The sequence below is a fragment of the Mixophyes fleayi genome, chromosome 6, assembly GCF_038048845.1.
Source record: "Mixophyes fleayi isolate aMixFle1 chromosome 6, aMixFle1.hap1, whole genome shotgun sequence".
Taxonomy (NCBI): domain Eukaryota; kingdom Metazoa; phylum Chordata; class Amphibia; order Anura; family Limnodynastidae; genus Mixophyes; species Mixophyes fleayi.
The window spans coordinates 57,166,213-57,238,301 of record NC_134407.1 but is presented as its reverse complement, the minus strand read 5'-3'; the positions used below and the strand labels follow the sequence as shown (position 1 = coordinate 57,238,301).

Genomic DNA, 72,089 nt, shown 5'->3' with positions numbered 1-72,089 from the left:
TTTGTCTGTTTTACCCAGTTTGTTTATTAGTTTACTATGTTTGTCCCCAATTGTAAAGCGCTACGGAATATGTTGGCGCTATATAAATAAATGATGATGATGATGATGATGATGTTTCTGTAAGTCTCCTAGTTTTTACAAAGTAAGCTCTCTGTAACAATCACTAACCATTTCCTTTCATTTCTCTACTGAGCCACCTCCTATTCATTTGTCTATACCGATGTGACCAGTAATTAATTGGGTATGAGCTGTAGTATTTAAGAGTAAGTAAAACTGATCTTTGTCATTTAGAAAAGGAGAGTGTAAATGGAAAAGACAAATGCTCATTTCTTCTGCCTTATAAAGCTTTACATTAATGAAAAGACCTCAAAAGCCAATAGACGGATTGCTAAAATAATTGAGTAAATTAACCGAATTATCATCAAATGATCTAGATAATCTCTGTAATCTTTTGAACACAACATATCTTAAACATATATGATTTCTAAAATCCATATATTTCATTATAATGTGATTTAAAGTAATATTGTGTGACTATAAAACATTTAAGGCACCAAAACAGTGTAGTTTTATTTTTTTCACACAGAAAAAACAAAGCTGGAGAAACTCTAAACATTAAACACTATATTAAAAAATGTGTTCATTCCATGTTGGAAAATGTAAATGTGTTAACAGATATTTGTATAAAAAAAATCACTTTGCTCTTCTCCTATATTGCATCTATAGTTAGCAATTTTCCAAATGCAACATCTAGGCCCAAATAACGGGCAGATAATATGTTGACATCACTGCTGGGGTGAAAATATACTATAGGGACTATATACATTGCCCCATAATGAGTAAGAGATTTGCAGCAGCTGGTGCAGGCAAATACCATTACCACTGTTAAGTACCAGTATACTGTCAGCATCTAGCATAAGCAAATAAAACAAGCCTCATTGTACAGTGTCAGCATACAGTTGGAGCGCGCTGCCAGTGAGCAGAGCCAATATGCACTGTTGAGAGAAAACTGCCATGATTTAGTGCAATATGCACTGTCAGCGTGTCTGGCCAGCATGAAGCCTTTTACTTAGTCTTATTGACTTCCTATCCTCACAATCATAACCAATGACAAAAGCTACCTCACGTGGACTGCTTGCTGCTGTCATGATAAACACAAACAGAGGGAACACAAGCTGATGCTCTCACTATCTGTCACCTAGCAGAGTGTGACATAACTAATGTACTTATTGAATCTTCTGGATCAATGGCCCAGCACATTTTGGCAAAAATCTGTTAACAACACAATGTGTCTGAGAATCACCTCCGCTTTTTTAGTGCCAACCTCGTTGGGTGTACTGCGATAGAGACTCAGTGCATATATGAAATGTAACACAACACTTTGTCGACAGCATTGTGTCTATCTTAAATAAAACAGATATTCTGTATTGTAAGTAGCCCAAAACTGTATTATTGGAAAACACTTCTAGGGCTCGTTTTGGAAAATACACCATATTAAACAGGACTTCAAGGAACAAATAATACTATAATTAATGTTGAATCTAATGAAACCATGAGGTTGACCTCCTAGGACATCCCAAGCATTGAAGGAAAACTTGAGTTAAAATACAGTTGTAACAATTGAAGAGGGAAGCTGGGTTCTGTATATAGCGTCAGAGTTAATAATATTCCCACCCACCAACAAGAGCATACCTGACATTTCTATCTCTGTTGATAACATGACCATAAATCCCACCCCACAAGCTCGCTGCCTAGGTGTAATCCTTGACTCGCACCTATCCTTTGTTCCCCACATTGACTCTAAATCTAAATCATGCTACATAAATCTAAAGAACATTTCCAGAATTCGCACATATCTCACGCAAGACACTGCAAAAACCTTAATTCATGCACTTATCATCTCCCGCATTGACTATTGCAATTCCCTCTTTACTGGTCTTCCCAAAAACAGACTCAAGCCCCTACAATCTATTTTGCATGCTGCGGCAAGACTGATTTTCCTTGCAAATCGTTATTCCTCCGTTGAATCACTCTGTATGTCTCTACACTGGCTGCCTGTTTTCTACCGAATCCAATATAAAATACTTTTACTAACCTACAAGGCCATCAACAAAGCTGCACCAACATACATCTCCTCTCTTGTCTCAAAATATCTCCCAACTCGGCATCTTTGTTCCACACAAGATCTGCGTCTCTCATCCACCCTCATTACATCCTCCCATTCCCGGTTACAGGACTTTTTTCGAGCTGCACCCACTCTATGGAATGCTCTCCCTCGCACAATAAGACTCTCCTCTGGTCTACAAACTTTCAAGCATTCTCTGAAAACCTACCTCTTCAGACAAGCTTATAATATTCCTCAACCACCCTCTTAACCTCACTACCTTAGCCTATTACCGCCTGTTACACAATTTCACACAAGACAACTACCCCCTGACCAACATTGTTGTGTGACAGGATCATTTAGCCTATAAGTCATTTTTACTTTTGCAGCCTGGCTGGGCCAAAATGCAAAATGTAGACTTAACCTCATGTGTCAACTCCCATTGTCCAATCGATTGTAAGCTTGTGAGCAGGGCCTTCTCACCTCTTTGTCTGTTTTACCTAGTGTGTTTATTAGTTTATTATGTCTGTCCCCAATTGTAAAGCGCTACGGAATATGTTGGCGCTATATAAATAAATGATAATGATGATGATAGCGTCAGATGCTTTAACATGTCCTCTGGAGAGCTATCTTCACCGGGGCTTATTAGGGCACCCAGTCACCTGGAGGAACCCAGAGGAAATGCAAGGACTGTTGTCTAAAGACCTTGTGGGACTTTCTCGGCTACCAGTTGGCCATGTTGAGCTGGAGGTGCCGATCAATTGGTGAACCACTTTCACCTAAAAAGAAACTCAGGGTTTAACTGAGGGATGGACCAGAGACATAATGGAATTAATTTTTATTGCCTGACAAATGGGTGCCCTTTGTTCTCCAGTTAATCAAGTCAGTCTTTCCAGAGTCCCTCCCTTAGCTTGGACCAGCCTCACCACCTTGGGAACTGAACCAGTAGCATGGCCATCTAATGCTAGTTCCATACCCTAATTTGGACAGACTGACTAGTTGTTATACAGGCCATAGAAGGGATAGCTTTGTACCAATTTGTGACAATAAATAAAAAACTTGATCCTTATAGGCTGCTGTGTCGCTTCTTATTCCTTGGTTATTCAGATTCATTGAGCACATCTCTCATATCTTAAGTGCACGCTACAATGACTTCAAATTTGGACAAATGTAATATTTGCGCCCAGATCTAAATGACCCCAACTAGGTATTTTTTTCTTGTATAAAACTGCCATCCAGGAAATCAGATGTACAACAGTGTTACTTTTACAGTGATTCTGCTGTAAAGACTAGTTTAGTTATACAGAAATGTATGAAAGTAAACCACGGAAATTAAAGAGCCTATTGGTAACTGAATCTAAATCTCTGTTTTTATCTCCCTCTTGGATAATGTATGTTAAACATATATTTAATCAATAGACATGTGAACTACTATTGCTAATTAGGAAAGTTAGCTATGTTTATACCAGGGGCATTCCTAAAGGGATGATGTACTGGTAGTCTTGCTCTGGCACAGGTGGCACTATCAAAATTACTGAGCCAATGAATCTAACACCTGCTTTTCCTTTAAACTGGTAGTATTTTAGCATTTTAGGGATGCGGTATGACACCAATTATTCACTCATGAAAAATATAGGAAGATTTAGATGGAAGATTATCCTTTTATTACTTTTTTTCTTTTTCTTTAAATGAGCCATATATCATCTACTTTACAACTTTGGTATTGTCAATTTGCTTCTAACAGTTTCCACATCTGCTGGGCAGCAATTCTGTATATTATGCATATCAAATACATGTTTTAGTTGATGTAATCAGCCACTGGCTGAAGCATTTGTTAAGTAAGCTTGTTTCACCCTATTAACAGTTTGAGCTTGTGACTCTCTGGGCCTGACTTATTAGGTACATAAATGGAAATACGTGCCGTATTTTGCGTAAAATCTCGCCTTTGCATACCCAGAAACAAGCCAAATGCCAGAGAACGCAGCAACTTCCAATTCATCTAAGATCGTAAAGGATCCTTACTACAGCTTACGGTTTCATTGGCGGAATGGGGAGGGGAATGGACGTGTAGACAATGTATAGTAGGGGTATGCCAAGCTCGTGTGCACTCAGCAGTGTTCCATTAAATCTTTGGACATCGCAAAAGTATGTGCTTTTCAGTCATATCACTGGCACAGCGACAGGTCTGATGTAAGTGCTGCTTACTAGTGATAACGGTCATGTATGTATGCTAGAACGTGTGTTTGCAATCAGGAGTAACTGTAAAAATGCATTTTATGTACAGTAGACATTCATAACATCCTAATAAATGCGTTTTATGGGGAAAAAATGGAAATGTACTGAACATATCCTGTAGTGTATTGTCTGGCCTAGACCTGTATTCATTACCAGACGTATCTTTTTAGAGATGAGAGTCTGTGATTCTGAGAAATCTGACAGATTCTAGATTTGGGATTCCGAGTGAAACCAAGCCATGACTCGGTTTCTTGCGCCAATATCGGATCTCAAAACAAGGCAAAACGTAATTTCCGGGAAAATATGAATACAAAACTCATTTTCTCATGTGCATTTTAGAACAGGCAGTGTGTAGGGAGGATGTTAGCTGCAGTGCTCTGCTCTGAAAATAGCATTCAGGGTGAAAGAGGGACATAGAAAGCAATAGAATATGTTGTGAAGCAGTTCTGTAGGAATCAGTCAGCTGGAGTAGTTTGCTGATCAATTTAATTTCAAATTGTCAGTGAGTTTAGACAGAGAAGTGACTACTGGTTGTTATTAATGCATATATATAGTACTAGTACTAGTTAGATATCATTCTGATCTAAATAGCATATTTAGTGGAGAAAAATAGTGCTTTTGCTGTAAGACTATTAGCAGCAGAACCCAATAATAATTAGATTTATTTATTTTTAAGTTTTAAGTTTTTCTAGTGAAAGTAATATTGTGTGGGACAGTGACATCTGAGTTAAGTGGGGGGGAAAAAGGGTGTTTGCGTGTGAGTGTTTTTCTGTGCATTTTCAAATTTCAGCAACCACATGTAGAAAATTGCAGTGGCTGCAAAAAAAAATGTCATCTGCCGAGCCACCAACTGGAGCAAGCCGATTAGATAAATTAAACATCAACAAAAAATAATGTTAGGTGAAAGTGATAGAAATGTTGAAGAGGCAGTAAATTTAGAACGTTAAACGACATGCATCCTGAAGATTGTAGAGGCAGTAACAATCCGAAGCCAATTAGATGGACAAAGGCATCAGTAGATATTTAGACAAGTAGATACCCAATTGTAAAGCGCTATGTAATTTAATGTCGCTATATAAATAACTGTTGATGATGATTGACAAAGGTGGCCTGCACTCAAACTTAAAATTTCAAATACTAGTACTATTCACTTTTTCATGGGCAGAGCATTCATTGTTAGCCAAGAGCGGAGCTTTCAAATACCTTGTTTTACTTAAGTGTTTGTTTATGCTATGACTACGGTAGATGTGGGCCAGGAGCAGGTTATAATGATATCATAACATCATTGCACAGCAGTTACTGCTTCTATATAGTACTAAGGACACCATTATCAGTCATATCCTTCAACACTTCATAGATGAAAAAAGGAATGGTGTAGGGGGCGATCAGGCTGTGGAGGGGGCATGCCTAATCCTATAAAATCATAAACTACGGTTATGAGCGTCTAGTTGCTGTCCAATAACAATTATCCACTTCCCGTATATGTGGTTCCAAAGCACAATTCAATTTATTAGCAAAAATCCGCACAGTAACAAGTGAGAATAAAATAAGTACAGACGTTACTTATCGCAGGCGCTCTGGATCCAGTGTACAGTCATTCAGGTCTGAAGGCTGTGGACATGTAGACTGGCTTCTAGGTCCAGAGCTCCTGCTTAAAGTAAAACAATGCAGATGATGTGGCTTGCTTCTATAGGTCCAGGCTTCAGGAGGGTCCAATGTAATGCAGGTCATTGGCCAGTTCAAACGAAAATATCCAAGGGTGGGGGTCAGCTCTCCAAGAGATGCATTCCAACTTTTTCTGCCGAGAATCCAGTTTAAACTAGTCTATTTACATTACACAGACAATATCATTCTAACCATTTATTCCCTATCATCGATAACTAGAGTTCGCAATGTGCGATCCCTTCGGCGAATGAACCGGACAACTGAGGATAAATAGGGGATTAGAATGATACTAAACATGACATGTTTCCTGTAACCTGAACCTGTGATTTCACTACCATGTATATAACTTAATATTAACCATAAACATTGCTACATTTCAACATAATTAACTATGTGTTGTAACTACATTTAATATGAGCTATGTCACTCACCGGACTGTGAGTGCTACTTCTCGTGTGTTTAGGAACCGTGGCCGTCCACCATCCTGAGGGTCTGCGCATGTGCAGCCCTTTCAAACCTTTAGTTCATGTTCCTTTTAGTTAATTGGCTGATCAGGCAACACTCCCTATTTAAAGCACCTGAGGTCAATACCTCGTTGCCTGATCTTGGAGTCTCATTCCCCATTAGCCTTTGAAGGTGTTCCTGTGTTTCCTCGTGTATTCAGCTCCTGCTGATTCCTGTTGTTCGTTTGTGGTTTCCAAACCACTTCAACTCTCCTGTGTTTCATCGTGACTGTGCCAGCTGATTCCTATCTGCTGCCTCTGTGCTACTACAGTTTCCAGTCCACTTCAACTCTCCCGTGTTTCATCGTGACTGCACCAGCTGATTCCTATCCGCTGCCTCTGTGTATCTGCAGTATCCTGCTCACCTCAACTCTCCCGTGTTTCATCGTGACTGCACCAGATGATTCCTATCCGCTGCCTCCGTGTATCTACAGTATCCTGCTCACCTCTACTCTCCCGTGTTTCAGCGTGACTGCACCAGCTGATTCCTATCCGCTGCCTCCGTGTATCTACAGTATCCTGCTCACCTCAACTCTCCCGTGTTTCATCGTGACTGCTCCAGCTGATTCTTATCCGCTGCCTCCGTGTTTCTGCAGTACCCTGCTCATCGCAACCCTCCAGTACTCCTCGTGTCTGCAGCCAGCTGATTCGCCCTCCGGGCTTCTACAGTGTCTCCGCTTGTGTCAACTCGCCTGTCTGCATTGGATCAACGCTCCGCTGTTTTCATCTCGTCTAGACCATCTCTACTCTTCAGTGTTCTCCAGGTGTCCAGTTCTATATACTACTGCTTCCTGAGTATTGTTTCCATCCCTGCTGGTCTACCTACCTGTGCGCTGCACCTACTTGATTACCGCTTCTACCCTCCTGGGACTTCGTATCCTGCCGGCCTCCAGCCGTTCAGGTATCCCTGCACTTCTGTCTGACAGCCTGCGCTCCTGAACCACGGTATGCATACTTCTCATTGACTGTGCTGGTGTATTACATATCTTGCTGGACTGAGTTGTTCTCCTCTGGAGTTTCCTATCCGCTAGACTATTGCCATCATTTGACTGTGTTACCTTTTGCCTGGATAGTTCTTGTGACTTTGTATTATTGTGCAGTGCTGTTCAGTTATTACTATTTGTGCATATCATCGTGGGATCAAGTTCAGTGTGCCCGTGTATACTCTGCATTGCATTTATCTCCCCGTGCTCTTCCTCACATATATATATTCAGTGGTACAACTTGCTAGAGGCAGACCACTGTTCCCTGTTTCCTGAGTCACCTGTTTCCAGTATCCTTTCACATAGCAGTGGTACAACTTGCTAACGCAGACCACTGACTTCCCGGATACCTTCACCTGGATTCCATTCCCTCACCTAGACAGCGGTACCACTTGCTATACGCAGACCGCTGACTCTCATCACCTCCTCGTTATTTCTGGACATTCCTCCTCACTATAGCAGTGGTACAACTTGCTATCCGCAGACCACTGACTACCCTCACGTTTCCTTGTCCGTCCAGTTCCTCGTGTACAATTATCTATATATTACCAGTGCTGCTAGTCATAGACTTTCCACGAGCATTCTCTTACCATCTGCTGTCTCCTGTTCCGTGATCACCCCGCTACCAGAGTACCATATTACCACCTATACTGCTCTGGTAAGGCCATCATCTGGTGATACCTGGGTAAGACTCCTAGTGCCCATGACAAGCTACTTACAAATGTGTATGTTCGTGTGACTGTGTGTAAATGTGTAAAACCTGTTACTGCCACATGTTGCAGCTGAATACACTCCGCCACGCCGTAGCTTGCTATACGCATAATTTTCAGACAAAGACAGTCAAGTTGTTAGATATTAATTGAAATGACTCTATCCAATTAGCTGAATTTGACACTACCCATTATCCCTTGAAACAACTGTTGCATGTGGATCTCTCATTGCACATTTCTGTGCTGCACTGCAGGGCAGAGAGATACTTATCTCCCAACTCCCTGCAATCCTGACTGATCCCTGGCTGCTTCAGACAATGGGACAATACCCCAACTGTTGCATCAGATTGGGTCAGCTGGAGGTATGCAACCCACCCTGTGTTATACATTATGCCCACCCAACCCTCTATGTGTCACTCATTATGTCCCCTAACCCTCCCCGTATTATGCATTATGCCCCCCCAATCTTCCCTGTGTCACACATTATGTTCCCTCACCTGGGGCAGGGGGGCATCTACTCCCCGGGCCGTCCCATAGTGGGTTACCATAGGCTGGGACACTGGTCTACCTGCATTATGTTTGCTTTAAAATGTTTCTAATAGGCTGCTGAGCCCAATCTCATCCATCCGGCTAAAATTTGCCAGCCAGCCCCTGCCTCTCACCTCCTCACACATCATGCATTCTCAATTCTGTCTATATTTACATATTTTGCTCCCAAATTTGAACTTGCCAAACATTATGTATCCTACCCTCACCTGTCACACATAATTTGCTCCTCCGCCCTATTCACATATTATGAACTCTCTCCTCACCTTCAACAATTCTCACTTTGCTTTGTTGTGTGGTGGAAGAGAATGTCAGAGGCCTGTTCCTTACAGCAGCTTACACTGCATCCATGTCAGCGCTGATGACTTCTGCTGATGATGTCGCTAGCACTCGGCACAGATTCTTACCACCCACACAGAGCTGTGCTTTGTGAGCAACTGTCAGGAGCAGCCCTCTGATCCCCATCCCCAAAGGACACCAAAGCAAGGTAAAAGCTGGTGAAGGAAGAGGTTAGGGGCAATTATGACCAGCCCAGGCAGCCCAGCCTAGCGGACAAATGCATCCCTGCCCGGGCCATGCCCTCTCTGGTTATAAAGCAAAACTATCACATGGCAGTACAATTTTTAGGATCACACACAGAGGGGGGGGGGGATTCAATTGACCACGTTACTCGGGAGGTGTAAAGCGACCCACGCATTATTACCGTTAGTAGAGTTATTTCAGTGCTGATTTTTGCTCGCAGCTCCGGGAGATGCGAGCAAAGAGTTGCAGTTATTTGGTGGCACTGTGCACCTCTGTTTGCACAGGTGATTTACACTAAAGCTCATGGCTTTGTAGCACAAGATGACAACATCTGCAGAGGAGTAGAGGTGTGCAGTGGGCAATGAGCAGAGGTGTGCAGTGAGCAATGAGCAGAGGTGTGCAGTGGGCAATGAGCAGAGGTGTGCAGTGGGCAATGAGCAGAGGTGTGCAGTGGGCAATGAGCAGAGGTGTGCAGTGGGCAATGAGCAGAGGTGTGCAGTGGGCAATGAGCAGAGTTGGGCAGAGTGAGTGCATTCCTTGCACAGGCTAAGTGCGGAGGAGGGGAAATACTGTGCCTAGTCTTGCAGAGAATTGCAAAAAAAGATTTCATTGTGCAGAATGGAATTATGAAAATTAGATACAGTGGTGGAGAGGGTTAATTTTTAAGGATGTTCCATGCTGGAAATGTTTTATTTAATGACAAGAGTGACTCTAAAGTGGTGGGAGGTTGGACTTTGATGTAACGTTTACACTTGTACCTCTGTTCAGATTTTCCCACGCCCTGCAAACTTAGGCACACTCCCAGCTTGCAGAGACTTTTACCATGAGTGGTAGGCATATACCTTGAAATGCATTGGGCAGACCATTTCTGTCCACCAATACAAAAGCCAATGGTTCCACTCATGAAAGTTTTCAATAACGCAACTCTGAGGTGGTGTTAAAATCTGTGCCTTTTAGTTGACTAACTGCTCCATACTGCCCTGCTAAAGCTGAAATGCCTTAAAATATGCTGTATTTCATTGCCTTGTAACTCAACACCCAAGCACTACGTAGATAAATTCCACTAAATTATCATGTAGTTTATCTCATTGATTTCATACTGTATAATAGTGATAATAAATAGTTGGCAGGGTTAAATGGGGGCAAATAATAATTTAGGGCTCACTTTTTTGTCCAGTAAATGTTGTGGATTAACCCAATAAGCAGCTTCATAACAAGCAACAATCCCAAAGAGAGACATACTATACTAAGCATGACGAATACCACTAAGAGGTCCATATTACACATAAATTATACCCATATAATTGTAAATAAAACATCATATGTTGGTGTAACACCTAAATTATGTAGCCTATAGGTTACATGGCAGTCACTCCAAGTCATTACAACCCTAAAGTAATGTTATCACCAGCATCAGTTGGCATTTCCATCTGTAAAACATGTAAAAGGGCTAACTTCCCTACCTAGCCCGCTAGTCCAGATACAGCATCATTATGAGCAGCCAATAATCCAGCACTAGATCTGCAAGTTTATGATGCTAAATTTATATATACAGTATGTTTGTGGTAACTATGGAGGCATATATTTTTTATGATTTATATATTATTATATAAACATTGTAAAAGATTAGTCTGAACTTCCCAAGGATCCTATGTTCTGTCCCTGGGAACCCTTGATACAGAGACACTTATTAATCTTTTAAGTGAGAGAGATAACAGTTTCAAAATTCTTTGAGAAGAAACCAGGAACAGACAGTTTAGTGTGGGAGTATTGGGAGTTTTTGTTTTGCAACATACAAGTTAGAAATAAAATATTACTCTAAAAGGTTTAATAATTAACTGTGGGTAGAAAGGTTGTTTTCAGAAGAAGTGATAGCTCTTTACCTCCACTGTGTGGGCAAATAACTAAAAATAAAAATAAAAATAAAATTGAACAATGACTATGAAAAGGAAGCTGTACCCATGTATATATTATATTTCAGAACTTAGAGGCCTATTTATAAATCTACGGCAATAAGGATGATTATTTTTTTTTACAATGATATTCAGCTGCCCCTGCTATTCTAGCCTGGAGTGATAAGGGTTAACATACCGCTACCGTGTCTGCAGATATGCGCATGTGTGAGTCAGCTGGCGGGCTTGCACATAAGCAGGGAAACTGAGGGGGGGGGAGCAAAAAAAGCAAAAAAAATTATAAAAAAGATTAAACAAAATTAAAAATACATTTAAAAACATTTAAAAATGCTTTATCCAGATATGAAATATGGGAAAGGGCATAGACATAATGGTGGGGGGTGTGGAGACAGCAGGGGCTGGAGACTCCTTGGCCACTGAAGTTGAAGAGGAAGTACTGTGCAATGGGACAGTATTTATGTTTATGTATGTGTATGTGTTAACAAAAATTGACCGTGTGTGTGTGTGTATATGTTAGGACGTTAATACTGTAAGCTCCAATGGGGCAGAGGCTGATGTGAATGAGTTCTCTGTACAATGCTGCAGATACTGGTGCTATATAGATAAAGAATACTAAATAAACAATACATGCAAGACAGATTATAAAATATATAGGGCTATATATTTGCCAAATAACACGTGTTTAACAATTTTATGTACAGTTTGGAAAAAGTGAGATGTACTAAAGGCAAAACTGCACATAAAATCATGTTTTTAAACTGCACTGTTTGAAACACCATCCTGATTTGTTTGAAAATGGCAGATATTCAAATGGTTTTTAGACATAGCAGAGACAGGCAGAATAGATCAAACTGCATTCTGGTATGTACGTATCTGCTATGTCAGTACACTCAAATAGTAATAAAGTACCCCTGGTATTTATTCTACTAAGGGAGCAAATTTATTTATGACACTATTGGGGCACTATTAATTATTTGGTAGACTAAGTGTTCCTATGCTGTTCGTATGCATACTGATGTACAGTGCCAGCATGCAATAGCAGTCATTGTCTGAGGGTACATGCTTCCACTCATAATGCCACAAGTGCTTGCAATCTTTGTACACTAATGCCCTGGTAGCCACCGGCCAGAAGTGCCAGGTGGGGCCCAGAGCTACATAGCATTGGACTGGGCATCTTTAGGTGTGGGCCCAGATCGCTTGTTCGAGCCCCATCCCTAGATGGCTCGATGGTGAGTAGCACTGGGCTGGAAGCTAATATAAGATAAAACCGTCTTTTTTCCATGCAGTTTTACCATGCGGTTCTGCCTAACTGATTTTTTTCTCCATCCGCTTTTACCATGCAGTTTTGGGGTTTTCCAACCATCATACATGGCGATGCCGTTTTAGGTTTCACTCCTTAAACCGCAAAATAGCAAATCTTAAGGTTTGGGACTGATAACCACCACAAAAACCGTCAATATTACATTTACTCCATAATGTATCTTACATTAAATCCTGCATAAAGTACACATAGCAACTATAAAAACATAGTTATTTTAATAAATGTCCTAATAAACAATTGTAAAGAGCTACGCAGAATGCTAGTGCTTTATATGTTCATAATAATAATAAATTATTATAGGCAGTCTAGGGAAAAGGCATGTATGTAATTCAGTTGTATAGTTCCTAAAATATACTTTTAAAATAGATTCAATAGTAAGATAAAATTCACTTATGGTTTAAATAATACTTATTCATATAAAACCATCACATCCCATAATAAGCTTATTTTTATATGTATTACTCTGGCTGAATGAGGTTAAGATGGGACCTTAACCTCCTACAAAAGAAGAATGTATCTTAAATGAATGTATCAGAAAAAGCTACACATATGATTATAGAAATAGTAACACATTTGCAGCTTGTTCAAACTAAAAAAATATTAGAAACAATGATATCAACTACATTTAAGTTAAAAAGATTGTTATATTAGAAAACCAAATGGCCAATCTGAAAATTTGTTGAACAATCAGAGTAACGGCCCAATTTATATTTAGATTGATTTAATATAAGTAAAAAGATCCAACGTCGATTCAGTTATTTCCTATATCCCAATTAATGCCAACACCAAGTATGGATAAAAGCACAGACGTAATGCTATCTCTACTTATTGGAACCGTCTTTATAATGCTAAATGCTTAAACCTGTAAAAAAAACAATAAAAAAAGAATTGGCTGTTCTTGGAAAAAAACAGTCACAAGAAGCTGAGACTGGTATTCAAATCAAAGTCTCCAGCTGGACTTTTTACATTATTGTTACACAATTAAAATCTTAACCGCCCTTTACTGTAAGCAAGTAATTTTCCTTTTGGATAGTGTGATGATTTCTGTAATACCTTAAAGGGGTTAAACACTTACCTTCCAATCGCAGCTATGGACAGACATTGGACATGAGAAGTTCGAAAGAAGGGAGAGGTACAGAAGACAACATGACTGGTTGTGAGATACAACCAATCATATGCCTCCCTCTATTGGACTGAATGCCTGTCACTAAACCAACTTCTCCATGTTGATCACTGTCTAATCATTTAAAGTGCGAGAAGGGGGTTATACAACCCTTTTATTTGCTTAAGAACATTTTTCACCACTATTTGAGGCAACCCCAAAACTAAGCATTTCAATGTTTGCTTCCTCCACTTCCATCACATGTCTTTATTATATCGGTAGATACTTGTTGTTCTCATGGCTGGAATTCACCAATACATCATTAAGCTGAATGAATCAGACCTGTCTGAATTGCATGGGGCTATATCCATATACGTAGTAGATGCATGACAGTGTTTGATTAACCAACTAAACAACTAGCAGGAAATGACTGTAGTCATACCTGTGTTTACTAAAGGTGCAGTGACTGCTTTAAATAGCACTGCAGTGTTCAACCCTCCCTTGCCTTGTTTCACATCGCTCCTAAAGACACATTAAAATTTACTACAGATTTCACTTAATCTCCTTCCCCCTGTTAACATGTCTGGAAAACAAAAATATTGTCCCTGAGTAATTCCATCCTTGGGCTATGTTAATGACAGTGCTGCCTGTCTGGAAACAAGAGGCCAATGGCTTCACACTGGAGTCAGAATGAGCTGTTAAAAGATCACTGTGAATAGCAGGTGAGAACACAAAAGAAACATACTGTAGATAAGAAATTCAGTAATACTAGTATTCAAGTTTCCCTTATTCATTTTAAACAACGTGTATACCGCTCTTCATGGTGCTAGCCATTCAACAGAACTACTCTACTAATGATTTACATTTTTCCAAAGGAAAAAAAAATGGGGAGGTTATTATTGAAACACACAAGTCACAGTACAAAATAGTGCTTAATAAAAATGCAGCACATTTATAACTACTGATGTAGAGAGAGTTTTTAGAAATGTTTTTCAGACTCCTTGGGATATATTTGCTAAACTGCGGGTTTGAAAAAGTGGAGATGTTGCCTAAAGCAACCAATTAGAATCTAGTTAATATTTATTTAGTACATTCTACAAAATCACAGCTAGAATCTGATTGGTTGCTATAGGTAACATCTTCACTTTTTCAAACCCGCAGATTAGTAAATATACCCCCTTTTGTGTTGTTCTCTCCTACAGGTCTTCATCAATTAAAAATATAAAAGATGATGCTCTGGCCTAAATATTGTGATACCATGGTCCTATCCCTTTTTTTGTTCATAGCCATGGGATGCGCACACTATCAATCAGTTATGAAGACAGCACATTTTGCTTTACGCAAATGTGTCTTTCTGTACTTAGTTGGTTGCTGCCATATTCCACTTTTGGAAGTTTACGTTTCAAGGTGCTTTGAGTGATATTTTGCAGGCTAGTAGCATCTGATAAGTATATATATGTACGGAACTCCTATCGCTGTCGAACCTACCCTGTATTAAGATTGCCTAGATGGAGCAAACGTTTTATTGAAAGTAATGGTTGATGCCCAATTAGCTCCCCTTCAGAGGATGGGAGCTAAAGGATTCTGTGTACGCCTGTAAACTTGGAATGCCCTCGGTAAATGCACAGTCTCCATCCCTTAGGATTCATTAGAATATTGTCCTGCAACTCAAATTTTCATTTTTGTATTAGGATGTATCATTAGGTTTATTCGTGAATATAGCCAGCATTTTCCATGGAGTATCCTGATCCACACATTTAAGGGCATAACTCCCAAAGGTTCAGGGGGTACAGCTGCTTTGAGTCTCAAGGGTCAGAGGAATTGTCTTCCATGTCAGAGCCCTATGTGTATATCTGAATTTTTCATTGTTGGGTGATCAGGGGGACCTTATAAAACTTTGCTATGGGGCCCACAAATGTCTAGTTACATCCCTGCACACGTCTAGCCATAATAATACACGTTGCTCCCATCTTTTCATGCTACAGGCCATGTTCCTGAAAAATAGGAGCAACTTAGTAAAAATATGCATCTAAAACATTAAAAGAAGAAATGGCTTTTGCACTGTGTATTTTCAATTTTACAGTTGACCTGATTCACAGACTGCCTTCATAAATGTCCGCAATACTTGGAAATTTGAAGGGTCCTTTTTATTAAGCCATAACGCATGCGGAAAGGACTTTTTCTGCTTGGTTTAGCCTTTATAAGTAGCACCTAACAAAAGCCTAACTCAGGAGATATCATGGATATAACCTGTATTAGGCTAAGTTCTTATTAAAGCGTAGTACCATCATTTTCAATTGGGGCTGCAGTCTGGGGCGTTGTAGCCTATGGGGAGAGCATCATAGTAGAGAGATCTTCAGATCCCTCTTTGCTGCCTTCCCTCTCTCCCCTCTGTAAACTACAGTGAAATGTCTCTGCGCATATGCGACCAAAGGCCAGTAAAGACTCCGGTTGGTTCCTGGAATTGTTTGCTTAGTAAAGTCATTGCCAGGATAGCCTCCTATCGGACACTCTGTTCTGGGATGATTTTTTTTATAAATTACCAAGAAATATCATCCCCTATCATTACAATAAGGAATGATATTTAACGGGGACATATGCGGCCATTCATAAGTAGGCCCCTAAGAAAGTATAAAAATAGGGTCCTCCATGATTTTTATTACATGTGAATGCAGATTGGTTGGCTTAGCACATACAGTGGAGCATGCACATTATTCTGCTTGTGCTCCTACTTTCCTATTGCACAAGGGCTGGCTGGGCTGGGGAGCTGGGCTACCTGCATGTTTCTTCCTGTGAAATGTTCCTAATAGGCTACTGAGCTGAGTTGAACTCCTCTCCCTTCCCCCCCAGACTAAAATTTGCCAGCCAGCCCCTGCTATTGTGGGTTCACATGGAAATGCACACAGTGGAAAGAGTTAAAATGTCACTTTAAAGTCCAGTTTATCATATATGTTAATGTTTATATTATTAAAAATTAAGCCCTTAAGCTGAATTCAGATAAACACATCTGCTTGTTACGAAGCAAGCACGGACATTACAGGGTTAAATGTGGGAGATATTTGCATCCCGTATGTTAGGGGAAAAGTAGGAGGAGACTTTTGATATATACCACTGACTAGGCAGTGCTACTTCCTCTTGTCATCGGGATTTCTGCTGATCGGATCACTGTCAGGCTGAGTGAAACATATTTGGTTTATCTGAAGTTTTTAGCATAATTTCGATATCTGTGTGCTTTTATTTGGCTGTAATAGTGATTATCTTACAGATAGTTTTATCGCTGACTGTATTGCTTAAGTAGTAGTGTGGGATTTGTAGTTTAATTTACCTCTGTGGGTGTTATTAATCTGCAACTTTGCTGGTAAAATGTCTCGCCCCAGGTGTAGTGCGGGTCCCCCGGCACGTTTCAGCGACCTTGCTGAGCTCCCCGCTGAGAGTGATGTTTCCCTCAGTCCCCGGGTAATGGCGGCAGCCAACCAAGTGGAGGGGTCTGAGGGGCAGGGTGCCGCTAGCGAGCGGGAAGCCGCGCGAGTGGAGAGCCTTGTTAGTGAGCAGGAGGTAGTGAAGCGGGGACGGCCGGAGGCAGCGGTGGGGTCATCCATCCCAGCTGCGTGGGCAGGCACCCAGCAGATCTATGGGACGGAAGCATGTGGTAAAAAGCGCTAGGGGCAAAGGCAGGTACGCTCGGCCTAGGAAAGAGACTCCTTCCCCTGCTAAGTTGGGCACCCCAGGTCTGGGTCCCCTGGGTCAGCGGGGCAGCAAGTGAGTGCTAGGGCTGGGAGCAAGAGGGGTGGAGGTGGGGGCACCAGAAGTCCTGCAATGCGGGACCGCGCAGGCTACAGAAGGGACAAGCGTGGCATAAGGGTTTCGCATTCCTCCCCCAGCCCGCGGGGGAGAGATTATGGGTATCATGAAGAGGCAAGGCAGGAGTACTATATGGATGCTTGCCATGACTCAGATAGTCAGGACAGTGAGTATCTAGTAGGTGAGGAGCACCATCTGGTGGACGATAGCCAGCAGTTTTGTGATTTCTTGAGTAGGCAAGCTGGCTATGAGCAGAATAGGGGTAGGTTTTTTCGTTATGAAAGGAGTGATGTACACGTTCCGGGGCACATCAGGGGGTTATCAGCGAGGTTACCCTCCCACGGTATTAGAGCATGGACGGGGCAGGGGATGGACGGCGTTTCATCCTCCATTAGGGCATGCGGCGTATGCGGATGTAGCCTTCCCTTTCCCTCCGGAGAATTTTGGAGGGCAGCGCAGGGAAAGAGGTGGATGTAAAAGGAGCCACCAGCAGAGCAGGAGGGGTGGTCAAGGTGCGGCGGACGCGTGTTGCCTTCATGAGGGATCAGGTTACCCGCAAGATGTAGGGTTGGCACATCAGTATAGGCCGGCAGGTGAGTCGGTACCGCAGGGGTATCCCCATCCGAGGCACTTGGGTCATCAACAAAGGTGCGCTCACGCAGGCAATGAGGGGGAAAGGAGCAATGCGGGACAGACTCCTAGAACTGTTTCACCTGAGCACGCGGATGCGGGGCTCAGGAGGGGTGAGGCGCATACTAATGTCCCTTGTCTCCCAGTACAACAGAGGACCAGAGGAGAGGAGGTTGGTGTTTTGTCTAAAGCCCCGAGGACATCACAGAGACGTGGTCTATCGGATACGAGGATGGCACCATCGGGTCATGAGGCGTCTAGCAGGGAAGGAGCGGCAAGTCCAGGAGGACGATCTCAAGGTGAGGGTCACCAAAGATTGTCTGATACATGTTCAAGTAGTGCAATGTCCTCATATTCTAGCAGTGGTTCTTTAACAGACCGTGAAAGTGGTTCTCGTAAGTTACTGAGAATATTGAATGATCATTTTAGTGGGTCAAAGAGCCGCAGGAAGATAGTGCGTGCAGCTGACAGTGATAATGCAGGCAGGGGGCCAGTGGTACATTGTTCTTACACAGCGCTGACGGCAGGAATTAGGAAGAGTTAGAGGGAGAGGATTAGGAAGGGCGCGTATGTGGATGTCTTCAGCATCACGAAGGTGGGGAAGAAGGAGTTGGCGAAGGCAAGGGAGAAAGGGGGGATAGGTGAGGAGGCATATAAGTCATTCCCTAATTGGGTAACGGCGTTTAGTGTCTTTGCCTCGGTGTACCTGGAAACTAGGCCGAGGCGTCGGTGGACGTATGGCGATACCTACATTTAATTACGGGAATTTATAAAAAAGATGGGGTGTCCATCTGGCGTAGGTATAAGAGCTTCCGGGAGAAGGTCAAAGGGAAACACATAATCCCTTTTGATTGCAAGGACGTAGAGACGTGGATGGAAATGATGCGACCTAAGGAAAGTGAGGGACAGGAGCTCAGGTCACATAGGTTTCGGATGCATGGGAGACGTAGCTCTCCCCCAGTGCAGAATAAAAACAGGTGTTTCGCCTTTAACACATGCGCCCGAGGGAATGCATGTAGGTACCGGCACTCCTGTGCCAAATGTAGGGGAACTCACGCAGCCAGAGATTGCAAGAGAGCCGTGCCGGGGACAGGTAGAGGCAGGGGGGAGCCACTGCCCAATCAGTAAGGCAGTTTCGCCGGTCCAGACACAGCAGCTGGACAGGTGGCTTCGCTTGTTTCCGGACAGGAAATCCGCAGAGTTTTTGGGTTCAGGTTTTACTTATGGTTTTTCCCTTCCCATATTTGGTACAGTCAGGGCTGTGGCAAAAAAGAATTTGCAGTCAGCCTATGTTTATCCAGAGATTTTAGCCGAGAAAGTTAGGAAAGAAGTGGATTTGGGTCACATGGCAGGCCCTTTTCGATCCCCGCCGATTCAAGATTTGGTGATATCCCCAGTGATAGTAGTATCTAAAAAAGCAGCGGGGAAGTTTAGGCTTATACAGCACCTGTCACATCCCCACGAGCAATCGGTCAACGATGCCATAGCCATGGAGGACAGTTCCGTGAGTTACCAGTCATTTGAGGAAGCCTTAGACCTAGTTAGAACCTTTGGGACAGGGGCCTTGTTGGCAAAGCTGGATATTGAATCTGCTTTTCGCTTGCTTCCCTTGCATCCGAAGTCATTTAGGTTCATGGGTTTTCGTCTGCCAGACGGTTACTACGTAGACAAGTGTTTGCCGATGGGTTGCGCAGTGTCCTGTGCGTATTTTGAAGCGTTCAGTTCCTTCCTGCACTGGTGTATACAGGCAGGAACGGGTCACGTGGAGATAGCTCACTATTTGGACGACTTCCTGATCGTAGGAAAGGCTGACTCATCAGAATGTGCAGACATACTGTTTTTGGCTCAGGCTTTATTTTCTGTCTTGGGAGTGCCGGTGGCACATGACAAAACAAAAGGTCCCTTACATTGTTTGTCATTCTTGGGAATTGAGATTGACACGGTGGAAGGGTGTTGTAGATTGCCCCAGGAAAAGGTTACGAAGCTGGTAAGAGCTATCGGACTTACCTTAGCTTCTAGGTCTATTTCGCTGCGCCAGGCCCAGTCATTGTTAGGCTCCTTTAATTTTTTGTGCAGAATTATTCCAATGGGAAAAGTGTTCTGTAGAAATATGCAGTTGGCTACAGCAGGAGTGTCGCGACCACATGCACGGATTACCCTGTCTAAGGAGGTGAAGGGAGATTTGCGAATGTGGTTGAGGTTCTTAGAGAACTTTAATGGCATTCGTATTTGGCCAGTTCCACCAGTTGCCAGTAGCCAGCTTGAGCTAGTAACGGACGCTTCGGGGTCCGTGGGTTTTGGAGCTTATTTTAAGGGTAGGTGGTGCGCAGATCGATGGCCGGAGTCATGGCGCTCCAAAGGGTTTCTAGGCAACCTGCTGGTGCTGGAATTGTTCCCCATAGTAGTGGGGTGGAACTATGGGCGTCGGTGTTAAGGGGGCAGCAGGTAATATTCTGGTGTGACAACCTTGGTGTAGTACAGTGCATTAACAAACAGAGCGTGTCTTCTATTCTGGCCATAGAATTGTTAAGACACTTAGTTCTGCGCTGTTTGGAACATGACATTACATTCAAGGCGAGACATGTCCCTGGTGCTGAGAACGAGGTGGCTGATGCTTTATCTCGAGAGCAGTGGGGACGCTTTAGAGAATTGGCTCCACAGGCTGACATTAAGGGTACGCCATGTCCCTCTTTGGTTTGGCAGGTAGTCGAACAGGCATTATAAGACTGGCGGAAACGTCGCTGGCTCCTTCCACCAGGAGGGCATATCGGGCTGCGTGGCTGCAGTGGCGGTAGTTTTTACAGTCGCGCGGTCGGTGCGACTCAGGTCAGAGCGCTGACATGCTGGATTTCATTTGGGCTAAATATCAGGAGGGAATTACTAAAACTTTAATGGCAGCCATGCTGGCGGGCATTTAATTTATGGCTAAACTTCATGGGTGGACTGATTTTACAAAGTGGTTTTTAATATCCCGTGTCCTGATGCAATAAGTTTGAGAAATTAGACCACGTGGGGCTGAGCCCTGGTTGATTCATTCCGACAGGTCTCCACTGTCGAAGTTTCAGTTCACAGCCATATTTAATCGTGCGTTAGGGCACGTGGGTTTAGACCCGTCGCGCTTTGGTACGCACGCCTTCAGAATTGGAGCAGCTACAGCTGCGACTGAGGAGGGCTCTTCAGTTAGCGCCATTAAAGCTTTGGGTAGTTGGAGATCAGATGTGTACAAAACGTATATTAGGCCGAACAAATAGTCAGTACGCAGTAGGTCACTCCCCTCCCGTGTTAACCTTGGGCTCTGCAGCTCGCCGTTGTTTTTAAACGGGGGATTGAAGGGATTTTGCCATTTTTTCCTCTGAAAAAGGCCTGATTAGTGGTGGGCCTCCGGGGTTATGGTTTTTACCTTCATTTGGGTTAACGCTATCCCCTTGTTTAATATTTGTAAAGTAAAGTAAAATTAATTAAAGTCACCTGAAGTCACTTAGAAGTTAACTAACTGTTCTACGTTACATGGAGCTGTGATATGAATATCAAGAATGGGACAAGGTGTATCTTTGGAGGTGTTTGTGAGCAACCTGTTGGTGATGACTCCTATTATCTGTGTTGCAGGTGGTTCAACTCGGAGTCTAAAAATATGGTTTGTTGGGCATTCATTCGTGTTCTGGACATAAATTTGCCAACAATAAAGAAGCCTTTGGTAGGCCTGTGGATATTCGATGGATTGGTGTAAGAGGCTTGAGATGGCAAGGTTTGATGCCACTTTTGACTGCTGAAATTGCTAAAGCAGGCCTACCAGATGTGTTGGTAAATCATTTGGGGGGAAATGATGTGGGCATAGGAAAGTCTTTGGACTTAATTATTGCCATTCGAGAGGATCTCAGAAGGATTACAAATAGATGGCCTTCAATATCAGTATGCTGGTCCAATATAATACCCCAAATTAACTGGCGTCCAAAGATAGCTTTCACTAAAATAAAAGCCATTGTTTCCGAGTTAAACAGGGCAACAAGGAAAATATTATTGGAAATAAGGGGAATAGTGGTAGATCACCCCTTGATAAGATCTGAGCATGGACATCTCTATAGGAACGATGGGGTTCACCTGTCTGAAGAGGGTAATTGGATTTTTGTAGAGCAGCTCTTTTGGAGAGTAGGCAAGTTAGTGAGGGCTTTGGGTGGCGGGCTGGGTGTCCGTTAAAGGACTCCAGCGTGGCAGGAGAGCTTTTACAATCAGCGACTAATTCATACGGTGCTATCGCTGATTGGCCGCACGTCACTGCTCCTTTCAAAGCACCCTGGCTCTTGGTACCTCTGTGCGAGGACCCCTTGACCTGCACTGTGCGCGTACGTCTTGGGGAGCCCAGAGGGGAGTGGTCACGATGACGCCAGATTTAGCACCGGCCGATCGTAAAGGACTGCAGTGCCTGGGACCAGAGGTTAGTGCCTGTGGGCCTAACACTGTTCAGTTTCGCTATTAGTTGTTAGCTGATTGTATTGCTCTCGCCGCCACCCTTTCATAGGTTAATAGCAGTAAACAAATAAATAAATAAAAATAATAAATAAATAAAAAGTTTACGTTATTTTCCACTACAAAGTTGTCGGTGTCTTTATTTGTAGATAAGAATGTATAGTGATAAGATTAACGATGTTAAGGTATAGTGTAATGCTGAGGGAATCAGCAGTATGTAGTTTATACCTATAAATGAGCTTTCCACTATAAAAGGGACATGGAATGCACATTGATGGTTTAGGCTAAGGACCGATCACCACTACCCCACAGGATGTTTACAAATTTGGTCATTTGACAGGGTCAAGAACCAACAAGAGAATAACCTGTGGATGTTTTTTCAACTCACTACAATCTACAAAATCACTATTTTGCATGTGGGCACAGTGAAAGGGGTACTTCTGTTCCTAGCACCATTCAGGCATTAGCATCCTGATCTACCCACATCCTTCAAGCCGGAAATGCTGAAGTGTCACCCCTGCAGTCATCACCATCTTGGTCATTTAATCCATGCAGTTTACAAAATGCAAGATTTTAGGAGAAAAAATAATCAATGTTCTCTCAATCTCATGATGAATTTAATACATAGATTTGTAAGCAATGAATTGGATGGGATGAAACTATATATATATATATATATATATATATATATATATAATATAAATATATATATATATATATATATATATATATATATATATATATCTTCTATATAAATGCCTAGTGGCGTGTGTGAAAAAAACAAGCTGCAGCGCCACCTGCTGGGCAGAGTTATACACTGACCTATATATTTCTTGAAGGAGAAGTGACAGTTGGGAGTGGTTGGTGGTTGCCGGGGGTGACAGTGGGGAGTTTTTAACACCTTAAGTAGCTTGATGAAGGATGTGGCGATGAAGATGAAGGATGAGGCGATGGAGAAAAATGATGAGGTGGTGACATGTGGACAAAACCACGTTAAAAAAGGGCGCTTGCGTCGGGAAGTAACGCTCTTCCCCTGAGGAGGCCTGGGCTAGGCCCAAATGCATGACAAGAACCTTTTTAACATCTTAAGTAGCTTGATTTGACTAGAATGCATGAGTATCATGCACGGATTAACTTGTGTATATATATATATATATATATATATATATATATATAAAACACATAACAGGAAAGGCACTCACGTTTGTAGATACTTCTCCAGCCTGGGTGCAGGAACTCCAGTAACAAGAATGTAAAAAATAGTATAATTAGGAGGCACTCACAGGACTTTTCCAGATTATTAAAGTGTTTATTCCATTAAAAATTGGTCAACGTGTCGGGCCCCACACAGCCCTTTATCAAGACCATCTTGATAAAGGGCTGTGTGGGGCCCCGAAACGTTGACCAATTTTTAATGGAATAAACACTTTAATAATCTGGAAAAGTCCTGTGAGTGCCTCCTAATTATACTATTTTATATATATATATATATATATATATATATATATATATATATATGTGTGTGTGTGTGTGTGTGTGTAACAAATCTTTTATTAAATGGTCATAAAAAAGAAATTTAGGAACATGATTTAAGGTTATTAAAATTAATTTATTATGTGCATTTGTTGATCTCATTATGAATATTTTTTAGAAACATTATTCAAATACAGCATTTTTTTAAAAAAAAAATGTATGAACTACAAACCTTTTTCCAGCCCATTCACAAAATATTTTGCCAGTTCTGAAAAACTTACATTGTCAGCAATTCAGGATTTTCCAAATTTTCTGTAATATATATATATTACATACACATATTCCTGCACTATTTTCCCATTAGGACAAACCTAATAAACACTTGTTATAATATATTTATATGCCCATCTTTAGAAAAGGACAATGTACATGCACGCCGTAATGAATGTGTCGCTCTCACAGCTTAATGTGTAAAATTTTGTCAGGTGGTAAAATTATTTTCAGCAATATTATTATTATATTTTATTTTTGTAGTTTTATCTAGCTTCTGCATATTTCACTATACAATAAGGGGTTTATATTTAATATAGGATTCCTACGGATACAAAAGGTAGAGTTTATTTACAATAGAGAGGGAGAAAAAGAATCAGAAGACACTAAGGGGTATGTTTACTGAACTGCAGGATTGAAAAAGTGGAGATGTTTCCTATAGCAACCAATCAGATTCTTGTTAAAATTTATTTAGTACATTCTACAAAATGACAGCTAGAAACTGATTGGTTGCTATAGGCAACATCTCCACATTTTTCAAACCCGCAGTTTAGTAAATATACCCCCAAGTGTCAAAACTAAACATATTTGATATTTGCTTAGTAAGGTATCATGTGTCTATATTCCTGTACTGTATATTATACTGTGTAAACATCTGGAAGCAAATACAGATTTCATTACCTTGAGCACACGCATTATATCACTTTTACCTGTCCACATATAGAGAACAAGTATGTAATGTGAGGGAGAGGGGGTCTGAAGTTTAAGACCAGTTATTGTTACAGGAGGAAGGAATGTCTCTTGGTATAAATCAGTGCCGGCCAGCGGTAGGGCTAGCATACTTGGACTGTGTGAACAGGTTTCATTTCCTGGGAGACTGCCCTTCAATCAGCTTTCTGTCATCCTTCAGTGATCAGAGGTGGACATCAGAGTTCATTAAAGGGGTAAGTAAAATTCTAAAAAAAAAAAAAAAAAAGGAACAGAAAGTAAAAACGGTGTCTCCCCAATGAATGCAATGTACCCCACCTCTTTAGGAGGCATCAATTCCACAGCACTAATGAATTCCTTGAAATGTATGTATTTTGATTTTCACTCATTTTCAGTGGATTTAACACCTGGTAGTGATGGGCACTTTTTGCATTTCAGCAATTATTAGAATCTCCCTTAGCACAGGTGCAGATGGGTTTCCCTGGACAGTGGGCGTACCCTACATATAATAATGGCACAGAATGCCCACTGGTACAACGCAAAAAGCAGAAAGATGCAGATAGTACACCTCCGATGCTTAGCTGGCTTACTAGGATGAGGAGATATTTCAAAGATGAAGACCCTATTTTCAATGGTGAGACATCTACATTCTAAGCAAATTAGCAGAAAATAAATGTATTGTGTTCAAAAATAATATTAAAATAATAAAACTATCACTCCACAAGCACGTAGGATCACACTCTCCCCTTTTTAAAATTTAGTTAATGAAGATTAAACAAGCAGTTCTCTGAAGAAATCAGTAAAACAGGGAAAGTGTAGATTATAGACGCAAAGAGGAGGTACAGGCACTAGGAAAAACATCAAAGAAGTCCAAAATATATCAAATGCATGATACATTTATAAAAATATTCATTAAATATATGACCTTACAGTTGTGTCAATTTTGGCAGACTTGAGGTATATAGACATTCCCCTCACCACTTGGATGTCTTATCAACCTGCAATATGTATAAGATAGGTGAAAAATAATTTAATGTAAGTTAAATTACAAATCTTGGGCCTGATTCATTAAGGATCTTAAATGAAGAGGTATCTTTTTTCAGTCTCCTGGACAAAACCATGTCAAAATGCAAGGGGTGCAAACTAGTTTTCTGTTTTGCACATAAGTTAAATACTGACTGTTTTTTCATATAGCACACAAATATCAACTTTAAATTTCAGTGTACAAATAAGCTATCAAGTATTTGTGTGCTACATGAAAAAACAGTCAGTATTTAACTTATGTGCAAAACAGAAAACTAGTTTGCACCCCTTGCATTGTAACATGGTTTTGTCCAGGAGAATGAAATAAGATACCTCTTCATTTAAGATCCTCAATGAATCAGGCCCCTTATGTGCTAACAATTTTTGCAGAATTAAATCATTTGGGGACTCTGGGTAGCCCCAAACCAGACAGTAGAGTACTTCTTCCTCCGGCAATAGACGCAAGAGATAATTGGAAACTAGGCGAGGAACGTGGGCGTTTTGGCACAGTGCACTGGTTGATATGAAATAACAACATGCATAGTTTGAGACTTGTATATGAAAACAAAACAAAATTACTGGAAAATTAATCATAAAGTCAAAATAGTGCTATACTGTGTATGTGCCAGATCCCGTGCATGTTCATAAGAAGAACAGAGCTGGGACCCAGAGCAGATGGACCTGTACTTCCGGACCCCGTAGCAGCCGTATAGATTGCTCTGATGGTAGTAACGCCACTGTATGTTGAGCCTTCTGAAGTTCTCAAACTGTTTAGGCACATTGTGGTTAGTCTATAGAAGAGACGTTATCTGATAATGTTCTTAAAATGTCTTTGAAAAAAATATAATGTTTTTTGTCCCTTTTAGTTTCTTAAAATGTCTTTTTTTAGTGATTTCTTAAGTAAATAGAAGTTTTTATTGTTGTTATCAATTGTTTTTAGACAAACTTTTCAAACTACTTAGCATGTATTTTATAAATGTTACGTGTTAGTGTTATTTCTCATTAACATGAGAACAAACCAAACTGACGGTAAAGATGAGAATATGGAATATTCTCATCTTTAGAAAACTGGGGTAAAGTAAAAATTGTGCAGATTGGAAAAGTCACATTATTTTAATGGTATTCATATATTTCATCTTCCTACTTGATTGCATAAATAGAATGACCAGACACTTGTCATGAAGCTGTATCCAAACCCATTGCACTATATAGGCACAAGCACAGCAAAAGTTAGACTCAGTGCACCTAAGCCTGTGTATTTCAAAAGAAAGTAAAATAAAAAATGTGATTGTTTAAATAAAGACAAACTCAGTAATTCCTTATTATTAGGATTTATATTAAACATGAATAAAAATCATGCAGTATATTAGAAGAAAAAGGGAAGAGTTTAAATAATTGAAGGTGAGTTAAATGTGATAGTTCCAGTTTAGTGAGTCCCATCCTCACAGTAGTGCTCATTGTGTACATCAGATGTTCTGACCATGGCCGGGCTCGCCGTAGGTGTGTACATATGTGTGCCATGACCCATAAAAGTAGGTGCTATTGTATATATATATATAGATGCGCTTCCTGTTTTGCTCTTCATGAATTATGCTAAGAATGTGTAACGATGTGTTATATTATTTGGAGAAGAGTAGACGAAAGACATTTCTTCTCTGTCTATCACCATATTTATATTTACTTTAGTCATTAGTCATACCCACAACAAAGCCACCTTTATACCACCAATTCAACAAATGAGCCACTTTAACTGTATGTTTACATATAACATAGCAATTACTAATTAGTTTCTACATCACTTATTAGGGCAGGCTAGTAGGAATGTAAGAGATAAAACCTTGCTACAATTGGTAGTAGAAACCTGTTTTAGCACCTAACAGTAGCTAGTTTAGTATGTCCATCACTTGTCTGTATTTCTGAAAGGGGAATTGGAACACAGACTCTCTCTCCTTGCCTAATAAAAATTTACACAGTGCAGTAAACCACCCATTATCATGAGAGGTGCCTCCGCCACAATAAATGCAGCTAACCCAGAAATGGTTTAGTGCTTTTCTCAGACAAGCAGTCAACCTTAAATTTCCAAGCCAATTAAACACACATTAAATTGTCCATCCTTTGTACCGTTTCCAGAGGTTGCATGGTTAGATTGCTTTACTTTTAGATATATTCTATGTTGATTACTGGCTTCTGCTACTTTGCTGAGAAGCACATTTACATATCCATGGTTGCATTTTGGGGGAATACAAAATAAAATACAAACAAATGGGGAAAAAAAAAGAATATGCATACAGCGAACAACAAATAGCTTCATTTTTCATAGGTCAAAGCAAACATGAAATTTCTGATACATATCTTGTCTGACATTTGCGCGGTGAACCACTACTAATCACATGGCAGGGACAAGCTCGGTGCTCTAGGATTGAAAAGTTTTTGCTGTGCAATTTGCAGTTAATTGGCTTAGAGAAACAAATCTGGTCTGTTAAGCCTTTTGCATGTCACTGTCTCCTTTTAGGAAGTCAAGATTAAACACAAAAGAAATCTTAAGATTCTTGGTTTGCTGACAATTTAATCATTTTATCTCAGAGAGGGGCTGGAAAACCTCAGGGTCCACGGCACAGAATCTACAGTGTGTATATACAGTGTATATAAAGTGAAGGATGGCTTCTTTCTAACATCAACCAAGCCTTTTATTTATTAATCAAATAACATTTTTGGCACTTAGCTTGGAAGGGTTGCATGGCATGTGCCAAGATTTTGTGCCAATCAATAGAGGTAGTGGCATTGGACATCCACTGTGAACTGCATGTTTTCCAATTATGCCTGGCTCCAGTGAGTCTTCCTAAAGAATGACTAGCACTGTGTGCTCAGGGAAGCTGCCAGCACCCAGGCACACTGATACTGTCACAGCCCTAGAAGTGAGAAAACGTTTTATGCTGTAGAGTCAGCGTATGCTATTATCAGCCTCTATAGGGGCTTTTCCTATTTTCTAACTTTTTACAGGTGCAACCAGGTCTGGCACTACCATTAAGCTGCTGTCTAATATATCAGTGGTTTGAGGGCACCTAAAACACTGGATCCGGGCAGGTATTTGGAAAATATTGAGGATAAAATTACTGTATATATAATTCAGACTAATGTTCCAGATTGCTACTAATGTAATTAGTATTCTGCCCTACTGGATACCAACTTGAGATGGAACAGACATCATGGTGGGTAAAACTTTATGATGATGCGTATAGGCCTCCAGATTACAGTGTAAGTCTGTATAATGGGCGTTTTACCATACACACAAGGCCATGCTGTAAATGCAGCAGACAGCACTGGACCTCAAGAGCATGGTTACATGCCTGTGAGCCTCAGCCCTAAAGGAACAGTGGGGATTCATATAAAAAGCGCACATTTTGTGCAACAAAGAAGCCAATTACGGGAGTGGGAATTGCATGTTCATGAATGATATGAAGTTCTGCTTATGAATCTAAAGGCAGTAACTATACTGACACTGTTATTATTCCTTATCTAAACTAACATATACATTTGTATAAGTATATTAGTAGTGTATACAATAAGGGCTTTAATTCTGAGTGAAGTACTGTTAGAGCCTTGCAAGATGCGACTTTGCGGAATGTTAGGTACTAAAACATTACCGATTTTGCTAGCACATCTATGAGGTACGAGGAAAAATTAGCAATTTTTTACTCAAAAAAAAAAAAAATACTGGTAGATTAATTGGCTGCTATCAAAATTGACCCTAGTCTCTCGCTCTCTGTCTGTGTGTGTATGTGTATGTGTGTGTTAGGGAATTTAGACTGTAAGCTCCAATGGGGCAGGGACTGATGTGAATGAGTTCTCTGTACAGCGCTGCGGAATTAGTGGCGCTATATAAATAACCGATGATGATGATGATGATGAATGTTTTAGATATTGTAATACCTGGATATACCTGCAGGTGCACATCATGCAAGGCTCAAACAGGACTTCACTCAGAACTGAACTCCCCCTAAGAGTTTAAATTCCCAACTTAATCATCATTCAATTTACTAACAAAATTCAAACTACTAATTTAAGGTTGATCAGTGAGACTAATTCCCTACATTGTGCTCCCTGGGACAGCTGCTTCAATTTATCTGACTGTAGGCCTAATTTTACTTAAAAGAAACTACATGCATGCAGCTGAAATGTATTGTTTTATTTGTTTTGTGTGTAATTACTCTTCTATTTTTAAATATTTTTATTTGTGTCAACAAAGAGTGATACAAAAAGAAGAACAGTACAAAGTAAGAAAACAAATAACAATATTGAAGTGAAACAATTCAAGCTAGATATTAGTACATCAAGCATAACAAACTGAAAGAGTTGTAGCTAGAGAACCCAATGTAATTGGCTGAGGTTTTGTATTTGCAGTTACTCGTTTTTATTATCTACATATAGCTTTATGCAATAAATCATGACTTTGCTTGTTTGAGAATGGAATCTCTATTTTCACTTTGCAGACATATACTTACATCTTAATTACATACAGTGTTTGTGTGCTAAGTGTCCACTAGAGTCAAAAAGAGGCAACTGGCACTTTTCAAATCTACACTTGGGCAATGTTTTCATGTATGATGTTTTCACAAACATCAGAAAGAGACGACCAACATTCCCTATAAATATGTTGGCGGGCCAAGAGCAAATTGTCAGTTTATTGACCTTCTGTTCCTGAAACCAGCTTTCTTGATGATCCTATTTGAATTTCTTGTATATAACCTTGGCTTACTCTGACCACCATTCTGGCTTTCGACCCCTGCCATTGTCTGACTACTCTTCTGGTTCTCGACTCTTTGCATAGTCTGACTAACGTTTTGGCTCTTCTGCTCTGGCATGGTCTGACTACTCTTCTGGATCTAAAGCCCAAAATAGACTTTGTAAGCATTCTCTTTAATCATAGTAGAGAACGAGCTGAAGGCCACCTTTCCCCATAATGGTCTCTCAATAATCCTCCAGAGGCAGACCCATGTCCCTCCGACATTCCCTCTTGCATCTGTTCCCAGAGTCTAGTATGTCATCAAGGTGCTACCGATTACTTGTATAAATTCCACAGAGTGTGATTATACTTGAGCCAAAAGTGTCTTTATTATAAACATAACTGCAGTAAATGGTTAATGGAAAGCATAGCTCATAGAAGCAGCAGGTTCAAGATAGCAGGAATAACAGGTATAATGGATAAATGCAGAGTTCGAGACACAAAAGGTGAATTGCAGCACAGGGTTGCAGGATGACCACAATTTTCAGGTTTAGCAGATGAAGCAGGAGACACTGGATATCAGGCACAAATGGTGAGTGCAGATTCAGGTTACCAGGTTTAGCAGATGAAGTGCAACTACAAGGAGACTGAATTACCAGGTTAGTGAGGAGGCACGAGGCACAGATTAGCCAATAGACATGAGGCATTGAATGATCCATGGGAGAATCAGGCAAAAGGAGGTTCATGCAAGCCAGGGGTCAGAAGCCAGAAAATCCACAATATACCAGGGAGAAAGCAGGAGCAAGGTCAAAGGAAACTAGGATCTGGGTCACAAGAGGAGGTGCAGGACAATGAGACAAAGCAGGAGTCAAATGCCAGGGAGAAGTCAGGATCCAAACAGGAGTATCACAGGGAGAACAGCAGCAGAGACAAACAAACTGGCACTGGTATATGGGAAAAGGCAGTCTTAAAAAGGCCAGCCACAGGTGATCACAGATGAGGACTTAACCCCTTGCAGGCAAGGAGAAACTGTCCAAGTATTACAGCAGCACCTCTGGTAGCACAGAGGTACTGCAGGCTAAATTCAGAAGGAGTCCTAACACAAGAAGTATATTATATAGTTAGGCAATCATGCCTCTCCACAATGGTAAGGAGACACATTTTGCCTCAATCGAGAAATTGGTTGTGGGAGATTCCACCGACAGGAGAGATTTTATAAGATGCATTTTGTAGATATTCAAAAACACTTAGATGTTTGGAGTGGAGATCTTTATAGAGATCTACGATGAACCCTACTCCCGAATCAATCCAGATCCAAGAAGAGGACCTAGAGAGAACCAAAGGAAAATCAGGGTTGTGCCATTGTGGTGTAATGGATAGATGTTGTTTACAAGTCTCCCAGGTCTTATCTGTGTATGATAAGGTAGGAGAGGTTTTTATAAGGGTGGTTCTGTACGTCTTTGGTAAGACCCAGATACAAGAGAGTGTCGGCAAGTTAAGGTAGTTGGACTCTATGTCTGCCAGAAGAGAGAGGCCTGAGGACCAAAAGAGGCCACAGTTTGACTAAGGTGTACTCCCCAATAACTGGCTTTTAGGTCGGGAAACCCTCATCGCCCCATGTGACTGGATCACTGATAAATAGTTTATTTGTGGCTGGATCATGTAGAAATATTTTATTGTAGAAATGTATTTTAATCAGAGGTGCAGGCAGCAATGTATAATTTGAAATGCACTTATTGTGTTACATTGGGATGTGTTTTGTGTGTAAGTGTCATTGTTTGGGCTTGTAACTTTGCTAGAGGAAGTCTGTTTGCTGATAGCAGGAAATGTTAAGTAAATCTTTATGTGAAGTGACAAACACCTGTTTAGCCTGTATAACTAGCAGGGGGCTGCTGCCTGGCTGTCTGGCGTGACTGCATCTCAGATAATGCAAGCATCAAGGTTTAGCACATAACAGAGAAGTGTAAATATTGTTAGCTTTGCATTGCATTTAAATCTTCGTTTGGGTATTCAAATTGCATCCTGATTCTAAGATTAGCCTGTGAGGCTGTGTCCAAATCTGTATTGTCTTCTATTGAAAATTGTTCTTCTGATTTCATCTGACCTGAGCACTGATACCTTCAATCAGTGTGACTGCAAATAAACATCACTTGCTTCAAAGACCTGCTTGAAAACATCTTTCATGCTGAAAATCCTGTAACCTACAGCGTAGACCCAAAATCGAATCCGTTACAGACTGTTTCTGAGGTTTGGACCCAACATCCAGTACCAACACTCAGCCGCTACCCAACAGCTCTGGCCAGTGTGGTAGGCCAGGAGGGATCCATCCACAGCAACCCTGATCCATAGGAAGAGGTAAGCAGTACCAGCCCAGGTACACAAGTAATGGGGTACATTAGCAGCATCAGTTATTCAGAAGAAACCCGGTACTGGATGCCGGTAAGGATTCTAGTGGTGGCAGCATTTGTAAGCCCCTCCTACTGTGGTGAGAAGGCGCATTTGGGATAACGAAATGGAACGGTGGCAAAGTAAGCCCAGCCGGTTCCCAGCAACAGCAGACAGGTGGCATAGGCGGTCCATCCTGTCACACACCCCCTTCCTCCTGAATTGTGAACCTTTTCTTGTATTATTGTCGTTTTGCAAATTAATAATTGTTTACAGACATTGCAGGAATTAGTTACATTCCTTTGACAATTTCTCCAATAAATTTTCACCCTCTAAAGCTAAGATAAAATGTAATATACCACTATGGGGAACAAAGTACTTTGGGCAATCAAGGCAAAGCTGGAAGGGGTTAACCATCTTGTAATTTTGAGTACATGGACAAGGCCAAGAGGCTTAACCCCAATACATTCTTTACTTGTTTTATTTTTTATTATAACTTTTCGTCAAGGCAACAAGTACCTTAAAGCTGACACTTTGCATTACCTAAAATTTTACTTGTGAAAAATATTGATACCGCCGAATCTCTGCACATTGTTTGTGAAACTCAGATCTTAATTAATTGTAAGACAAAATCAAGAGCCCACTTATTAACCGCCTAAAGCTTTGTTTGTTCCCCTAGAGCAGGGGTAGGCAACCTGCGGCTCTCCAGGTGTTGTGAAACTACAAATCCCAGCATGCCTTTCCACCTATCTGCTGGTTATCTACTGGCAAAGCATGCTGGGACTTGTAGTTTCACAACATCTGGAGAGCCGCAGGTTGCCTACCCCTGCCCTAGAGATTAGACACTTTGGGCCTGAGTCATTAAGTAGAGTAAAGCAAAAAAAAAGGAGTAAATTTGATACTGGACAAAACCATGTTACAATGCAAGAGGTGCAAATTTATTATTTTGCACATAAAGAAAATACTGACTTTTTTGTCATGTAGCACACAAATACTTGATAACTATATTTTTCACTGCAAATTAAGGTGGATCTAGGACATGCCCTACCCCAACATGTTCTCACACCTCCCCCTCCAATGCAACATGGCTTTGCCGAGGTGCAAAGTTACTCCTTTCTTTTGCTTTGCTCTTCTTAATGACTCATAGAGACTCATGATTCTAAAATGTATGGTTACCTTGGATCAAAAATACCATTCAATTTCTAATTGTTCTCTTTGGTGGCCAAGTCTTCAGGCTGAAATCTTTTATAGGATTAAATCCAACCTGTGTCATAGACAAGCCTCTGCAAGTTCAACCTCCAGACTATTGGAACCATTTGCTTATTCCCATACAACCATGAACCCACTTTCCAATGCATTTTTGCCAGCTTTGCAGGAAAATTTAGTTATTTGCATAGAATTCTAATAAATGTTTTGAGAACAGTCTGCAAAATTATGGGTATCAACCTTTGTTTCTCATCTTATTTCATTCTTAGAACAATAAACATCTTGGGTAAATCAATCCATTGAACAATATCTAGTTGCATAATATCGACTAGACTGGATTGCTTTTCTACTATCATCATCATCATCATCATCATTTATTTATATAGCGCCACTAATTCCGCAGCGCTGTACAGAGAACTCATTCACATCAGTCCCTGCCCCATTGGAGCTTACAGTCTAAATTTCCTAATATAGACACACACTCACACATACACATACAGACAGAGAGGTAGAGGCTAGGGTCAATTTAGATAGCAGCCAATTAACCTACCAGTATGTTTTTGGAGTGTGGGAGGAAACCGGAGCACCCAGAGGAAACCCACGCATACACAGGGAGAACATACAAACTCCACACAGATAAGGCCATGGTCGGGAATCGAACTCATGACCCCAGTGCTGTGAAACACAAGTGCTAACCACTAGGCCACTGTGCTGCAGAACTACTATAGTTAGAGTTTGTGTACAACAACAGTACACATTCATCTACTTTGATGTCACCATTTTCCATTGTCAGACACCCTATATCAGAGCAGCAGGATTGGCACATGTGTGGCCACAGTCAGTTCTTTGGCCAGTTTAAAGTCTGTGAAATCATCAATCTCATACTTACCTACTTTCTTCAGCTCTCTTCCGGGAGCCAGCCAGTGGAGGGGGGCGTGAGGGGGCGGGGCGGCCAAAATCGCGTCATTTCGGCCCCGCCCCCTGTGACGTCATGACGCAAATTGCGTCATTTGACAGCGGGGGGCGGGGCTAAACGCCGCGATTCATCGGGAATCGCGGCGTTTGGGATCTAATTCTGCCCACTTCACTAGGAAGTGGGCACTTCCTAGTGAAGTGGGCAGAATTCGGGAGATTGCCACACTCGCCCGGGAGTCCGGGAGACTCTCGCAAAATGCGGGAGTCTCCCGGACATTCCGGGAGAGTTGGCAAGTATGATCAATCTAGTCACTGCCTGTTTGAAATTGCCATCCACATTTTAGACCCCTAACATTTTTCAGCATCTTTGCTAAAACCTGCTATAAATATCCATTTTCTTCCAGCGCCCAGGATGCAAGAAATTTTAGCGTCACATATCTTTTTAGGTAGACGAGCACTCATGGGTTCCTGCCAAAAATGCTCATGCCAATCAACTCTTTAAAAAACTAATAATTCTAATTCTGGTAAATGTCCACAAGTCATCAGAAAGTGAGAACTTATCGCCACATCCAGAGATACCGCTATGGCCCACAGTGTGCTGATGTGGATCACCACAATAGCTGTAAGATTGTGCACATACAAGAATAAATGAAAAACATTTATTTTATTCATGATATAAACAATCAGTGTGTACTACAATAGGGGCATCCCCAAACAAAATCTGATGCAAGTCTATGAACAGACCTATCTAATTAAATTCCCATATGTTATGATGTTATATAACAAAAATTGAAGAAGCCCATCTTACTACACCAGATGAGAAATATATATATATATATATATATATATATATATATATATATATATATATATATATATATTTCTCATCTGGTGTAGTAAGATGGGCTTCTTCAATTTTTGTATATATATATATATATGTATACATATTCCTGATTCTCCAGAGATCTGTGGATTGGATGGAGTAGAATTCAAATCTGCCAATGTTGCGAAAGTTACTTTAGTGATTCAAACCCTTTTTCTGACCTCTAAACATTGATCAGGAAACCTAGCAGCAAAATGATTTCTCCTTTACTTGTACCTTTTTCTTTGTTTGTTATTATATTTTAAGTTCTTGCAAGTTGGGCCCTGACAGTCTGGGACTGCTGTTACTCTATATTGTAATACTATTGTAATCATTGAATGTTTTGATTTATCTCCCCACTGTATAGTGCTGAGGACTAAGTTGATGCTTTCTAAGGAAATAAATAATAACAATTACTGATGATCCCACATAGCCTTTTCTTTTCTTTAAATAAAGTACATTTTAAGATGCGTTTGATAGTCATTTTTCTTATCTGTCTTCTTACAAATCACTATCTCACTTTCAAAATCTTTTTGGATGGCAGACAACTATGGCTGCCAGTCACAAACACACAGGGCTAGATTTACTAAGCTGCGGGTTTGAAAAAGTGGGGATGTTGCCTATAGCAACCAATCAGATTCTAGCTGTCATTTTGTAGAAGGTACTAAATAAATGAAAGCTAGAATCTGATTGGTTGCTATAGGCAACATCCCCACTTTTTCAAACCGGCAGCTTAGTAAATCTAGCCCACAGTCTCATAGCTCTCAGCATGTCATGCGATGGCAGAGGGGAGAGAAGGAAGGGGATGATTTTACATTGCACAGAGCAGATTGAGCTCAGAGGGGCATTGCAAACCCACTCTGCTCATTGCATCATGTGTCATGTGACTGTGGTTGCCTTGGTAGTCACATGAAACTGTGCAATTCCTGCAGAGTTATAACTCATTTAAAGAAGCCTGAAGAAACAAAACAAGGAAAATGTTATAGCCTACTACAGTGATTTATGTTTAAAAAAACTAATTTTCTTGTGGGATTGCTGCTTTATCAAGCTATTTTATGTGTTCTCTATTTAGCACTTTTACAGGTAGTTAGATGCAATAACATAAGTAAACAATGTTACATATAATAATGGAAGAAAATAATGCTTACACAAGCTATTTAAAATCACTAGGAGGAGGCCCTTATTGACAGATGACCTATGCCACAATTAGTATACTGTGATTTTCGCAACATGACTGCTATTTATATCCTGATATAAAAAAAATCTTTAATATTTATTATCAAAGTTCATTTAATCATTTAACAAATTAAATTAAATTAGTTCTGTTTTTTTATATTTTGTTAATCTGTTTCTCGAGGGCTTTTTCTTTCCTCCAGAAATTTAAACTTCTCCTGTTGTTTCTTGTTGTTTCTGTCTTAAGTGCTGCTGCTCGCTGCAGAGCTGTCCTAATATGTTTAATGGGCCATTAACTAGTTTCCTACATGCAAGGAGTGAAAAGATCAAATAAAATGACTGCATTTGGTGAGAACATTAAAAATCAAAAGTACAGAGAGGAAAGAAAAATCTTTAAAAACTTTTTTTTTTTCCGTTAACTAATGAGATGATCAGTTTTATCAGGATGTCGTAGAGCCTTTGGGAGCACTACATGACTCCAGTTCTCTTTTCTCTTTTTGTTTCCTCTTTATGTAATAAGGTAACCATGTCGCGAAGAGAGGATTGGAGGTTTGGTGCTGGGTTGTTAAGGGGCTCAATGAGCTGTGACAAATATATTCAAAAGGTGCTTAAAAACAGACAAAGCTGCTCTCTAAACATACATATGCAGACAGAAACACACAAAGCAGACACCCAAGGAACACACACATGCACAATTTATACTTGCATACCCCGCTAATTACAAAAATAACACACACGGATACACATTGAGTTAGCTGCATTTAAATTACTATTTACAATTTCTTGATTGCATTGTGTATGTGTGTCCTCTTTTGTTATTGAGGCAAATTTACAATCTGCAGTGGGACCGCACTGCTTTATGTCTTCATAGTATATTTCCTAGTCCTTGGAACTGTCCCCAGAAGTCAATCTCCCACTAGCTTTTCAGGGTTGTGTGTACACCCAGGGGCAGAGGTAGCAAGGGGTGCAGCTGCAGGAAAGGGGGGTAGAATTACCCGGTCAAAGCCCTATGCAGCAGCAGTGGGGTTGCAGACAATTTCTTACTGACATTTTCTCTATGATCTCTCTCTCTAGTGATCAGGCCATGGCGTCTGTCATAGTAGCCAAAAGGAAGCCTGTGATTGGTTAACAGTGTTGGCTGCTTACTCTTAGCTACTCTAACAGCAGCCACGGGCTGTTCAGTAGAGGGAACTTCAGTAAGCTGGAGGAAGTGAAAATTTGTCTGCTCTATATACATCATACCTCCCAACATTGACATTCCTGAAAGCGGGACAATATAAGCCACACAATATTCCTCGCATTTTCAAGTCTGGCCCCTTTTGCAGCCCTGAATTGGGATGTTCTGCCAAAATCGGGACAGTTGAGAGATATGAAACATGGTGGTCCTTGATATGAGTCCCACAACGCTTTAGCTACACCCCTTGATACACCATAAAAATGTGCACATTGGAAAGAGGTAAAACATCATTTAAAATGTGTCTTCTAATATACTATTCAGTTATTCTCATGTCGAAGTGGGGGTGTATACTGTGGTATGTCATATCGCCACTTCTCCTACTGCAATCACTGTAATACTATCGAATTCCATTCACTTACATTCCTATTACATTTTCATACCGCCACTTCTAAATTTCCACTTCAACCACTGCATGTCATTGTGTCTTAATTTATTAATGAGATTGAGGGGCTCTAACAGCTGTCTTTATAACATGTGTCACGCCTGTGTGTGATGGTTTTTGTTACATTTGTCAAAGTGTGACTAGAAATGCGATTTTGTACTGCATCCAGTAGGTGGAAAATGTGTTTCATTAGAAGGATGAGAAAGATCAAGTCCGTTTGTGTGGAGAAAAGGGATGTGGATTTTTAGAGTTGCTTCTGATTGCAAACACATATTCTAGCATGCATACACAGCTGTCATCACTGTTAATCAGCACTTACACCAGTCCTGTAGCTGGTGCAAGTGATAATACTGAAAATCACGTACCTGAGAGATGAATCAGATATTATTATTATTATATTTTATTTATGAGGCGTCACAATGGGTCTGCAGCGCAGTTCATAGAGCTTGGCGTAACAGTACAGGATGAGAATGCATGGCATACAAGATAGTACAAACAAAGTGCAGTAAGCAAATGGTAATGAATATAGACAAAGAGCCATATGTATAAACAAGTACCAATTTAGCAGACAGAAGTACATAGGGCAAAGGGGTAAAAGTGAATTCAAATGTATAGAAAGGAAGGATATGAGATACGTGGGGGAGTGAATAAAGGGATGCGCCTGTGCCCTGTGTCCAGTAGAGTGGGGAACACTTACAGGATCAAGGCAGGGATGGAGAAGAGGAGGTACGGGAGAAGAGGAAAGGTGGGGGCAGGAGTCAATTGACAAAATGGAGAGACGAGACAGAGGGCTAAGGGCAAATGAAAAAAGAGGAGGAGGACACGAGGAAAGAGGGCCCTGCTCAAGCGAGCTTACAATCTAAAGGTGAGGAGGAGACTGAAAGGAGACACAGAGTGGAAGAGGGGTGAGAGACGAGAACACTGAGGGGAGAGGAGCAGGGAGTAAGAAAGAGGGGATGAGGTAAAGAAAGATTAGTTAGAGTGAGAGAGAAGAGGGATGGAGGAGGGCAGCGTTAGGCAGAGGAAGTGTAGGCCAGTCTGAACAGGTGGGTTTTAATGGAGCGTTTAAAGTCTGACAGGCTAGGTGAAAGCCTGATAGAACGGGGGAGATCATTTCAGAGAAGGGGGGCAGCACGGGAGAAGTCTTGAATGCAGGAATGAGAGGTGGTGATCAGATGGCAGGTGAGACGATGGACATTGGATGACTGCAGTGGGCAAGAAGGAGTATGAGTGGAAATTAGGTTGGAGAGATATGGGGCATTAGAGAGGGCTTTAAAAGTGAGGGTGAGGAGTTTAAAGAGGATTCTGAAGTGGAGGGGGAGTCAGTGAGGGGCTTGACAGAGAGGGGAGTCAGATGAGGACCAGCGGGAGAGGTAGCAATATGTATGGACTGAGGAGCGAGACGGGTAAGGGGGAGGCCTATGAGGAAGAGGTTGCAATAATCAAGGTGGGAGATGATCAGAGAATGGATGAGAGTTTTGATGGCCTCGGAGGAGAGGAAGAGTCTAATATGGGCTATGTTGCGGAGATGGAGGTGGCAGTATTGGGCAAGGGATTGAATGTGAGGGGTGAGGGGTGAAGGAGAGGGAGGAGTCAAAGGTAACCCCCAGGCATCGAACTTGGTGCGAAGAGATGATGGTAGAACCAATAGTGATGAAGAGGGTGGGAGTGGAGGAATATCTAGAGGGGGGGAGATGATAAGTTCGGATTTGGCCATATTAAGTTTGAAGAAATGTTGGGAAATCCAGGAGAAAATGGCAGAGAGGCAGCAAGACACCTTATTGAGGATGGAAGGGGAGAGTACAGGAGAAGAAAGGTAGATTTGGGTGTCATCAGCATAGAGATGGTACTGGAGGCCGAAGGAGCTGATAAGATCAACCAGTGAAGAGGTGTACAAAGAAAAGAGCAGTGGGCGGAGGACAGAGCCCTGAGGGACACCTACGGGAAGTGGGGAGGAGGAAGAGGGGAAGCCAGATATAGTGACAGAGAAGGAGCAGTCAGAGAGATACTTAAACCAAGAAAGGACAGTGTCGGAAAGGCCAAAGGAGCGAAGGCTATGCAGCAGGAGAGAGCGATTGACTGTATCAAATGCTGTGGAGAGGTCCAAGAGCATGAGGAGGGAGTAGTGGCCTTTGGATTTGGCAGTTAAGAGGTCATTAGTGACTTTAGCTAGAGCAGTTTTGGTGGAGTGAAGGGGGTGGAAACCGGATTGAAGAGGATTAGTCACAGAGGTAGTTGGCGTGGACTAACCGTTCAAGTAATTTAGAGGTGAAGGGGAGGAGAGAGATGGGGTGGTAATTGGACAGGGAGATTGGATCGAGTTTCGGTTTCTTTACAATGGGTGACACTAGTGCATTTTTAAAGCAAGAAGGGAAGAAAGCAGATGAAAGGAATAAGTTGAAGAGGTGAGTCAGGTGGGAGCAGGCAATGGGCAAGAGTGATCTGAGGAGGAGAGAGGGGATTGGATCAAGGGGGCAGGTGGATGGGGGAGAAGAGAGAAGTAAGGGGTGGACTTCCTAACTGGAGGAAGGTCAGAAGACGCACATACGTAGATGGTTGGAGGGCAGCGGCAAAAGGGGGAGGCAGGGGGGGAATGAGGGATGTTGGAGGAAAAGATTTCGGTTCTGATGGCATCGATTTGGAGGAGAACGTAGTAAAGTCAAAGACAGATAGGGAGGGTGGAACGGGAGGGGGGGTAGAGTAGGGAATTGAATGTAGAGGCAGCGGGGGTTGGAAAATAAGGAGAGATTTAAAGTAAGACTGTTTGGCTAAGTAGAAGGCTGAGCTGTAGGAGGAGAGGATGAACTTGAACTGGAGAAAATCCGCCTGGGAACGAGAATTCCTCCAGTGGCGTTCCGCAGTGCGAGTACAAAGTTTGAGGTAGTGTGTGAATTTAAGAGGGCCAGGGTTGGGGGCTGGCTGGAACAACAGAGGGAAACGGCAGTCACAGGACAGGCAGAGTCAAGGACAGAAGAGAGGAGGTCGACAGGTTGGGATAGGTGAGATTGGCTAATGGGGAGAGAAGAGTATCAAAGGAGGAGGAAAAGACCGCAGGGTCAAGAGTGTTAAGATTGCGCAGAGTGAGATTGCGTTTAGAAGAGGGGAGAGGTGAGGGAGACGATGGGAGAAAGAAAAAAGGAGATGATGGTCAGAAAGGGTAAATAGAGAAATGGTAAAGCCAGAGAGGGAGCAGCTGTGGGATAACACAAGGTCAAGAGAGTGGCCAAGAGGGTGGGTGGGGGAAGAGGTCCATTGTGATAGGCCAAGAGCAGAGGAAAGAGCAAGAAGTTTAATAGAACCTAAGTCAGATGGGTTATCAATAGGGATATTAAAGTCGCCCAGGATGATGGATGGGAGGTCAGATAAGAAAAAGTGGGGGTGCCAGGCCACAAAGTTATCAAGGATTTGGAAAGTGGGGTCGGGTGGCCGGTAAATGACTGCGACACGGAGATGAGAATGAGTGAAAAGGCGAATGGAAGCAGGCTCAGGAGGGATAACATGAAAGGTGCACTTGGGGAAAAGGCGGAAGCCCACACGACCCCCAGAACGGTACCCAGGCCTGACGGTGTGAGTGAAGAAAAGGCCACCATAGGAAAGAGCAGCAGGGCAAGCTGTATCAGAGGGGGAGAGCCAGGTTTCGGTAATGGCAAGGAGGGTATTGCTGCGTGCACTGTACATTTACTATGTGCATTCTCCCAGTCCCCTCCCCATTCTGTCCCTGGAATTACAGGCTGTAGTAAGGGATTTTTGGACTCAAAGATGAATTGGGCGTTCACTAGCGTATGTTCCAGTTCTGGACATACGCAGATCGTCATTTACGTTCCTTGATGACCCAAGCCCACGATGTATAGCATATAATACAGTCTTATGTGTATACAGCTTTGAATTATAGAAAGAGATATAATTTATAAAGGCTAATTATGGCATCTGCTAACAATGGCTTAAGAATAAAATGGGAAGGATATAAGGCGGATATCAAGAGGGTGAAGAGACTAGTAGGGAGGTCTGCCTACAGACAGATACTGAACCAATGTGTTTAAAACATAAGATCACTAGTAAAATTTTGCCAACAGAGTCCACAATGTACCTATGGGCCAGTCAGAGTAAAAAGACCCCAAGATAAAAGAAAATGAAAAACACAGGTGATGTATTAAAGTAATTTGTCCAAGAACTGCAAGTTTTCAAAAGAGACGATGGTGAGTCACGGAGTATGGCGGTAATAATTTTTATGCTATAGCTATATGTGAGACATGTTAAAAAGAAAACTGGTGTTATTTCATGGCAGAATGAGACAGTTACTGTCATTTCACTAGAAGTAAGGGTGTTACTGACAGGTGACAGGTAGGCTAGTGTACAGGAATGTGCAACATTGACCACCCACTTTTTATCTATGGCAAATTAGAATAGTAAACATTAAATATCATACTTGCCAACCTTTAGGAACCCCCCTGTGGGAGATCCCAGAGTGGAGATCCTGTTGCAGTGGGTGTGACTGAGTGGATTGCGCAATTAGGTCATGCCTCCCGCTGTTCAAATGTACTTCAGGTGGCAGAAGGAGATCGGAGGCTCTTGGGCATTAGCTCAATAATTTGTCAAAGGTTGACAAAGGGATGCTGGCCTATGTCCACTTGCTTTCATGTGTCCCAAATTTAGCTGGTGTTAGATCTGTTCCCTAGATAACTAATATCATATCATCCCACATATGCTTCAATGGGAATGAGAACTGATGAATGGGGAGGCTACGGCTATAGGCAAAACATGTGTCATGTCCATGTCAGGGATCTGTACAGATAAGCAGTGGTATTCAATATTAGTCTACTTGTATCAAGAGACCTAATACATGCCTTATAAAACACACCATCATAACCCTACCACTAACCTGCACGGCTGACACCTGTCATGATATATCCATTCAAGACATATGCAATTTCTATTTCTTATACCCTCTTAGTCCTTTCAAAACAGTCTCCATTAGTAGATGAATGCGCAGAATCTTAAAAATAATAGTCTTCACACACTACACAAATATACAACCATATCAACCTGATACAAATGCGGGGCTGAAGATTTGTAATACTATTTTTAAAATGTGATTGTGATTTTCAATGTTTTAGTGCCATTAAAACTGAGGAATCCTACATCAAACTGATCTTCATATATGGGATTATAAAGCAGATACTGTAGTTTTAGTCTAGAGAGACAGTAGTCATATTCAACATAAAAGCACCTTGGAAAGTAGATGTGGAACTGAACATAGATGAGAAAATGGTAGAATATGTTAGAACCTCTAAATTTGTCTCACCTATCTACCCTGAGTAAATATCTTTTTTAGATACTTTTCATCTGTGGTACTTACTTTTCCGGCTGAAAGATCCCTGACAGCATTTAGGGCGACCTAAAAATTCCAAATAGTATCAACCGACAAGGAGGAAAGATAGACTTAGTATATTAGTGACATAAAACTATTCCTACATGCTGATTTTCCAGCAGATATAAAATGTGACTCTGTAAAATGTGTCCATGAACAAATGACGCCAGTTACAATGGCCAGACTGACAATGCCAGTTTTAAAATGCCAATGGCCGGGCCCCACGTCTCTTTTTCATTGTGTTTTATTGTCATTAACTGCAAAAGTTCCTAACAGTTGTTTCAAATGTATCTCCTCTCTAACAAAAGTATATTGTGTATATATTGTGAATTAGCTATTCTTGTATTTGTACCTTCTAACTTGCCTTAGTGTTTTTCAATTAAAAAAAATAATGTCGAAAAACTGTGAGTACACAGAACCAGTGGGTAAAGTACACATTCTTGAAAACCAGTTTAAATTCAGTGTTATATTATTTTGTACCATTATTTCTAACTAAACAATAGAGCCTTCAAAATAGCCCCAAATGACTTCAGATACCAACTTGTAGTTTAAACTCCCCTGCATGCCACTCAGACCTCCCCTCATGCCACCAGGCCACTCAGACCTCCCAAAAATCAACTTTGGTCTCTCCACAAGCCCCTCAGACCTCCCCACATGCCACTCAGACCTTCTCACATGACCCTCACTTGCCGCTCAAACCTCCCCGCAAACCACTCAGACCTCCCCACATGCCACTCAAACTACCCCATATTCCCCTTACTTGCCACTTAGATGTCCCCACATGCCACACAGACCTCCCCACATGCCACTTAGACCTTCCAACATGTCACTCAGACCTTCCCACATGCCTCTCAGACCTTCCCATATACCCGTCAGACCTCCCCACATGCCACTCAGACCTTCCACATGCCACTCAGACTTCCCCACAAGCCCCTCACTTGCCACTCAAACCTCCCCACAAACAACTCAGACATCCCCACATGCCCCTCACTAGCCACTCAGACCTCCCCACAAACCACTCAGACCTCCCCACGTGCCACTCTCACCTCCCCACATGCCCTTCACTTGCCACTCAGTTGTCCCCACATGCCACTCAGACCTCCCCACATGCCACTCAGACCACCCCACATGCCACAGACCTTCCCACATGCCACTCAGACCACCCCACATGCCACAGACCTCCCCACATGCCACTCAGACCTCCCCACAAGTCCTTCACTTGCCACTCAAACCTCCCCACAAACAACTCAGACCTCCCCACATGCCCCTCACTTGCCACTCAGACATCCCCACAAACCACTCAGAACTCCCCACATGCCACTGAGACCTCCTCACATGCCCCTCACTTGCCACTCAGACATCCCCACAAACCACCCAGAACTCCCCACATGCCATTTAGACCTCCCCACATGCCACTCAGACCTCCCCACATGCCACTCAGACCTCCCCACATGCCACTTAGACCTTCCCACATGCCACAGACCTCCCCACATGTCACTCAGACCTTCCCACATGCCTTTCAGACCTTCCCACAAGCCCCTCACTTGCCACTCAAACCTCCCCACAAACCACTCAGACCTCCCCACATGCCCCTCACCTGCCACTTGAACATCCCCACAAACCACTCAGACCTCTCCACATACCACTCAGAGCACTCAACATGCCCCTTACTTGCCACTCAGATGTCCCTACATGTCACTCAGACCCCCCCACATGCCACTCAGATCTTCCCACATGCCACTCAGACCTCCTCACATGCCCCGCACTTGCCACTCAAACCTCTCCACAAACCACTCAGACCACCCCACATGCCATTCAGATCCTCCCACAAGCCCCTCTTTTGCCACTCAGACCTCCCCACATTCAACTCCGGTGTCTCCACATGCCCCTCACTTGCCACTCAAACCTCCCTACAATTCACTCAGATCTCCTCACATGCCACTCAGACCATCCCAAATGCCCATCACTTTCCACTTAGATGTCCCCACATGCCACTCAGACCTCCCCAAATGCCACTCAGATCTTCCCACATGCCACTCAGACCTCCCTGCAAAGGACTCAGACCTTTCCACATGCCAATCAGACCTTCCTGCAAACCACTCAGACCTCCCATATGCCCCTCAGACCACCCCACATGCCCCTTACTTGCCACTCAGACCTCCCCACATTCCACTCAGACCACCCCACATGCCCCTTACTTGCCACTCAAATGTCCCCACATGCCACTCAGACCTCCCCACATGCCACTCAAACCCCTGCACAAGCCATTCAGACCTCCGCACATGCCACTCACTTTCCACTCAGACCTCCCCACAAGCCCCTCACCTTCCACTCAGACCTCCCCACAAACCCCTCACATGCCACTCAGACCTCCCCACATATCCCTCACTTTCCTGCACAGCCAGAGCACACAGAGGAAGGAGGAAGAACACATGGTGCAGAATGCACTGCACTAACTCCTCCTTCTCTGATTGGTTGTGCTGTGTGAAACTCCCTGCAGTGTGCAGAGCAGGGCACATGGGGTTGGGCACGGTTTAACCATGACTATAAGTCCGACATGGGCAATATCTACAAAAAAAGATGAAATAATGAAAAAACCCAATTGAAAATAATCAGACTTACCTTCAACACGACGCTGGAGATCACCGAAGAAAGCTCCATAATGACAGCCAGCCATTCCGATAGAAGAAGTGACCGGCACTGCACCCTGACGTCATCGCGACGTCTGTCAATACATATTTAAAACAGCAATGTGGGGACCCCCTAAGGTTAAGTGTTTAAACAGTGTTTAAACACTTACCCCACATTGCCGCTTTAAATTTGTATTGACGGACATTGCGATGATGTCAGGCTGCAGTACCGGTCAGTTCTTCTATCGGAATAGCTTGCTGTCATTATGGAGTTTTCTTCGGTGATCTCCAGCGTCGTGTTAAAGGTAAGTTTGATTATTTTCAATTCGGTTTTTCATAATTTCGCCTTCTTTCTGTAGGGATTGGCCATGTCGGAATTGTGGTAATCGAAAAATCAATTACTACCGGGTCACATGACATGGATGCCATCTGCTCTTATTCAGTCTTATTTTCTGCTTTGTAACAAATCAGAGAATGAAGCAGATAAGGAGCAGCCGGCTGGGGCCACAGCTGAAGGATCGGCGGGCCACTTACTGACTATGACTGCTCAAGATCCTATCATCAGAGAGTATCCTACAGTCGTCACCGCATTGATGTGCTAAGCCAGCTGCTTTCCCGTACAAATGGATACAGTAGTGCAAACATATACACGCAAAAAAACACAAAATGGGATTTTTGTGCTGTAAGCCCATATCTGTAGAGCTGTATAAATGACACTTATTGCTGACAAGTATCTGTCACTACCTTCAGAAAATGTGTAAACACAGCAAAAATGTTATGGCAGATTACCAGGTAACTGACGGGTGATCTCCTTTACTTTTGCATTGGCTATAAATACTGTTTTGATAGATGAGGACCATCCTGTGAGATTTTTGTGTATCCTTTTTGTGGCCTAAAAGAATCTTGTCATAACAGAGACAGACGTCAGAAAACAATGACTGGGACCAGCCACTTTAAACCCAAGGACTCTGTAATGCAATAGCCCACCCGCGCTGGATTCCACGTTAATTATAAAGCAATGAATACATCACACAATCCTGGGAAACTTTAGGATAAAAAAAAAATACCAGCTCAGCTCTTGGACAATCATTCACAAAGTTTGACATTAAAAAGTGCTGACAGCAATAAAGACAGAAAGAGGCCTTACTTTCATCTCTCTAAATAACCTTTAGGTCATACAAGTCTCTTTGGCTCAACCCTCCCATACCAAAAAGTTCTCCCATTTTGTTATTAAATAGAGATTCGGCTTACACATCTTCCAGTCCTCTGCCTCCCACTCTGTAGAAAGAAATATTTCTTTTCTTACAATTTGCATTATTATTATTATTATTATTATGGTATTTTAAGCTATCTAACATCAGAACAGCCTGGGAGGTAACCTTAAAACTAGCAAAGGAAACTGTAGCATAAATAAAATATTACATAGACATAACTAATTACATACAAAGCTTTCACATACCAACTTTATAATGCTTACATGCAAATACAATTTTATGCCTTGTACCCGTTTTCATTGGTGGTGTGTGTATATGTATTTGTACTTGTGTGTGTACGTATATGTATGTTTGCATGTGTGAGAAAGAAAGAAAGAAAGAAAGAAAGAAAGAAAGAAAGAAAGAAAGAAAGAAAGAAAGAAAGAAAGAAAAAAGGAAAGAAAGAAAAAAGGAAAGAAAGAAAGAAAAAAGGAAAGAAAGAAAGACGGATATAAAATAAAATTTAATATTGATATACTAATGCATAGATGCAATGAATCAAGGGAAGCATTATAATGTAACTTACCAAGTCATGGATCTTTGGTATAATTTACAGATTGAAAATGAGTAGGAGGAGAGAATGATAAGAGTTAATGTTTGAAAACTAGACTTTGAGGTTGGGAGTCTCCTACAAGTGAAAAGAAATACAGTATAATTAAAATTGATGTATCAATTTCACAGGAGGAATGCAACATTAATCAAAAAGTACATGTTGAGAAACAAAAAAGAGCCAAACGGGCTGAACATGGTTTCTCTCTAGTGCAAAACTCCTCAGAATAAGAATTATACTTTTATATTATTTGTATTGGCTGAGTAAATTATGGTTGAGAGTTTGATGAAGAAATATTTGTGTATATAGAGCTGAAATGTTTATTTAAGCTAGAGGGAGGTGAATTGCCAAATGTAACCTAATTACTGTATAAGACAAATTATGTTCTTAAAATCTCTCTCCATATTTTGCTGACATTATCAAATATTTATTATCTAACCCACAAAGTCGCAGATTTCCTACAGCAGGAATGGACAATGTATAAGGGGCTTTGCTATATCTTCTTTAGGCTCATATGGGCAACACTAGCCTTCATAACTGACCCTAGCTGGTCCCATAGATTGTCATACTCATGTCTACTGTCCTATCCATCACAACTGTGATATAGTGATCCTCTTCTTACAAATCAATTGTATTGCCAATTAATAAACTAGTTAAACTATTAATTAGTTAATTAGTAATTAATTGATAATTAGTTAAACTAAACTAATTATATTCTTTTCATCTTTTGCATAACTTCTTAGTTTCCAACGTAACACTGTTATAATAACACCAATAATAAGCTTCATTCCATAGCAGTAGATAAATTATCAACAATCCCCATTTTAGGGTACCAGAGTAACTAATACTGTTACTATTTATTTATTAGCCTTCTAAATATTTTGTGTATAACATACAGTGTGATAACTTATTCTTTTTGTGTGTTTTGTTGCTTAAAGGTGAACTAGGACTAGAACACAAGTTAATCAAAATTGCCTTTAAAATATTCATTTTATTGGTGTTATTATTAACATTGGAGCATCCATACATTCATTATTGTTGTATTTTCTTAGTCTTAGAAACAATGACATTTTTTGATGTGTGCTGCCTGTGACATCATCTCTGTGACATCATCTGTGCACTGACGAATATGGAGTATGCAGACTGTACCAGGAAGAAATAAGATAGAGAGAAACCAATATCTAGTAGATATTGGTTTCTCTCTACTTCAGTATAGCTAAGTCCTAGATAAATGGGCAAACCAACATGTCTAGAAAGGGCCCATAGGCCTGAGCAAAGGGAGATAGAGTTTCAGGGTCAGCAATCTTTCCCCACTTAGGTTTAAAACAGCAATTGGCCATTTTTTTCAATATTTCAATTGTATTTGTATTTTTAATGGATCTGCATTAACACGGCACGTATATGGAGGGAGGTAGGATTTCAGTGCACACACCTGCCATCATTAACATCCACATTCTTAATTAACTAGTAGAATACATATATTTATTTACTACAGATAGGACATGATGTGTAAATTGTGGTTTGTATTACTCTGTGACAACTGAGAGGTAGTGGAGTGATGGTGTTAATGTATGATGTTACATAATGTACTCTGAGCAATAATATAGCATGTTAGATAAAATGCGTAGATTTAACTGTTCACAATATACTTTTGTGTAATTATGAGTCATAAAACATTTTTGTGTACTGTAAATGTTATTTTTATTCTAATTGTTTTTGTAGCAATAGGAGAATAAGGTAGAAAATAGTTATTTTTAATGTCTGAGCAATTTCTACTTGTAATAAAATATTATTACTATTATTATTATTATTATTATTATTATTATTATCATTATTTTAATGTATATGCATTATTTTTCTAGCTACTGGTATATTCAACTATTAAATATATGGGTGAAAGTATAAAAATACAAACTGGGAGTAATAGGCTTCAAGAATTACATGTAATGTATGAAAATTTGTAGAAATTCACGTTCACCAGTTTATCTCATAAGTCTGGTTTTGAAAGTTAAGAATATTTATTTAATTACACTGTAGGTAGATTATCATACCCCCAAATGCCCATATACTGAATAACAGAGGGGAAATATGTCTGTATAATTTACACATCTTGGTGTTTAAATAATATTTGAATCCCATTCCAATAAACATCCAGAAAGTATATTCTCATAAATTTATTATATTTTACTATTTTTATATAAAATACAATATGAAATAAAAAAATATATAAATACCATGAAGTGAGTAAACTGTTTTATAATGATAAATTCTACTTTTTGTCTAGTTAACTATTTTTTTTTTTTCAGCCAAAGATCCTAGGATAAAGTTGGTGCTTTCGTAAAAAAAAATAGTCACTGTAATAGTATAATAGTAAAGTCTAATTTTAATATACAGGATGCTGCTGCCATACAATATCATTTTTATGTTAACAAGGAACATAGCACAGGCCCATGCACAATACAAGGCAATGTAAAAGTGATAGACAGTTGTTTACAATGCCCCATGCACTGTCTTCCTTTAGCGTAATACAAACACCATAGTCTTACAAGCTGATGGTAACATAATGGGATAAAATGTTATTTATTAAACATGTTCATGCACTAAAAAATATCCAACCCACTTTTCCGTATTGTGCAAAGAAAAAGAAGAATTGTACATACAAAAATATCTACCTACCTGCTATATGTCCATATGATCACTTTAGTTACATGAAAGCGCATCTGGAATGTTTACAGCACATAACTGCAAAAAAATTATAATAATTTAATAATCTATATTTTAAACATATTAATAATGAGAATATATTTTAACAAACATTAATGACAAATTTGTGTATCCCAATTTTTCATTAATATTATTAGAAAGTGTGTACACATTTGTATGTTTCACTCTATTTACATATATTTTCTAGTATGGATGAATACTATTACTCTATTACCATTTTGTTTATTAACCTATGGTTGGCAAGGAGAGTGGCTTGGAATCTGATTCTTAACAATTTTGGAAACTAAACAGTGATATATATATAGGAGGGCCCGTTTATGCTAGCTGCTCTAGACTGACACAAGAACAGAGGAATAAATGACCAAAGCATCATGTACTCTCGGATTAGGGGACTTTAGTGCTTGGATGTGTGTGTGTTTCGAGATTCCAAGTTTCCCTTGCCGAACACTGCAGTCATTCTCCACACAACTGTGGATGCTTATTATTCAGTCGCAAATGCAGATCAGTCAACTGATTTTATGAATCAACTACAGAGAAGCGAATACTTTTCATCTATAAATTAGGAATACTAAAGGGAGGGGAGAGTAATGAAAAACTGGGCATTTCACTGAACTTAAATATACCATGAAAAATGTCCCCATTTACACTCTCTTTGGTTGATAAAATGCAACTCCTTTTTTCATTAATGTTGCTACATAAATTTACTTTATTTAGAACATTTAATTCTATGTTATTTATTTTTAAGAGCACATGATATTTTCACACTATCAAAAAAAAATATCAGTTACCCAACATTGTTAGCAGATTATACAGTTCATACAATTACTCAAACAGTTACAGATGCATTGTATGTATTCTTTTTCATGTCAGATATTGAAATCAGGTTTTCGGACCAAGGGAAATTAAGAAGCTTAACAGCTTTTCTTGTCCTGTGAAGTGCCTTCTTGAAAGGTTGCCTGCTGCCTTGTGTGTGGTATGTTTCTCCTAACATCTAATCTCAGGCTTTGTGCTGCCGTCTGTTTCTGCCTAGTACACTAGCTCGCACTTGCTGGCGTTCCAGCCCCATACAGCCGTGGTTCTGGGACATAAGTATTTACCAGTCTGAGGAAACAGAAAGTTGGCAGTCATGGGCTTTTTACAGATTACAGTCTACCTTTCATCTGAATTTAGATTTTACATTATATGATTAAATAGTATATGTACAATATAGCATACTTAACAATGTTCATAAAATGCTTGATAGAGAGATACATGCATACACTCATACACACATAATATATATATATATATATATATATACATATATATATATATATATATATATATATATATATATATATATATTTGAAAAGCCATAGTATATATAGCATTCACAGGTCTTGTCAAAAAAATATCTAAACGGTTTAACAACATCAACGTTTCGGTTCTCCTTTATAGGAAAAAAACTAGTTTTTCAACAATTGTAAATTAGATAGTCTGAATAGCATTGTGTTAGAATGTAAAACAGATAGCTATTTTGGCTTTGAAAAGAAAAGAGAAGTACATTAGTTTCATCTATTTTGAATGCACAATCATCTATACTTCTAGCATTTAACTTTATCTGCAAATGATTTGTAATACTAAATATTCCATATTTTTTTAATAGTATAAATATTATATTCTATACTTATTATATATAATTATTATTCAGACTATATATAAGCATGACAATAATAGCAAAGAAATAAATTATGTTTAATTTAATATTTAAACATTTGTAGAAATAGCGGAGTGGTTTGTTTAATTGAAGATGAAACTTAGAGCAGTGAAAATGTTATTTAAATATTATTTATGTACAGTTATACAGAACAAGAATACAGAAAGTGGCACCTAAATCATTTGAAAGTTTGATTGATCTGAAATACCAATATGTATCCCACCTGTGACCATTTTAAAAGATATGTCCATATCAAAGCACACTTTTAGACTCCAGCCCCTCTCCCCCCAGATAGCAGAACTATGGGGTTCCCATGTAACAGACCCCCGCAGTTGGGGAGTACTCGCTGGAGCTGCAGCGGATCCTCTCTGTGCATCGACAACAGTGGCAGATTGGTGCAAACAACGTTGAGGCTAACACAATGCTGTTTACTTTTTAAAACCTCTGCATTGTCAACACTTGGAAAGATTCCAGTGCAGAATCAGTGGAGATTAGTCGATAGGGATGAGTACACCCAGTCCGGCATAGGACACCCACATGGGTTGCTGCTGAAGGCTAGGGAGGTCTATAATGCACACTGCAGCTTACACTCCTTGTAATTACACCACAGCAACACTAACTATGTCCAGATATTTTCAGGGATGAACCATAAAGGTAAAATGTACCTTTAAACAGTACCCTGTCTTTCCATTGCAACTTTGTTAAAAAATAAAGTGTGATGATATATTTCATCCCATTAATAACTATCCCATAACATATTATATATTCCATACTTGCCAACTCTCCCGCATTGTCCGGGAGACTCCCGCATTTTGCGAGAGTCTCCCGGACGAGTGTGGCAATCTCCCTGATAGGAAGGGGGAAAAATTTAGTTTAAACGCCGCGATTCACCCGGAATCGCGGCGTTTAGCCCCGCCCCCACTGTAAAATGACGCGATTTGCGTCATTCCGTCACGGGGGCGGGGCCAAAATGACGCGATTTCGCAGCCCCGCCCCCTGCACGCCCACGTCCCAGCCGGCATCTCCCGGAAGAAAAAAAAAAATGTTGGCAAGTATGATATATTCATATGCAATTGTGGGTTTCAATGTTGTCTAATCATTTCTAGCCAACATTAAGAAAAACAGAGGTACTAACATGGCTGTATGTACCACCATTCCTGAATTATTGTCTTTTGTTTTGCCGCTGACTGCATAAACCTGCTTAGGCAGGTTGTCAAGGGTATTCCTATTTACAATATGATGTTGCCTTAAAAATATTATTGCCAATCTTCCCATGGACTAAAGTTTTTATTTTTCTTCACTAACCGTTTCTGTTATGTTTTTATTCCTTTTTTTACCCTTTTTGCTCAGTACTTTTATAATCTTCTCTAGTATTTTTTTTTCCTTAAAAATAACATTGCCGTTTTCAATTCACCAGAAGTTATACCAAAGTTAATCATTTTTAGACCACAGTTTGCTCAGCAGAACAAAGGTTTTAAAGTAATAATAAAATATTAATAAAATATCAAAAACCCTCTTCGAAAAGTACAAGCAATTTGTGGCTTTCAGTGAGGTGCTATGATTAGGAGCAGTAAAAAGACAAAACTTATGAAGTGTCAGTACACATGGATCTACTGAGGGCTCCAGATCCAATTGGCTGCTTAGCCTCAAGCCTGCATTTCAGAATCTTCCATGGTTGATAAAATCATAAGTTTCCACTCTAAGCAATCACATTTCCAGCTTTGTTCCTGTATTATTGGTTCACTGAAACACCTAAGGTTTTCTACTGTTAAGTTAATTTACCATTTAGCAAATAGTCACAGGTTTATGACCAGCTTCCTGCATCAAAATGTAATGTTCAGGCTGAAACATTTGCAATGACAAAGTTGATGGATTTGTTTGATTTCCATTGAGCAAGCCCAAAGGACCAACTGGACAAGTTTTATTTTAGGACTTTCTCCTTTAGAACTGATATTTGACTTGCTGTACAGATTATCATACTAAAATTTATGCAGACTTGTCAAAGGGTATTATATCGTTAAACAGATAAAGCATTTAATAGCATTAAATCTGGCCCTATTTTGATTTAAATTTGAAGACTGTACATACATATGAATGTTACCTCTTGAATTCTTATGCATACTAAATGCAAAAAACATGTATTCGTATGTGTAAAAGAATTAGGAGTCTGGGAACATCCTCATTCCAATTTATAGATTTCCACAATATGAGGAGCCTTTCTGTATTTGAAATCATTTAAAAATCTGTATTTTTAATTTGATGTCAATTCAAGAATATTCCACAGTCTAATTGCCAATGGTTCATGATTCCTAGGTTTGTTATTATCCCGGAAAATATTCCTCCAATAATCAGTATTTGTTTTTGGCGTTTTTTTGTAGTTTATTTTATTCAAAGGTCAAGTAATCATCAAACAAAGAAAATAGAAGTAAAAACAGGCATGTAAAAAAAGATCATATAAGTAAATAAGTAGAGGATAAGTAACAACTACCAGGAAATATCAGTATGTAGAGGCGGGATTGAAGAGCATGCTGCCGCAAAAGGGAGCAAGAATGATTTAGAAAAATGTCAGCACTTTCTCTCCTACAGGCTCGCAAGAGTATTGTATGTTTAATTGGGGTGTTGAGGCCGTTGACATTAAAGGAGAAGATTTTTAAAGCCATGGCACAAGGGAGGAGCCGTTGGGGAAGTTGGGGAAGGGTAGAGGGATGCAATGTTCGTAAGCACTTTCAATGGGTAATCAGGGGTGTGGGTTGGAGAAGTCAAAACGGTATAGTTTCACACCAAATAGAGCAATACAAAAAATAAAACAGCATGGTATACTTGGGATGTAAAGGAGAAATGCAGTACAAACTTGCAAGAGACCAACTACATCAAAACTAAACATTAAATAACATACTATACTTATAACATTAATGAACAGAAGAAACAATCAAGGTCAGGAGTGAGTAGCCCCAGACTCCAGCTGCAGCAGGAATTCCATCTGCAAAGACATAAAGAAAGAAAAAAAACACCACATAAAAACAAAAGTCATCTCAGGTTGGGGTTTCATCCTGGACATAGCGCTATGAGGAATGGGAGCACTCAGGTTGCAGAGGCACTGAGCGCTTGGTTATTGGGGATCCGGACTGTGGAGCAGATGTCACCGGGAGGATATCCAATTTCTCAAGTAAATCTTGATCCTTGGCCAGCGTTTTAACATAATGAGAGGTGTTGGCCGCAACGACCTGAAGCTGGAACGGGAGCCTCAGCGATAGCGAATATTGTGCTGGCAGAGAGTCCAGGTAACTAACAGGTTACAGGCTGAAACTTTAGTTCCTTGTCAAGTACAGTCTGTGAGTGACAAAGGTCCTGCATTTTTATTTGTAAGGTGTCTGTCCTATTGCCCAGGGAGTTTAATTTGTATTTAAAGTCATTGACTGCTTTAGAAAGTTCTTGATGGAACGCTGCCTAGACTCTTTCCAGATTAGTTATCACAGCTTGAATCTGAGGGTCAAGCTCAACTTGCGCAGATAGCGAAAAGCCCGAGGCCTCAGGAAGCTCCGATTATGGAGGAGAGGCTTTAGATTTTGATCTGAAGAAGTTGGCCGCGGCAACTGAAGGATTTCTCTTTGGACATTATGGAGTCGATAGAATAGTCAGTCAGCTTGGTAAAAAGAGAAGGGCAGGAAAATGTAAGGGTGGGCAGGAAAATATAAGGGTGGGTCAGGAAGGGTAGTAGGAGGCTGCACACTACACTCGGCTCATATGAGAGGGATCCGCCCAGGTCCAGGAAAGCAGGAGGAGATCACATATCCATTGCAGATGTGATGACAATCAGGCTGTGAACAACATTTGTGATAGAGGTCTCACAGGATAGAGAAATGAGAGCAACCAATATATATAGTGTGTTGGGGCTAAGACACTGAAACCAGTCAATGCGACCTCAAAAACAGCGACTAAGTGGAAGTGTTAGTGCAGCAAAGAGTACTGTGCACTGTAGCAGTAGAACAGCAAGTAATATGAGGTGTACCTGAGGACGACTGATGTGACTTGTCCATTGGGCTGAAGCTGTATCACCTGCTCAGACTGCGGTCAGACCTCTAGCTGCAGAGAGCGTCCTGCAGGAAACAAAGCTGGAGAATCTGCCCGGGTAGGTAGCTACACATTAGATTGTTATGGAGCTGATCAGGTTCTGGCGGTTGTATAGGGGACTGCAGAGATGCCTCTGCGTCTATCCACCACTGGCATGTCCTGATTGCTGAGGCTGCAGGTAGTTAGTGGGGGGTGTCCAGTGACACCAGAGCGATCAGGCAGCAGCTAAAGATAATTGTGGGAAACTTTCTAAGATGACTGGGGGGTTCTTTGGCAGGGAGGTCACCATCGGCGGCCGCCTCATCCTAGGTGTCCAATGATGCACTTCTGGTGGTGAGGTGCAGACTGGGCTGTTGGTCGTACTGCAGATCCTTGAGGAGGGTCTGCGGTCGGGGATGGATTTCAGCTCCCAATATGGCTACAGGCAATAGTTGAGGTGATGCCAGAGTCAGTGAGCCAGCTATGTCCCCACAGATCTGCCGCACTTCATGGCCGGGGTATTTAGCCTCTGACCAGATGTGGAGGAGGCAGTCAGTGGGAGGTGCAGGCTCTTGAGCTCCAAACAGGTAGGGAACCTGTTGCCATCCAAGACTGGTGGGCAGGGAGTATCTGGGTGCCTCCGGGTATTAGCAGGTGGTCTATTGGTGTCCTGGTAGGGCAGAGATCCGTGGGGTGCCAAGATAACTAGTTTATGCATGAGAGAGGTACCTACGGGTTATGTGGGGACTGCACACACCGCGGGATGGCAGAGGGAGAACAGGTCCCACACGGATGCCAGTAGAACACTGCAAGGCAGGAGCTCAAGCTTGCGCCTGGAAGGTACTGTTTAGCCCTGAGTACTTTAGCTGCAGATTGGTGGCAATAGATGTACTTCCTTTTGATATCATTTCAGAGGAATCTGTACAGAGCAGACCAAAAATGTGACCAGCACGAATGGCGTCCAAACCACACTCCCCCCTTTTTTTTTTCTTTTTTTTTTTTACTGTTTTAGAATTAATGCCTCATATTATCAGGTAACAATAATACAAGATTTTTTCTTTTTTTTCTGTGCTTTCTTTTGCAAATTTATAATAGACATAGGTATTGGCGTATCCTACTGTGACCGGTGTAGTAGAGCACAGCAGACCTGCCCCTGATTTCAAAACCACATGCATCTTGAGATCTGTGCCTTGCTAAATTTAGGCAAACGCAAAGCATAAATAAGTGCGTATAATACTGAGCAGGGTTACGCTCAGAATACGTGCCTTGATGAATCAGGCCCTTCATGGTTTCTGAATAGAAAGAGGTGACAGAAGATACAATAGCTGGACAGGCCTAGGATAGAGGTGTTGCTGTAATGTTAGCCTCCTGTTGTTCTTCTTCCTCAGAGAACAGCAGCAATGTGGGAAGCACTAGGACAACGTTGTTACATCAAGCTGAGAAGTGCCCTGGACACAAGGATTCTTTCCAGTACTGGACATCAGAAGCCATTTTCTCCATGTAGAAAAACACAAACAGCATCCTTGTACCTTCATACCTTACTTCGCTTGTTCTAAAAGTCGCTCGTTGTGACTTTCATAAGATCTAGTGCAATGTGCAGCTCCTACTAATTATTCACAATATTCTACTGCCAGTATCTATCCAAGGTAGTAATACTGAAGTTATCTGTGTATCTGAAAAGAACTAAAAATGCTGCCTCTGACTCATGTGTAATGTTTAGCAAAAGCTTTGGGGTATGTTCTATGCAGAACATAAAACAAGTGATGGTGAAATACTTTGTGTACGGGGAATGTCAGGTGTTAGTAGCAATGTAGCTATAATATATTACTGACATCATCATAAGTCTCAACATGCCAAGTAGCCAAAAGGAGACATTTAGGAGTATATTTACTAAACTGCGGGTTTGAAAAAGTGGGGATGTTGGCCATAGCAACCAATCAGATTCTAGTTGTCATTTTGTAGAATGCACTAAATAAATGATAACTAGAATCTGGTTGCTATAGGCAACATCTCCTCTTCTTCAAACCCGCAGTTTAGTAAATATACCCATTAAAGTTAATTTTGGCAAATGGACAAAATGCAGTTGAGAATTGCATGATTAAGAAGGATTACTATATCCAGAGTTGGAAAACTTTTCCAGGCAAGTCTGAATGTTTATATAGTGGGCAGAGTTGAATATAAAATGGTTGAAACTAGCAATTTTCAAGTGGAATTAACATGAATTATATATACTCCATCCTAGAATTTGAGTTCACTTTATATGAGTAATCTTCCAGCAATGTAATCCCACATATCGGTAAACAAAAGATGCCTTACAAAATATAAATGACATGTCTATTCTATTAATAGTAAACTAACTTTACTGGCCAACTGGGAGATTCCCGCTAATCCATCCTGGCTACATTCTCCACAGCTGCTCTAAGGTAACTTGTGCGCTTCCCTGCTGTTAGTGAACTACCACTACCACTTCTGCCCTGCCACTTCCTTTGGCTTTCAGAAGCTCCCTTTACAGGTCACTGGTGGTCTAGTAACCAATAGGAAGCAGTCTACACTGTTAACCAATCACTGTCTTGGTTTTGGTTACTATGACAGTAGCAATTACCTGATCACTAGAGGGAGCTTCAGTAAGCCAAAGAAGGGGACAAATGATCAGCAGCATGGGGCTTTAACAGGGGAGGCAGATTCCCTCAGCTGCAGGCCCCATAACAACGTGACCCACTAGTACCATGGCAGTTCTGCCCCTTGCATAGAGGTAGGAAAATGTGTTTGATGCCTAAAATAATAATCTGCAAACAGATTTCTAGTGTAAAAATGAGCCATGTTCCAGTGAAATCTTTAAAAATATTGCACCACTTCTATAAATTTACATCAATGCAAATCTACATCTACATCCCCTCTTCCGTGATTATTGATGTAACTGGTGTTTTTACAATGGTTTTGTATAGTGAAAAGCACCAATTCTCCTTAAAGAAAATTCTACAAAGATAAGCACCACCATGTTTAGCATCACAATCTGAAAAATCATCACATTTTAAATTATAAATATGTCACATGTAGTGTGCAGAATATTTTGCACTCATCTGCTCCTATATTTCCATACTACAAAGCTCTCAACTGTCCCTCTTTTAGACCCAACATCACCTTGTTCTTATTTCTTTTAAAATTTTGCCTTTCTTGTCCCTCTTTTTAACCAGAATAGTTGTACACCTTGGCTTCAAAAAAGGTTTGTGTGAGTCCTATGGGTATGTACTCATGGTTGGATATAGGACATGGTGCGTTACCCTGCACTGTGTATACGGCATGGTGAATGTAGTTTAGATGGACCTCAAAATACTGATAGCTTGATCTATATGAGGAATGTTTTATCTATAGCCAGTGGACACTGGATCTAAATTTTGGTCTGTCCAGCAGTCCATGAGTATAGACAAAGCATTCCTCACAGTGATTAATAGATCACTAGTTTGAGGTCTACTTAAACTGTGTTCCCCAAGTGTAGTGCAATGCACCATAGGTGCATCATATATGACTACAGGCCCTTAAGTTTACCTTGCATATTACAGCATGTTTTAGTCCTTTGTGGTATGTGTAAAATAAAATATGTTGTATAAATACATATATCTGAAACTCCGCTGAGGTGCCGTCTTTCAACAAGCATGGAAATAAGTGCTTCTTGAGCACTTATAAGAAGATGAAGCCGCCACAGGAACAAGCATAGCGCAGTCTGGCAGTTTAATTCGGAAGCGGAGTCAGATTATCAGACTGGAGCGCTCAGGCCAGCTTCCTATACACGACCCAGCTGCCCAGCTGTGCTGGTTGGAAGAAGCCTGACTGAGGGAGAGCAAAGTGTGCTGGGTAAACTGCTCCCTCCTGGGTGAACCCCATTTTTTTTGCTTACAATGTGGTGCGCAAAGCCCTATACAGCAAAACAAGGAAATAACGACAGAGGACCTGCTGACAGGTCCACTTTAATGTTCAACAATGAACCAATAAATCTACATGTGTATTATGCACAGCAATGTACGAGTGTTTCCGCATACAGTAACGTCCCCCACACACTGAATGACTTCACATAAAAGTTAATTCCATGTCAGGCTAAATCACTTCTGTACAACAAGAGTTTTAACATCGTTAGGTGGATTAAATACAGGAAATGAGATAAAAGCACCAAGGAATCTGGATTATAACAGGACGTAAACTGCTTCCTTATTCAACCTTTCTTAACTAACAAAAAAGAAGTCTTTATTAATTTTAATTAAAATGTATTATTTAAAGTAACCAATTAATGAGTTTTCTTTCTATTAATTTTTCATAGCTTAGTATAATATACAATGTAAATGTATGTCCTGTCATGTAATAACATTGCGAGAAAACAATACGTGGGGAGATCACAGTATGTGACTCTGGAGTAAATATATATTGAAGTATATAATACATGGGATGTGCACTAAGTATAGAGATGTATTACTACTTCTAATATGACATTTTCTTTACATACAAACCAAACACTTAATAATCCAGGTTCTGGCATACCTTGTTGCTTTGTTTCTTAGGGGGAGATTCAATTCCCTGCATTGCGAGCTGCGAGCAAAAATCAGCCTTGAAATGACCGTACTAACGGTAATAATGCGCCCTCTGTGTTGTTCTAAAGAACAACATGGGGAATTGAATCTCCTCCTAAGTATCTTACAAATGGACATTTAAAAATGTGCATACTAGGAGATACCTACCGCAAGCTTCCCTAATCCATGTACTCATGGCAGGTTAAAGCTTTACACAGTGGACAATGAAAGTAGAGTTGGAGTTGCTGCCCGGTAAACTTTGATCTCCATTGTTTTACATGTATACAATGCACTGTGATTGCTCTTATTAATCAGAGCTACTAAATGACTATGTTTAGTCTCACTAAAGGCAATTTACAAACCGCAAAGAGGAAAACTGCAAGCAAATGCTCTTTTATGACTTCACAGACCTGCCTCACACAATCCTCAGTTATATGAGGAAATGGGTGGATTGTCCGGGTCATGACTGCAGAATCTGCATGACTGCAAACGTTTGTACTGACCAATGGAAGGAGTTGGGCAGAATGGGGTGTATTCCTTTCTGAATATGGATTAGGCGCATGAGTGCGCCAACGCTTGTATCCACATGAAGATAGATAAATGTTCCTCCAGTTGCAGTGGGTACCACTTTGTCCCCTGTACTTTACTGTACAATGTTAGGTGCAAAAAGCTTATCAGGGAAATCTTTGCATTGTCTTAGAATATTATTGGACATTAAATAGGTGACCCACATGTGCCTTTTATCCAAAGTAAAAGATTATAGTTTCTTAAATCATTCATTAAAAAAATGAAAATTAAAAATGAATTCACACCTGCATTCCTTGCATTAATAAAGCAGCCATCTCTGAACCATCTCAAGTCCTGCTGTCTTTCTTTCTTTCTTTTACACAGAAATCGTACACTAAATTCAGGATGCAGTCTAACTAGTCCTTTATAAAATTACAAAATTACATTTGCGTCTCCTGTATCTACACCAGTGATAGGCAACCTGATACGCTTCATGAGGTCCTTTATCCTTCCAAAGGGCCACACATTACCCTAAATTTCAGTAATAAGTTAGCTGCTACAGGTGAATGCTCGGGGGGGGGGCGCATGACTTATTTCATACCTCCCAACTTTGCAATGCTGGGAATTGAAACAGTGCTCCTCTAAAAACACCCCTTTAATGCAGCACACACCTGACGCTGGTATGGCTGGTATTGTAGGGAATTCTGTTAGTGGGATCTGCCCCCAACTGTCCTGTGGTCAAGGCCAAAGTCCCTTCAAATCAGGATTGCCTTGCCTAGATCAGGACAGTTGTGAGGTATGCTGTTTTATGCTATATGAAATTGTATTAGCTTTTGCAGCAGCTGCCTGACACTATTGAGTGCTGCTGCTTAGCACATTGTCTAATAGTACACATTAGTCCTTTCTCAACTGTGATCTCATCAACCGTATTTCATTTCATGTATAGATATGATTATTATTATCACAACATAAGTACAGTACCTTACATTTCTCTACATTAAAACATCATCTGCCATTTCTCTGTCCAACGCATGATATGGTACAAGTACTTCCATAGAGACTTTATGTCCTGTTCCATGTTAATAGCATTACAGAGCTTACAGTTATCTGTGCATATGGACAAATTCTTTTCTAGATCTACTACAAAATCGCAAAGAACAACACAGGGCCCAGTACAGATGCTTGAAGCACCTCACTAATAATTTTGGCCCAATCCTGTTATCGGTAACATATTGCTGGATGTCATCTCTTAAAATTTACTCACCACTGATGTTAGGCTGGTCTGTAATTTCTTGGATTGATTTGTATTTAAATGTTTTGTAAAAAATACACAACAGAAAAAGACTTAAATAAACAAAAATGTTGGTTTCTTTTCCTTTTTGGGAGAGTTAATCTATTAAATTGCAGGGTAAATTAGTAGGTGTGCTCTACTTACACAAAAGTAAATATGGCAAGATCTTGATCTTTTCCTCTATTTAAAACCCATAACTTTACCTGTTATATGTGATGTTATTGGCTCTATTTGTGTTTTATCATTTGCTTAATTTTTATCTCATTGCCTTAGTAAATAACAAATATTGTTCTCTGTTGGTTAATATGTGAGGTTATTCTTATTATTTGGAGTTACTAAACTAGCATTCCGGTCTCACAGCTCTAAGGCCATGGGTTCAATTCCAACCAGGGCCCTATCTGTGTGTATGTTCTTCCTATGTATGTGTGGGATTCCTCCAGGTGCCCCGGTTTCCTCCCACAGTCCAAAAACATACTGATTAATTTACTTTTGACAACAATGAACCATAGGGTGTGTGTGTCAGGGAATTTAGACTGTAAGCTCCAATGAGGAGGGACTAATGTGAGTGATTCAATAGTCTCTGGAAAGCGCAACATAATATGGGGGCGTTAAACAAATAAACCATAATAAACAATACATAAATAATATAGTTATTTCCAGGATTGGAGTTATATACCAACCTATTACAGAGTTTGGAATGGCAGATTGGCTTATGTATATGTTTGCAAGTTTGTAACACATTTAAACAGGCATGACATTAGAAATCATTGTTTCTAGTATTATCATACATGCTGGTGTTTAGTTTTGCTCTTGCCTTGCATTGCTGAAGCAATTTCCGGAGCTCTGTTTGTTTTATTTTTTGCATTTATCACATGTAAAAAAAATCAAGATACCTATAGGGAGCTCTAAAATACTAATAATGCTAGTAAAAATATATGGTGTGTTTGTATTTGACGTACATTTCTACATGCCAGTAGGTATGCGGCTGAACTGTGTACACCCTGGCACGTGGCACATATTTAGTATCCCTGGACTCAGGAGAACGAGACAATTTAATTTTCGGATAAATTAGTAGGGTGAACTTATTACATAATAAAAAATAATGTCCAAACCTTTTGCCTATTTTCCTCATAAAATAAACGTATTGCAAAAAACACCCATATGTACTCTTAACTGAAATGGTTAATTTATTAGAGTTATCTTATATATGTTCATGAAGAGAGCTGCGTTGTACAAGGCTAGCGACACATGAGTGCTTTAAGGGTCTGCATACTTCAGCATCATACAACATAGCGCCTATGCTACCTGTTATGTACATGTCATGCACTCACCTGGTTTCCATGGCTTAAAGTTAACCCTTCACTTTACCAGTATTAGGCTAGAGACACACAACCTTTATAGTGTATATATATTTTAGCTCCATGTAACACAATGCTTCATTCCATATCTGCAGTGTAAGCCGGGCACCGAGAGAGGTACAAAGATCCTGAGCCTCCGTTAGGGTCCAGCAGTGGCAATTATGGTGGAGAAGGATGGGATGGGGATAAGTGACTATGTGACCCAGCAAGTATCTTATTGTTCCATGCAGTCACACCCCTCATAGGCCTCCTACATCAGGGTTGATACACGTTATAAATGTTGCTAATAGAATTCATAGGAGAGAGTTCAGTGAGTCCACACAGCAAGAAACGTTCCTAAAATGCACCTTATCCGCCCCTTTGTGCCATTTCATCAATCGTGCTCCACAAAAAGGAATCTTGTTGCAATGTGTCTACCCGGCACTTTGCAAGAACACCCTCACTTCACCTAACTCCTCCCATCAGCCGGAGCAAAACTACTACTCCTCAGCAAACACCAACATCTTGTTCCGCAAAACCATGGTCCACTTGCATATTATTGAGGCACCTTGTTCTTGTGCTTAGCAAATGAGGCCCAATGTTAGAACAAAATATAAGTTGATTACATAACTTATCAACAAAGGTAAGTGACAGTTGTTTAAACACTTATTAGCATCACTCATGTATTATAAGCAGTGGTGGAAGTGGGCCATTATACGGTGGTATGTCATACCGCCACTTCTCCTACTGCCTTCATTGTAAAACTATTAAATCATCATCATCATGTTATTTATATAGCGCCACTAATTCCGCAGCACTGTACAGAGAACTCATTCACATCAGTCCCTGCCCCATTGAAGCTTACAGTCTAAATTCCCTAACATACACGCACACACAAAAAGAGACTAAGGTCAATTTTGATAGTATGTTTTTGGAGTGTGGGAGGAAACCGGAGCACCCGGAGGAAACCCACGCAAACATGGGGAGAACATACAAACTCCACACAGATAAGGCCATGGTCGGGAATCGAACTCATGACTCCAGTGCTGTGAGGCATATTGGAAGTTGAAATATGGCCAGATTTTCCAAGAAAAGTCACAATTTTTCCCAATGTAAATGTTTAACCTGTTTATTCCCCAGAATGAGCAGGATTAATTGGAATAGGATCATAACTGTTTTATTACCCAAAAAGGAAGCACAGAATGGGAGTTATAGAGCAGAAAACATTGTTCAGTTAAACATTGAGTGTTAAGTTTTCTCTTTCAAAATTATGGGAAACATGAGCTGGGATCGATATTCTTTATGATACATATCTGTGACGAATTCTATATATATTCTTTTCTTTTCATATTTGATGAATTCTATATATATTCCATTCCATTTATATTTGTGATTGTTATTCTTTTTGATACATATTAGTTTGTGATGAATTCTGAAGTGATGATATCACAAGTGATAGTTTATAAGCGTATAATTAAATGTTACTTAATCTGATGATATTATAGAGACAACACCGATATAGAGTTTGATAGAAAAAAAAGCTTCTCTGAAATGTCAAAAAACTTTAAAACTATATTCCTCTATCCCATTAATCTTAATCACCTGTTTGTTACTATTCTTGGAATTGGGTGTAAGAAAAGTGAATCTTGTGTTGTAGTTATGCTCAATAAAATTGTCTGGCGATAACTTGATTAAGGTTAGTTGTACGCGGGTAATTTATACCTGCTTGTCTCATGTTGGCCTAAGGCACTTCATCGCATGGTGAACATGATAGTAATAGTAATTTAATGGTGATTATTGATCACTATGGAGATCAGGCACACAATATACATTAGCCAATATAAACTGGGAAACAATACATACAGTTGCCATAGTCCTGTATCAGGTATATTTATGTGAGAAAATATATACCTGCAAACAAACACCCTACAAAAAGCTTTAGATAACACTAAATATAATTATGATGTGGCAGTGCTCCTCACAGTGACTGCAGAAGGACGTAGCTGATGGTCATGTCTGTGTGTATGACATTGTTACAGAGGAGCAGTAGTCATGTTCCTTTATCCTGTTCTGGTTTTCAGAACTTTGTGGCTATCAAGTTTCCAGGTAAAATAGATTCCATCCGAATTGTAAAGAGCTCTAGAGTATATTGCTGCTATATAAATAAATGTTTTAATAATAATAAGAATAATAATAAAAAATAATGGCTATATATATATATATATATATATATATATATATATATATATATATATATGTTTGATTCAATGTGAAAATTGGACCATTTCTTTAAAAGTTAGTTATTTGCACACTGTCATATCCACTATTTCAATATGTTACAAAAACCTATATCACCCAATTTGTTTTCTTTTTTTAGCATACAATTATTATGAATCTCCAACGTGTTTGTGACATGGTGTGCCATGTATGTGTTTGTATGTCTGTACAGCAAATACAGGCAAGTATATATGTGTATAGTTTTAATTTAGAATTGCTTCAATACACTTATGGAAAAGTTTATAAATGTTTGGATGTATGTCAGATATTTTATTAACTATTGCATGTGTGTTATTATTTTAACAATTGTTTACAAACATTTACATTGTGCCACTATCTTTAGAAAATAGTTATGAAAGTATTTTATATTTTCAGGTATGCTACTTTAAATATTATTTACTTATTTTATCATTCTATCAATATTTCAGATTCAAAAGGTTGGTAAAAACTTTAACCTTAAAATCTGAAAGATGAGGCGTACATATGAGTGCTTTGAGTGTGGTAACTATGCTAGGTTAAAATGTCAGAAAAGTGTACTTTTTGTTTGTACTCTATATAAACATATGGCTTAAACTCACATTTGTAAATCTTTGTGTATTGAAACTGTGCAACATCTATGTAATGAGTATGTCATAAAAAAGTATCATTTAGGTTCATTGTTCTTAATTTATACTAAAAAAAATGTATTCTACAATTTATACTGTATTATTATAATCTATATGTATATAGTGCCACCTAATTAAGTACCAGCTTGTTAATCTAAAGGTGAACAGCTTTAATCATCATCATCATCATTTATTTATATAGTGCCACTGATTCCGCAGTGCTGTACAGAGAACTTATTCACATCAGTCCCTGCCCCATTGGAGCTTACAGTCTAAATTCCCTAACATACACACAGACAGACAGAGAGAGAGAGAGACTAGGGTCAATTTTGATAGCAGCCAATTAACCTACTAGTATGTTTTTGGAGTGCGGGAGGAAACCGGAGCACCCGGAGGAAACCCACGCAAACACGGGGAGAGCATACAAACTCCACACAGATAAGGCCATGGTCGGGAATTGAACCCATGACCCCAGCGCTGTGAGGCAGAAGTGCTAACCACTAAGCCACCGTGCTGCCCAATTAATTTATACTAAAAAAAATTGATTCTACAATTTATACTGTATTATTATAATCTATATGTATACAGTGCCACCTAATTACGTACCAGCTTGTTAATCTAAAGGTGAACAGCTTTAATGTAAAAATTGCAATCTGCCCCCTTCATAGAACTATCCACACCATGGTTTCACATACTGGTCAGTTCTTCCAATTGCGCCACCCCCCCCCCCCCCCTCCCTTCCACCACCACCACCACCTACTCCTAATATTTTGGATAAAAACATTAGACCTCACACTCTTAAACAAATGTTAGAGGTATTATACTACAATGTTCTGCACATTTCAGACCAACTAATTGTATGTGTAACTTACTCGGTCTTTTTACTTTTTCTGTGTATTGGCTCGGGCAATTGCACAGTCCCTGTTGGATTTATACATTGTAATTGGCTATGGCCTTTTTTGGTCCTTACTTTGTTTGTGGAAAATGTGTGTCGGTGTTTTATAAATAAAGTTCTTTAAAAGAAAAACTTTTTATTGTATAGGTATAATAACTAAATGAAAGTTTTAATTCCTCAGATAAATGTTTTCATTAGTTGGTATAAAGGGGTGATTGCTATTAACAATATCATCATCATCATCATTATCTATTTATATAGCGCCACTTATACCGCAGCGCTGCACAGAGAACTCATTCACATCAATGAAATTAAAGCAAAACAAGTCACAGAGTTCCCCTTACATATTTTTCTCTGAGGGCTATTTTAACACACTTTGCGTAGAAATGTCAGGTTTAGGATATGAAAGAAAACTACACAGCAGTCTTCAAGGCAGGGAAGCAGGGGAAACTGAACAGAAACAGCAGATGAGAGTCCAGGATTGAATGGTGTTATGCTGCCATCCAGTGGTTAGTTTGTAACTATCACGTCTTGCTGTAGCTATTAAATTCCTATTCAACACACATCTAAATGTCTCAATTGTTACAAAATCACATTTATTGACAGTTCTTTCATGAAGCTAACTTGCATTGTTGCTCTCCTGACATTAAATTCAGTTAGCCACATCAGTTAGAAGACTTCTAATGTGCAGCTATACCCAATACCTTGATGTGAGTCTTTGTAAGCTGTTTGTTTTTATCCCTTTAACACTACCGCAAGTTACATAAAAAAATGTGCACAGAAATCACAAATATAAAATAGTGTACAAGAAAACTACATAAATAAGATGCTGTATTCAAAGTCAATTACTAACCTGAGCTTGGTCATTGTACGCTGAGATGGTTGGCCCTTTTGACACATGGTAGGAGTGGGTCACGGTATGGACATTTTGATTCTGATTTTTATTTAATAATGTTGAATATTTAAAGTTAGTAGCAGAATATGAGCAGCCATAGAAATGATGGAAGAGGAGGACATACGATTTATGTGCAAAGATTCTAAATTATTAATGAAACTTATCTAACATGTTTCTGGCTAATTCATTTTATTTTTGCATGTTTGTAAAATCCATCCTCCATCATTCTCTAACTGGGCAGATTTTACAGACCTCCATATGGTGGCATCTGTGGGGGGGGTACAAAAGATTGCTCTGGCTTATAAGAGAATTGGGCTAACTGGTGTGGGCCTTGCTAAGTATGGATTAGGTGCATGAATGTTCTTGGATTTTTCACCCAAGTGAAACAACGCAAACAACGAGATTATGGTTTGCGTTATGGGTGTTATATAAGCGGCCAGGGTGGAGGCATTTAGGGAGGAGTTCCCAGTTTCATGGATGGGAGCACAGCATTTTTCACCCCCTCAGATGACAAACAAGACATTTAATGGCACTCATCTTGCATCTTCCAGACGCACTTTGGAGGACAGGTGATTTTTTTGGGTGAACTGGAGCAATGCAATACAAGCCGTCAAACACACAAGGGTGACAACTGGAATAACAACAGTTCCAATGTCTCCTCACTCTCACCATTAATTGAAGAGTAATTTACTAATATATACAATTTGTTATTAATGAAGGAGGTGGTCATAAAGTGGAAGGAGGCTGGACCTCGATGTGACATCTTATTAGTGTCACTATGCATAATCGCCGGAGTATCCTCAAGCCACAGATGTAGGGGCATCTCCTTTTTATGGGGGTGCTTATGGGAAGCAGACATGACAGAAATGCGCTGGGCAGATTAGCCGGCTCACTTGCCCAAATAAAGGAGCAGGATATTGGCAGGATAGTACTTTAACTTAAGGTAATATTAACTTAATATAGTTGCATGCATAGTTTGCAAACCCATGAAATACATCAAACTAAGGGGACAATGCAAAATATTCTGTTTGTATGACCCATAGTTTTTTTAATCACTTTATATTAAATCTGTGAAGTTTGCATCAATGCCATCATTAAAACATTATTTACAGGAACACTTTGCTGATGAATTTAATCACATCCCATCTAGTACAACCTACGGGACACATCCCATCATGGAATTGTTATTGTCCTTTGTTATAATGTAATTTTATATATTGACTATATATATATTATGCTCCTGATCAATAAATATTAACTTATAAACTCCAGAGCAGTGGTCAAAGTGGAAATTTAGAAGTGATGGTATGAAGCATGTAATGGGAATGTAAGCTGATAGTTTTACAATGAAGGCAGTAGGATATACCCTACTTCGACCACTGCTCCAGAGAATAAATATGGCAATAACTGCATTCAGTATAGGGTATAACAGGAATTATTCTGTTAATGTTTATATATAGAGACAAACTTTAAAACCTGGGTCTGTCCCAGGAAAATTAGGGACAGTTGGCATCTATGGTTTTGCAGAATGCTGGGTTCTAAGTGGATTTAAAGGGCCAGTAAACCTAAAATAAAAGTTGGCATACATAAAAGAGTGTTTAATAATATTCAGGAATACTTTTGTAAACAGTTCAGCAGCTTATAGGAATTAAAGATATGTCAGATATACTTGTGTATGTAGGGGGAGTTATTTTTCTGTAACTGCAATTGTACTGTAATTAATTGCATTGAAGCCTCTTTTAATAACATTTTGCATAAAACGTCTTGTAACAGAGAACAATAGCTTGCACTTAGACAAAGGAACAATAAATAGAATATTAAGAGTCTAAGGGGTATATTTGCTAAACTGCGGGTTTGAAAAGTGGAGATGTTGCCTATCGTAACCAATCAGATTCTAGCTGTCATTTTGTGGAATGTACTAAATAAATGATAACTGGAATCTGACTGGTTGCTATAGGCAACATCTCCACTTTTTCAAGCCTGCAGTTTAGTAAGTATACCCCTAAAGTTCTGTTGGAGAATAGTAACTTTTACATATATATTTGTAAATGTCATTAGTATTTTTTTAATGTGCTTGTATATCTTGCTTAAACTTAAGAAATAGATCTCAGTTAATAGTAACGACTAATTAATAACAAAAAATTATTTTACTGCATATGTCAATGCATTTCACAAATAATGAGGTGGAAGTTGACATATTGATAATAGATATGGCTTAAAAGAATATTTTAAACAGCTTCCCAACATACTCAGGACATAGGGCCTGATTAATTAAAGAACGCTAATGCTGACACCTGCCGTAATTTGCATTAAATTGCACTGTGCATGCCCAGAAAAGGACTATACTCTAGTGCAGTGGTCAAGGAATAGGGGTAAATTACCCTAAATGGGGTAAAAATGAAATTCCTGAGGGTAATGCTGCCGATTCACATGCTGTCAGTTGGATTGTAGACCCCTTTAAATGTGAAATTGCTGTTGTACCAGAAGAGCCCCAAGGGTTGGCAGAGGCACTTCTTGAGCTTCAATGCAATAATGAAGCACGTATTGCATTTGAAAACAAAGCAGACCTGCCTTTTGCAACAACCTACCTTTGTGA

General features: G+C 40.2%; 1 long non-coding RNA gene across 1 annotated transcript; it reads right to left on the bottom strand.

Annotated features, from left to right (window-relative positions):
- Positions 1–24,132: 24,132 nt before the first annotated feature.
- LOC142160271 (uncharacterized) lies at positions 24,133–59,618 on the bottom strand. The gene is made up of 5 exons (XR_012693126.1): positions 59,486–59,618; positions 51,334–51,399; positions 48,634–48,735; positions 25,881–25,948; positions 24,133–25,198 (listed from the first exon to the last, which is right to left on the bottom strand). It is a non-coding gene; the product is annotated as an uncharacterized LOC142160271 (long non-coding RNA).
- Positions 59,619–72,089: the final 12,471 nt, after the last annotated feature.